Consider the following 72089-nt stretch of genomic DNA (forward strand, 5'->3'; position numbering starts at 1 on the left):
TATAGAGGATCACTTCCCATATATGTACTGTTTGAATATTTTATGAGTATGTGAGTGCTCCAAATTACCTTTTTGTTATTTATGATGTAATTTGTATGAAAACTATGAAGGTATTGCATTACACTTTTTATAACGCATTAGCTTTAGATAGCTATAGAAATTATACTTAAAATCGGTATTTTACTCTCTGAGTCCAATGCTCACTTCTGTTCACCTATTTTTTCAGGATATAGGAGGCCTTTTATTGAGTTTAATCTACTCTATTTTTCGTAGGTCTATTATCGGCATTTAATTGTATTTTGTCCTTTTATTCTATTCTAAAACTCCACATGTATTATTATTATTAGTAAAGTATTCATTTGGATCTGTTATGTATGAATTAACTGGAATTGTAAGCATGATATATGAGTATGCATGGATAATTATTGGGTTGAATGAGGGAGTTGAGCTCCCATTTGAAATAATATTGTTATGAGTATGTGAAAGGTGAGCTGAACTCTCAAAATTGTTATATATATTGTGCTTACAAGTTGGGTAAGTCAAAAACTCCCCGTTGGATGGTCTACTTTATGGTTGGATTCTGTCTAGTTGATTTCTTGAAATTGGGCTCAAAATGGGCCTTAGGATTGAGTTAATAAATAGTTAAGCTTACTACGGGTCTTAGAGGCTTTAGGCTGGCTTAGGTCCTAGTGTCGGTCCGGCCCATAAGTTGGGTCGTGACAATAAAATTGTAGATCTCACACTCTTAAATTTAGGGAATAACTGATTTTTTATGAGTAATTGATGCACTATTTTTTAGTACACTAGATACACTCTATAATTTGCCATGTATGAAATAATTCATCTCTTTTAATTTAAAAAAATTTATTTAAAAAAATAAATATCAAATATAATTATGTGAGTATTCAATTAAATTATTTTTTGGTGGGCCTATTTCTATAACTATAATGAAAATTACCACAGGTCTTTAAATAATATTTTAATTATTAGACTAAATTGTCCTTATATAATGCAATCCATATAATTTTTTTTCTATATAAAAATATAAGACATTTCGATATTTGCTATTTATTATTAACATTTAACTTCTCAATAAGATAAAAATTTTAATAAAGTAAAAAGTTAATATATTCTTTTTAAATATTTAAATAATATTAATAAATGAGGAGTTAAAAGTAACAAAAATAATATATAATTACCCCTTTTTTTTTTGTAATTACCCCTTATTAATCTTATACCAAATACCCCTTTAAAAGAAAGAATAAAATAAAAATAATAATTCCTCCATTATTTAAGTTTTTTAAAATTAATAATTTTTTTCTTTATGCAATTTCTCTCCTATTTTCTTAAATAAGTTTTTAAAAAATTTCTGCACTTTATAATCTTTCAAAAATAATTTTTTTAATTAATATGTATCATTTTATGTTCAAATTTTATAAAGCATATATATATCAACTTGTATTCATTTGAAAAATTAACATGAATATGCCAATTTCTTATATTGTAAATTTATTTAAATATTTAAAATTTTCATTAATCTAATGCTTTTTATGCTTTTTTTTAAAATATAATTACAAAAAATGATTGCCTATGATGTAACACCCCTAATTTTTTTAAATTTATTATTTTGTGAGTAAATATTTATATTTTATTTTATTTAAATTTTAGAAAATTATTTAAAATTTTTCGGATTTTATAAATTGGGTTTGATTTTTCTTAAATATAAGACTTTGATGATTTTTAAAAATTAATTTAAAGACCACGTGGCAAAACTAAAATTATATTTGGACTCTACGAATTTTTTTTAGTTTTCTAGAATTTTTTCGAAATTTTTGGGTCTTATTTTAGGTCCCAAGGCAGAGTAAAAATTTAAAATTTTGTATCTTAAAATTTAAAATTTTGTATCTTGAATCGGACCAGCCGAATTGAACTGGACCGGATTGAATCGGTCGAATCGGACCGCCTTTTTCTTTTTCTTTTTTCTCATCTCGGGTGCGCCCGACGTCTCTCCTCTCTCTCCCATTTTCTCTCTCCTCTCACCTCCCCTCGCCGAGCCGCCGCCACCCCAGCCCTCCCCACTCGCCGGCACGCCTCCCCAGTCCCTTCTCGCCGCCGACCGACACTCAAGGCGGCCAAAAAAGATGAGCAAAGTTCCCCCTGTGCGCGCGTGACGTTTCGGCTTCCCGGCCAAAATTCGAAAGATCCGGCCACAGTTTGGGCCGGGTCTTGTGTCGAAACTCATTTACACCTCGAGAGCTTTCCATTGACACCAAGAATACCAAAATCCATCAAGCGATTTGCCCAATTTTTATCCGAGAAGTTTTAGCTCATTTCGATTTTTGGGCTAGATTTCTCGTAAACCATAAACCCCACGAGAAAACCGAAAGTACCAGAGCACTCCACTTGTCGAGAGTTTCGCTGCAATATAAATTTCAAAATTTTCTGACACCGTTTTTTGGTGGGTCCCATGAAACTTTATAGTATTTTTCTGAGCACTAGATGAGCTTAGAAAATTCCGTAAAAATTATTTACTAACCCTCGTGTTGTGGGCTTCGTGTAGGTACCTTCAATTCGCGAAAATTCAACGATTGCCCAAGTCTATAAATTTCCGACCAAAAAGATAGGCTATCGAAAAAGTCTTGAAATTTGATCGAGATTTTGGCTACCCCACCGTTGTCAGACATCCCGAGCGCGTCCCCGGGGTTGGAATCGGAATAGGTAAACCCGAACCTTACTTTTTCTTAATTATTTAATGCTTGAATTGGATTAAAAATCTATAAAATATTCGTGGTAGCTTAGAAAATTATAATTCCTTTTGTATTAGTTTAGTAATACTGCTAAGGACCACGGGGCAAAGTTTTAGAATTTTTAGAGCTTATTTGGGTAGTTTTTGCAAAAGGGTCAACTATAAGGATTAAATTGTAATTTATTGTGATTGATTACTGTTTGGATGGACCCAGGAGGGGCTGTGTGATGTGATTGAGTTGTGGGTGTATGATTTGTGGATATAGAAGTGCGTTTTAATCCCTTTTGCAGGTTGGGTAGATCCTAGATATAGGGGAGACTCTGCCTGATTTTCGGCATGACTTAGGACATCTTTGGTCTTTTCTCAGTTGTATTAAGTAAAATGTATTAAATAATTATAATAAAATTGTCAGGTGAGCCGGGCCAGCATTCCTCCTCCACCTAGCCACCACGGTGACTACGGTTAAGTCTGTGAGTAGAATATTAATCTTAATTATAATTTCAATATTATTATATATTCATGTCACGACTTAACCTATGGGCCGGACCGGCACTAGGACCTGGGCCGGCATAAAGCCCCCGAGGCCCGTAGTAAGCCTTACTGTTCTCAAATCCATAACTAAGCCCACAATTTAGGCCCAATATGCGTATAAAATAATTTAAATCAAATTGTTATAATTTCATTTCGAGCCAACTTAATCCAGTAATTATCAGAAACTGAAATTAGGGGAGCCCAGCTCAACCCTGTTACATCATTTACAAACTATTTAAAATTTATGAAAATTTTTCATTTATTAATACAAAAACTTAAATTCACGCAGTCCCTGATAGAATTAATACTACTACTAATACATGCGGAGTCCTAAATTACAAATTCGGTGAATAATAATACAATTAAGTAATCTTTTCATAACTTGAGAGGAAAGGGACAGGTTATTCTGAAAAATGTCCCCTCCTGTAGCCTGGAAAAATATAGTGAACAGGAGTGAGCATTCGACTCAGAGAGTAAAATATCAATTTTAACCATAATCTCTATAACTATCTAAAGCTAATGTACCCTGTAGAGTGAAATGCAACATCAGCAATATTTTCACATCATAACAGCAAAAAGGTAATTTGGAGCACTCACGCACCCAGTAATATTAAATCATAAATATATGGGAGCTGATCCCCTATACAACTCTCTCAAATCCAAAGCGAAGAACTCAGCTCGGACTTCCACTTAATAACCAAATCGGGGTCCCAGCGAAGAACTCAAGCCGTATCTACCCCGAAAGACCGGGTCTTAGAGAAGATCTCAAGCTGTGTCTACCCGTCCTATCCATAGCCAAAACTACATCACACGCATGCCAACGCGCGCACACTGCTCCAAATTACCACAACAACATCCATGGCACTTTAACAGTTATGAATGCAACATAAATCGTGCATAGAGTTTAACTACATAGATATATGCATATAAGTGATGCGTGGGCATGCTTGAATATATAATAATATCGAAATTACAATTAAAATTAATATTTTACTCACAGTACACTGATGACTATTGTGGCTGCTAGATGCAGAAAAATAGCTGACATCGATCACCTAATAATTAAATTATAAATTTATTAGTACTAAGTTAAGATAAAACTCTAAAGAGGTAATAGACAGCCTAATTCATGCCGAAAATCCGACAGAGTTTCCCTTATACTTGGGACCTACCCAACCTGCAAAAAGGCTCAAATAACATTTCTAAATTCAACTCATATATCATTATCATTAAATGGCCCCTCCTGGGCCCTCTAAACCAAGCAATACTCAAAACCTTAAAAATTACATTTTAGTCCCTATAATTGACATTTTGTAAAAATCTACTCAAACAAGCTCTAAAAATTCTAAAATTTTTCCCCGCGGTCCTTAATAATATTATAAGGCTATTGCAAAATGAATTGTAATTTTCTAATCACACATGAATATTTTATTCAAGAATATTACTCAATTTCATAAGTTTCAAATAGCTAACACATTCTTAATTTAACCCCATTCAATATTCACATATTTAAACCTCCATCCTCAAGCTTCAACCAATCATATAAAATTTAAATATCTTAATTTCAAATAATCTTATATGCCCATATGCTAAAAATCTAACTAAAATCCATTTATATTTTTCAAAAATATTCTACAATCACTCAAAAATTCAACAAACACCATAGAATATCTCCAAATAATTTTACTTTCATCATATATTTTTCTTAGAATTTTTCTCCAATTTTTCCTGTTTAAGAAACATTGTATTTATGCTCCACAGACAGAGAAATAATGAAAATAGTCTTACCCGAAGTTTATCTGTGTCTCAAAAATTCCAAAAATTTATGAGGAAGCCTCTGGAAGTTGAATCATCTCCAAAGCCCACCGGAGCCACCGCCGGAACCACCGCGCACGGTGGCCGGCCACCGATCGCCGGCGACATTTGCCGGATCTTATCATACCTTCATGTTCCTCCCCTCTTCCTCAGTCCATATGTGGTCTCGGATCGTCGATCCAATGGTCGGATCGTCCTAGATCTGAAGAAAAAGCTTAAAAAACCAGAAAATTTTCTCCTCCATATCTCACTCATCCGACCTCCATTTGCTACAAAATTGGTATTAAAAGAAAGCTCTCGGAACAAGCTTTCCAACGACACCTGAATCACCTCGATCGGACGTCGGATGAAGCCAGAATTGCGCCGGAAAGTCGCTGCCCACTGTGTGCGCGTTTTCTCTCTCTTCTCCCTCTCTTGCCGCCGTTTCTGGTGGTTCTGGCCGTCGATGGAGGGTCGCCGGCCGGGTGGGGAGCCGCTTGGGAGGTCGCCGGCCGGTCATCGGAGAAGCAAAGAAGAAAAAGAGAGGGGAGGAGAGGAGAGAAGAGAAATTGGGGGGGGGGGGGGGTCCTCCTCCCGATTTTTAACCCCTTTTTTTTTTTTTTAAAAGCTGGTAGTGACAGTGGAAATCCACTGTCACACGCCAAAGTCCCATCTTTTTTTTTTTTTTTTGGTTGTTACATTCTTCCCCCCTTAAGAAAAATTCGTCCTCGAATTTTCGAATAAACAAAGAAATAAGGAAAAGAAGATTATTAGAACAAGTGCAATCATTACTCCTCCAGCTATGCAGAGATTGGTAAAACATTTATTCTTCAAACTCTTCGTATATTATATATTACATTCTACCACTCTCTGATTCTACTATAGTGTCCTATTTGTTATCATCTCTTTCTAGAGGGCTTTTATCTTGTAACTATTCATTGACAATTTTTCTGACATTTCAAGTATTCGCTATACCTTACTGTTCTTGACTTGATGTCTCATAACTTCAATCAACTTTGGTGCTTACCTCACTTTTATTACGCCCCAACATGTCTCTTGGTGACTTCAGTCCTCATTCCTTTGTTTCAATAATCTCTGTTTCCCCAATGACATAACTTATGTTCCTTATTCCATGGTATTCTATGAGTAGCTTTCCCGTAGCACCTAATCTAGGCATCTTGTTCGAGATCTTCACTCTTCTTATGACCTCAGTGGTCAATACCTATAAATCTTCTCACTCCCATGCTACTTCAAATTTTTAATCTCTTTTGTGTCATTACTAAGGTACTTAGACCAACCTCTATCCATCTTATGTAACTAGTCAGGTAGAGTCTCCTCCAAGGGCCTAGTGTATCATTTATTAACATTGAAAAGTAAACTGGGTCTCTCCTTCTAGGTAACAAAAGTGTTTATATTCCCTGACAACTCAATCCAATGCGACTTGATCAATTCTCACTCCTTCTCTAGAATCGAAATATCAAGACTTCTTCCTATAGCTTCTTAGTATGTGGCCTACTTCTGACACATTGGCACTCAGATCGAGGCTCTACTACTCCTTTAATCTATCATCTCATAATAACTTATTTTAAACATCTCTTAGTGTATTCCTAGCATACCTATTCCTCCTTATCCTCATCATTATAACTAGCTATACCGAGCTTTCTTCCTATCCTTTGGATCTTATCCACTTCCTTTCCCTATTTATGCTATTATCGATATCTTTTCAACCTGCTGCACTTATTCGTAAATCTTAATCCTATTTCACCCTCACACCTTTTCCTTCAAGAATGTCCATCCCATCATTAACTTTAACTTTCATTTTATTTCTTAGTCTTATCTTGATTACTAGTTCTATTACTTCAGGAATTCTAACCTTACGATTTTCTCTTACCAGCACATTCTTCACCTTTTGTAACACTTATAATTAACCATAGAAAATTCTTTTTGTATCCCCTTTCCCAACTTAACTATCGGAACATTATCATTCCCTACCAGCCTTAGTAGGAAATTGCTCATCCTGGATGTACAGGAGCCCCATAAACTATAAGTTTCATCTGAACTAACACGGCTGTGGGAAATATGTGTCATGCCTTAATTTCAAACAAGATACTTCACGTGTTCATTCTCCTTAATATAATCACATATACTGCCCATAGCTTTCTAAACTTCAACCTCAAATTACCCATCAGCAACAATTTCATCTATTAAAACTCATCCATAAATAGTACTTCATCTAGCTCATAGTTTAAAACAGTCGCAAGCCTTAGTAGCTAACTCAATTTAACTCCTGTCATTACTCTGATCTTCCTTTCATACTTAACACTAGGTATGCACTTACTATCATTCTCATATCAGGAAATTGTATATGAATTGGTGCCTATCCAAATCTCAAATAACTAGGTTTCCTTGCCTCAGTCTCTGTTCCTTATATAACGCTCTAGAATCAAAAACACGAGCTAAACTTGAAAAGAAAAAAAAAATTCTCTTATATTCAACTACGCTTGATTGTCCATATAATAATGTTTAACCTATGTTTCTTGGTTTTTCTCTCCAACTTTCATTATCTCCTAGCACAATTGTGCTCTACCTATAAGGTATCATCTACATGAACCCTTTACCATACCATTGTCCTTCCTGACATGATATTTTATAATTTATTAACTTTACTTATACTCGACCTATGATTCATATCTATCATCATTTATATTGTGCCCTTAACTTTTGTTAATTCCTGAAAGATTTCTCTCACTAATAAATTCTTCCAACACTAATTCCACCCTTATCTATGGTCATTAATTTGATCCTTGAACTTTCTAGTGATTTATAACCACCCAGACTTGTCACTTTTCGTTCTACCCCTACTATTGTCCTGTCGTTATTGCTTCACTATAAAGTGATTCTGTTGATTACAATTAAAATGTTTGCCTGACATTCATAACAAACCTCTAACTACCTTCTCACTATCTCAAAAGTCTAACCTAAAGCCTATGTGTTATTATCTATAATTCTTTCCACTCATCATACCTATTTGATCCCTTAGATTGACTTTTATTCAACTTATTGCAACTTACTGCTTACTAACTTCTCTTTCTCTACCTAATTAGGTAGTCCGCAATACCATCGCACACCTTCTAGCATTTACTCATTATTATTGTATTCCATACCTCCATCACTATTCTCACTAATGTGATCCCATTTTGGGTTTTCCATCCTTGTCATTCTCCTTGCCAAGAATAACACTTAGCCTACCCTATATCTTAACTTTGTTCCTTTTATTATGTGCTCTTCAGGTTGTCCTTCCGTTTATTTCCTTTGTCTTACCCCAAATAGAACTTGACTATTCTATCCCTGGTTCCATTATTCTTCCTAACATGACAGCTGTACCTGCTAACTATATCTTTCAGAGTCTCTACCACGTTATCACATATCTGTGCTATTCAGATTTGGTCCTTTGACCACTCTAGCTAGTACTTCTACTGGCATTTAGATTATATTGCATATGCAATCAATTGTCCAAACTTTTATTCTGTACTTTCTCTATCCATTAGCCTTCTCTGATTTATCTTCGCTAAATTATTACTCTTAATACTGTTATAATTAGATTATACTATTGTTTTGAACAATATGAAGTTGGAAAAGAACTCAGGAAATTACAGTCATACTTTTATTGTATGATCTCTATTCTTATCCTTTAGCTTACATAATATCCTTACTACCTCGAGAACTAATTCTGCAGCAATTTTATTTATTTGTTATTATTATTATTATTATTATTATTATTATTATTATTATTATTATTATTATTATTATTATTATTATTATTATTTTGTTTTTTTATTTTGTTTTTTTTTATGTTTACTCAATTCGCCAAAACTTAAGATTCCGGGCACCCAAACCTGTCATCCAATTCAAAGGATTTACATCCATTATGATCTTGATTATATATGATTCCTATAATGGAACTTGTATCCTCTCCAGGATACCCGAGCCAACTACTCTCTACCACACTCTATAGTCCCATCTGGGACACTATTCCATAAGTCATCATTATCAGTAATAACCTTCGATCCCTTTTGAAAAGATAGGACTATACCCTAACTTGCTGCAACAAAGGTACCACCTTGCCAAAACCATGTCAAGTTAATGACTCTTTTATCATATCATAGCTCTATAAATCATCAATTCATAGTTTTAACCTTCTCTAGGTAGTAGGATTATACTTTACACCCTACTGATACACACAAGGTATACTATTCTCACTAAACTCTAAGCAAAACGTCTGTCGTACTACAAAAACGATCCAAAATTCCATACTGAAGACTAGATGATCTCACTCTATAGGTGTCACCTTTACTTTACAACTAATCCGAAACCTCTGGTCTGATGGCAACTCTTGATGTAACTCTAGCTCATGCTAGGGTAACTAAGTCACTGACTCTAGTTATCACCCAACTGTGACCTTTCAATATTCTAACTCTAGACTCCTAACCAGGAGTTCCCAACTCCTCTGCAGATATAGAACTCTGTTCTGGCATAACTGTACCAAAACAGAAGCCATTCGCAAATACCCTCATTATGGAGCACCACGGGGATGCACGCAGCTCTACATAATAATCTCAGGTCGGTACTGTAATTTGCAGCTTACAGAGCAGACATCGAGAACATTGTATAGTTACTACGATACGTCCTGACAAATTAGGTCTCTTAATCTCTTATCTCTCTTGAATCTTCTATTATCATAAACTTATTCTGACTGAGTGATCCACTGATGACTGCCAGCAGTGGTATCCTCATCCTTATCTAGGGCAACTGTACTTTCAAGACTCACCTTTATGTACTCATGCATTGCACGAAATGGGCACACCATTTAAACCCATAATGACAAAAATATAGTATTTATTGGAGTACGTGTTTCCATGGTAGACCTCAATAAGTTTGTTAAATCTATTTTATGTTTCTATGTACTCCATGAAAATCAAGACAATAACTGAGGTACTCTTATATTTCCCGAGGTATAACACAGAATCTAGAAATAAAGAATTACAGAAAAAGACGAAACAGAATCATATACTTCGCATGTAACATCCTAACAAGACTCCTTTTACACTCCCAATTATATTATTTCCTATGAATCTAGAGCCTAAGCTCTGATACCAACTTTGTCACGACCCAACCTATGGGCCAGACTGGCACTAGGACCTGGGCCAGCATAAAGCCCTCGAGGCCCGTAGTAAGCCTTACTGTTCTCAAATCCATAACTAAGCCCACAATTTAGGCCCAATATGCGTATAAAATAATTTAAATCAAACTGTTATAATTTCATTTCGGGCCAACTTAATCCAGTAATTATCAGAAACTGAAATTAGGGGAGCCCAGCTCAACCCTGTTACATCATTTACAAACTATTTAAAATTCATAAAAATTTTTCATTTATTAATACAAAAACTTAAATTCACGCAGTCCCTGACAGGATTAATACTACTACTAGTACATGCGGAGTCCTAAATTACAAATTTGGTGAATAATAATACAATTAAGTAATCTTTTCATAACCTGAGAGGAAAGGGACAGGTTATTCTGAAAAATGTCTCCTCCTGTAGCCTGAAAAAATATAGTGAACAGGAGTGAGCGTTCGACTCAGAGAGTAAAATATCAATTTTAACCATAATCTCTATAACTATCTAAAGCTAATGCACCCTGTAGAGTGAAATGCAATATCAGCAATATTTTCACATCATAATAGCAAAAAGGTAATTTGGAGCACTCACGCACCCAGTAATGTCAAATCATAAATATATGGGAGCTGATCCCCTATACAGCTCTCTTAAATCCAACCTGTGCCAGCGAAGAACTCAACTCGGACTTCCACTTAATAACCAAATCGGGGTCCCAGTGAAGAACTCAAGCCGTGTCTACCCCAAAGGACCGGGTCCCAGCGAAGAACTCAAGCCGTGTCTACTCGTCCTATCCATAGCCAACACCACATCACACGCACGCACACTGCTCCAAATTACCACAACAACATCTATGGCACTTTAACAGTTATGAATGCAACATAAATCGTGCCTAGAGTTTAACTACATAGATATATGCATATAAGTGATGCATGGGCAAGTTTGAACATATAATAATATCAAAATTACAATTAAAATTAATATTTTACTCACAGTACACCGATGACTATTGTGGTTGCTGGATGCAGAAAAATAGCTGACCTCGATCACCTAATAATTAAATTATAAATTTATTAGTACTAAGTTAAGATAAAACTCTAAAGAGGCAATAGACAGCCTAATTCATGCCGAAAATCCGGCAGAATTTTCCCTATACCTGGGACCTACCCAACCTGCAAAAAGGCTCAAATAACATTTCTAAATTCAACTCATATCTCATTAGCATTATATGGCCCCTCCTGGGCCCTCCAAACCAAGCAATACTCAAAACCTTAAAAATTATATTTTATTCCCTATAATTGACATTTTGTAAAAATCTACCCAAACAAGCTCTAAAAATTCTAAAATTTTGCCCCGCGGTCCTTAATAATATTATAAGACTATTGCAAAATGAATTGTAATTTTCTAATCACCCATGAATATTTTATTCAAGAATATTACTCAATTTCATAAGTTTCCAATAGCTAACATATTCTTAATTCAACCCCATTCAATATTCACATATTTAAACCTCCATCCTCAAGCTTCAACCAATCATATAAAATTTAAATATCTTAATTTCAAATAATCTTATATGCCCATATGCTAAAAATCTAACTAAAATCCATCTATATTTTTCAAAAATATTCTACAATTACTTAAAAATTCTGCAAACACCATAGAATATCTCCAAATAATTTTACTTTCATCATATATTTTTCTTAGAATTTTTCTCCAATTTTTCCTGTTTAAGAAACACTGTATTTATGCTCCACAGACAGAGAAATAATGAAAATAGTCTTACCCGAAGTTTATCTGTGTCTCAAAAATTTCAAAAATTTATGAGGAAGCCTCTGGAAGTTGAATCATCTCCAAAGCCCACCGGAGCCACCGCCGGAACCATCGTGCACGGTGGCCGGCCGCCGGCCGCCGACGACATTTGTCAGATCTGATCATACCTTCATGTTCCTCCCCTCTTCCTCAATCCATATGTGGTCTCGGATCGTCGATCCAACGGTCGGATCGTCCTAGATCTAACGAAAAAGCTTAAAAAACCCGAAACTTCTCTCCTCCATATCTCACTCATCCGACCTCCATTTGCTATAAAAATTGGTATCAAAAGAAAGCTCTCGGAACAAGCTTTCCAATGCCACCTGAACCGCCTCGATCGGACGTCGGATGAAGCCGGAATTGTGCCGGAAAGCCGTTGCCCAATGTGCACACGTTTTCTCTCTCTTCTCCCTCTCTTGCCGCCGTTTCTAGTGGTTCTGGTCGTCGATGGAGGGTCGCCGGCCGAGTGGGGAGTCGCTTGGGAGGTCGCTGGCCGGTCACCGAAGAAGCAAAGAAGAAGAAGAGAGGGGAGGAGAGGAGAGAAAAGAAATTTTGTGGGGGGGGGGGTCCTCCTCCCGATTTTTGACCCCTTTTTTTTTTTTTTTTAAAGCTGATAGTGACAGTGGAAATCCACTGTCACACGCCAAAGTCCCATCTTTTTTTTTTTTTTTATTGTTACAATTCAGGTATGCTCATGCATCACATATATGTATATATCTATGTAGTTAAACACTAGGCTAGTTTTATATTGCATTCTAAATTGATGAATTGCCATGGGAGTTATTTGGGGTAATTTGAAGTAATGTGCGTGTGTTAGCGTGCGTGTGGTATGGTGTTGGATATGGACAGGACGGGTAGACACGGCTTGAGGGATACTCCATGGGACCCGATCCTTCGGGGTAGACACGGCTTGAGATCTTCGCTGGGACCCCGTATTTGGTTTATTAAGCGAAAGTCCGACTTGATATCTTCGCTGACAGAGGTTGGATTAAGAGGGCTGTATAGAAGATCGGCTCCTATATATGTATTGTTTGACATTATCGGGTGTGTGAGTACTCCAAATTGTCTTTTTGATGTGATTTGCATGAAATTTATGATGATATTGCATTTCACTCCACAGGGTGCATTAACTTTAGATAGCTATAGAGATTATGGTTAAAATTAATATTTTACTCTCTGAGTTGAACAATCACTCCTATTCATTTATTTTTCTAGGCTACAGGAGAATTATTATTGTGATTAACTTACTTTTCTTCTTCGTAGGTCATCTATTAATGTCTGTAATATTTGTATAATTCTATTAACTCCTAGAATTTCGTATGTGTTAGAAATATTTATTTGATTTGAGTCTGTAATATAATTGTCATGTTGGACCTGTAAACTTATTAAAGGCATGTATGTTGGGAGCAGAGCTCCCATTTATTTTTATGGCATCATGATTGTATGAAGGGTGAGCTGAGCTCCCAGATGATTATATATTGTGTTTACAGATCGGGTGAGTCAAAAACTTCCCGTTAAATGATTCATTTTATGGCCGGACTCTGTCCGATTGAATTCTTGAAATTGGACCCAAATGGGCCTCAGAGTTGGGTTGAGGAATAGTTAGGCTTATTACGAGCTTCGAGGGCTTTAGACTGATCTAGGTCCCAATGCTGGTCCGGTCCATAGGTTGGATCGTGACATATGAATTATTAAATCTTTATTAATATTAAGTTATTTAACAAATTTTGGTAATTTAAATAAAAACGTTTAATTTATTTTAAAATTATTAACTCATAAAGAACAAAAATGAAAATTCTTTTTTTTTATTCACTGCAAAGTTATTTTTTAAATAATTAATACTTAAAAGTACTTCAAAAGTCGAGTATATATATATATATATATTTTGGAGACAAAAGAGAAATATATATATATATATATATATATATATATTTATATATATATATATATATATATATATATATATATATATATATATATATATATATTTCTCTTTTCTATCTCCAAAAACCTTAATTAATTTAAAAATCAGAGTGCTCTCTTTCAAGTTCCACTCGAATTACATTACTGCATTTTTCTTTTTTTCTTTTTTTGGCAGGCCATGTGTAGAAGAAAATTTCAGTCTTCATCGTTGGTGTTCTAGATTTTTTAAGATTTTTGTGTTCCTAGTTTTCTGGTTTGTTGATTTTCTGGCTAGTGTCTTTTTTGTTGATTTTCTGTATTTTAGCGTCTGAATTTGTCAATTTCCTGGATTCTAAGTGTTCCTTCTTTTTTAAAAGAAAATTGAAATTAACAAAAATTTTGGTTATCTAAAAATACAGAAATTATTATTTTTTTTAAATTAAATTGAAGATAAAATATAAAAAAAAGCTTAATTGAGACAAGTCCACGGTCAATTTAAACCTTATGAGTGGCTTCAGGGAGTCACAAAAAAGGCATAGAATTTAAGCCCTCCCAACAGCACAGCTTAAAATGCTTGTTTGATGTTCCATTGACTGGTGAAGCAGAGCGGGTCAAGCAATGTAGCATCGGTATAATCACTACCACCAAGAAACAATCAAACCCTCCCAAATTTATATATATATATATATATATATGTACAATTAAACAAAACCAAGCAATTCATCTTGGATTCGCCATGGATGCCGCGAAGAGACTAATACAGAAGGCGGTGCACCACCACCACCACCATCAGGTATGCGTATAATCATCTATTTCATTTGATTTTGAATTGAATTAGGGTTTCATTTCTCCTAATTCAGGAAATTTGCACTATTACTCATCACTTGTTGGTAAAGTCCAAAGGAAAGATTTTTGTTTTGTTTTTAAATCCTGTACTTGCTTTGATTCAGCTCCATGTGCAACGTGGCAGCTCGAAATCGACGGACTTCGATTTGCAAATTGCTGTCCACTATGGTATCCCATCTACGGCGTCGCTTCTTGCTTTTGACCCCATTCAGCGTTTGTTGGCCATTGCCACACTGTGAGTTAAATTGTCGTCTCTTTCTTTACTGATCAAACTTTTAGAATACACTTGGGGTTCATGTAATTCTCATCCTTTTCCGCGTTTCTTTTTAGGGATGGCAGAATTAAAGTTATTGGCGGTGATGGAATCGAAGGCCTTCTCATTTCCCCAAAGCAATTGCCTTATAAGAGCCTAGAGGTTGTTTTTCTTCTTCTTATTTTGTCTCCTATTGGGAAAAATTTGTCGTTTTCTAGCTATAAATTTTTATATTCATGCTTATTATCTTTTTGCAGTTTCTAGAAAACCGGGGTTTTCTAATCGGCATTTCAAATGAGAATGATATTGAGGTATTTATGCTTTACAAGCTCTGCAGTTTCTGCGTCCTCTTAAACTGTTTTTTTTTTTTTAATTTTTTTTGGTACTGTTTATTTGACAAGAAAGTCTATTTCGCTTCTGCATTTTGTGTTCTTATTAGGTTCCTAATTAATCACCTACTCTATGCACTTACTAGTTGATTCTTACTTGAGGAATTAAGTTTTGTTCTTCATTTTTTTTTTTTCTGTTCATTGTTTATTGACGTCTTGATGTCAGGAAAATTGGGTGTTAAGTTGTAAAATAATTTGTGTCAAAGTTAATATGTATGGTTAACTCTAAATTCATTTTGGCAGGTTTGGAATCTGGAGAGCAGATGCCTAGCTTGCTGTTTGCAATGGGATTCCAATATAACTGCATTCTCTGTAATCAATGGCTCCTATCTCATGTATAGCATTGACTAAATATAAATTTTCACAAATGCTTTTAATTTGCTGCTAACTAGCTGGAAATGGAAATAATTACTTAAATGCTACCCTGCATTTTTTTTGCACACAGGTTTATTGGAGATGAATATGGTTTGATGTCTGTGGTGAAGTATGATGCTGAAGATACTAAACTTTTACGGTTGCCATATCACATATTTTCAGATCATTTAAATGGTAATTGACTGATTTCTTCTTTCTTTCAGTTGCTGATTTTCGCATTTCTCTTGATGTTCTTCTTCACTTTGTGCTATTAGGTTTACATATTTACCAAATCAATTATGGCTTTTCTCATATGATAATTAGAATATTAAATCAGACGAAGCCTCCATTAATTTATTGCAGGATATTAATGGATGCATAAATTATGTTATCATGTCTTTTCTTGCTGCCTTCCTTCCCTTCTTCTATTTTGCTGGTTGCATACTATAATAAATTTGATTCTTGTTATGGGTGCACTAATCAATCATTCAATCACAAGGCTTATTATTTCTATTTGGCATGAAACAAATATAACAAATGTCCAGTTGTCCACTATCTACATTTGTTTGGAAATTGTTATTATGTTGAAGAATGGCATCACTAGTCATTTTATAATTAAACCATATAAATTAGTCCAGCCTGTATTGCATCTACTGCATGTTAGAAGAGGTTATGTCTAGACAATTTGTACAATTTTCTTTATAGTCCATTTGGAGCCAATTTTAAACAAGTTCTTCCAAGAAATCTAGGTCTGGGAACTTCCATTTCTCACATTGTGATGAGATCAAACTACCTTGAATTTAGTTTTGAGTTTCATGGTGTCCGACTCTAATTTGCTACAACCTTGTACTTGATTGCCACTGTATTATCGCTATTTGGCAGAAGCAGTTGGTTTTCCATCACTTGATCACCAACAAATTGTTGGAGTTCTTCCTCAACCTTGCTCTTTTGGAAATAGGTAAGATACTATTTCTTATATAATCTCATTTTTCAGTTTTGCTTTTGGAAGTTGGATTACAATCATGACTTAATTATTGATTTCACTTTATTACTTTTTAGGATTTTTTTTTTGGGGTCTGTGGGTACATTACTTGTGAATGACCTTGTCATTAATAATAATGAAATTCATTTTGCGTGCTGCATACTGTGATTCTGTATTTGTTTGTTTTATCATTTCTTCATTATCCAAATATGCATGAAAAGTAAGAATGATGCCAAAAGTAATATATCCTCTTGTTCTCAACAAATTTCTCATTCCACAAGAGGAAACAGAAATGAAAACATTCTGGCAAAGTAATGACCAGTGAATACGACTGGGAATTTTGTTTTTCTGGAAAATTTATCTAATAGTATTGCAGCGCTTCAAATGAATTTATAATTATTTTACTCTTGCCCTCTTTTTTTATTTTGCCATCTCTCTGCTGTATTTATAGTAGCAGCTCTTGTGTTTCTTTCATGAAGAACTTTTAGTCTGAAGTCACATGAGTGCTAAGATTAAAATTCTGTTGTCGTGGACACCAAGTGACATTTCAACAATTTGATATCCTGTATCCCCATTAAAGGCCCTTTGGATCTTGCTGGCATTTCAAAGTAACAAAAATGATGTGGACATCATGAGGAATTAATCACCAGTAAGCAACAAAATTCATATGAATAGTACTAATTTCTTAGGTGCAATAGTACTGACCTGAACACTTCTTCAAAACAGTGGCAATGCCCTTATGCAAACAAATCACTAATATTCCTTGCACCTTGTTGCAACATAGATCTATCCTTTAATTTTGTTCAGCATGTTCTATTGCAATATTGTTGATTGCGTAATTACTAAACATTGAGATTATATCTTCATCAGATTATGTTGTCATGGTATAATCATTGGTATTCTGTTTTGCTTTCTACATGTAATTTGAAACTATAATCTTTTGCAGAGTGCTGATTGCATATGAGAATGGACTGATAATTCTGTGGGATTTTAATGAAGCTCGAATTCTTTTTGTTGGAGGCGGTAAGGATCTTCAATTGAAGGATGGAAGTGTTGATTCCCAAAGTGGAGAAGATACTAATCTTCAAGGCAATGCATCTTATAATCACTTGCAAGAGAAAGAGATAAGTGCCCTTTGCTGGGCATCTTCAAATGGGTCCATTCTTGCAGTTGGATATGTGGATGGAGATATATTGTTTTGGAAAACATCAACCGGTTCCTCTGTTAGAGGTCAACAAAATGAACCCTCAGGCAGCAATGTTGTTAAGCTGCAATTATCATCTGCTGAGAGGAGACTACCTATTATAGTCTTACACTGGTCTGCAAGCAATAGATCCAGTAATGATTGTGATGGTCAACTGTTTATCTATGGTGGTGATGAAATAGGATCTGAAGAAGTTCTAACTGTGAGTTATTATTTCACAGCTAGTGGGCATTTTTCATTATTTCTGTTGGCACATTACTATATGTTGGATCTCTCTCTCTCTCTCTCTCTCTCTCCTTCCCCTCTCCTTTTTCTTATATGAATAAGATTTTGATATTCTTAAAAGAGCAAGATGCATGACTTAGAAAAGAATTTACCAAAGATAATATGATTTTCAAGGATAGATCATTCCATAGATATTACATTCCAAAGGATTGTTTTTGAGGTTTGGTAGTTCAGAAGCATTTTTCCTACAGCCTCTGAACGCCTTATTTTATCACTTTTGCCTGCAACTTACTCCAAATCCACCTAGTGTCTCTGAATACTTAAGCTTTTAAAAATTTCAAGCATTAATCTACCTTCACTGATCATATAACAGCCGCAGTTTTTGAATTTAAAGGCTGTCCAACATTAACATAACTCATGAAGTAAATCGCATCAATATTAAGTCATAGCATTCTTGAAACTGTAATATCTGGTAACTAAGCCAATAACCCATAGAAGTTGGTCCATGGCTCCTCAAACTTGCCATAGCACTCCAGATAGTTAAGCCAATTGTTTTACTCTCCCCACAAGAAGCCAACAAAACCTTGGAGCTACCTTTCTGTTAGGGATTTATTGTGGTACCCACAGGATGTGTGTGTTTGGAGTTGGAAATCCTGTGAACCAGCAAAAAGAGAAGAACCTTGTTTGCAGAGAGGTAAAATACAAAGTTTTCGCAAATTATTTTGGTGCTATTTTCACAATAAGATTCATATAGAATTCCATGTCATTCCTAAAATTGGAGTTTTGATCATTGAATAGTTTATATAGTGAAAATAACACCTATTGTGATAGACAATACAAGAGCAAATGGCCAAACCCCAAATACTTGAATGAGTGAAAGATCACTTTTGCATGTGGCTGTAGAATTGGCTAGTCTCTAGCATGTGGAAAATGCGTGAAGTGCCATTCTTGCATGAGTTATAATGTGTTCGTAAAGTTGGTGTTATCTTCTAGCTAGTTGGGGTCATGGTGACATGTTGTGGACCAAGCCATGAATCTGGTTGTTGCCATTTGTTGTGTAATTTTTGTTGTTGTATTAGTGTTCTAATGGCAGTAGGTCATGTTATACTAGTAGTATTATCTGACTATTATTTTTACAAAGAATTTGTATAAATGATGAAACTTAGCATGAATCGAAACAACCTTGGAGTATATTCACCTCTGTGGTTTGTTCCAACCCTATAACTGGGACATCTTTTAATTTGAATTTGTTGTTGGCTCTATCACATTGTATTAAGAATGTCACAGCGATGTTTGCTTTGCTGTGGTAATTGCTATTCAATGGCTATAGGTAATTGGTGTTTATTTATTTATCTAGATTGTCATGTGGAAGTTGCTCTAATATGTGATCGCCACAGGTTCTGAATCTAGAATGGTCATCTGGGATGGAGACAGTAAGATGTAAAGGTCGTGCTGACCTCACACTTACTGGATCTTTTGCTGACATGATTTTGTTACCAAGTGCTTGGTCAAAAAAGAGTAATCACAAAGCTGATGTTTTTGTATTGACAAATCCCGGACAACTGCATCTTTATGATGATGCTAGCTTGTCTGCCTTGCTATCTCAGCAAGAGAAGGAAACATCTGTCTGTGCTTTGGAGTTTCCTGCAGTTGTACCTATGGTTGATCCACACATGACTATGGCAAAATTCGCTGCATTGCCTATGGGTGGAAACTCTTCAAAAGTTCTATCTGAGGTATATCTAACTCCCATATAATTTTCAGTCTTAATGTATGGATTTATATTGTTGAATTGTTTCATACGCAATTGCTCAGATGGCCTCAGTTAGAAAACAAGGCACCACACTTGCCCAGGCTGGTGGTACAAAGTGGCCCTTGACTGGGGGTGTACCTGTTCATCTGTCTTCAACAGAACAAAGAGTTGTTGAAAGAGTTTACATAGCAGGTTATCAAGATGGATCTGTTCGGATTTGGAATGCCTCTTATCCTTTCCTCTCAATTATTTGCGTTCTAGAAGGAAAGGTTAGACAGTTAAGAGTTCCTTCACAAAAGTCTAAAAAATATTACTATTTGTAATGTTTATTTTATGTGAGTTGTAACCTTGCATGATTGGCAGGTGAAAGGTCTACAAGTTACTGGCTTTAGTACTCCAGTATCAAATTTGGACTTCTGTTCCCTCACTTCAAATTTGGCAGTTGGCAATGAATATGGACTGGTCAGAAATGTTTATTTAGTGATTCTGTCTTTTTCTCTTTCTTCCCTTCCTTTTCTTTCCCATCCAACCTTGTGTTAAATTATCAACTAGGTAAAACTTTATAACTTCAATGGCAGCTCAGATGAGACAAGTTTTCACTTAGTGACAGAGACTAAGCATGAAGGTAAGTTGCAAGTGAGCCATCTCTACTTCTAGCCCAAAAAAAAAAAAAAAAAAAGTGAGCCATCTCTAAAGTCTATGAGCAGACCGTCTTGGTTTTCTTATTATTTATCATCATTTATATCATGTGGGAACGATATTGAGAGGTTTAAGTTCTGGTTTTAGTGTAAGTTATGTACTTTCTATTCTGGACTATTAAATAGGGTACCTTTTCATTTCAAGGGTAAATGGTAATTTTTTACACAGAAGATTGACTTTGGCTAGAATCTGGAACTTAAAAAGTTGCAAGTGTCCCATTATCAAAGTTGATGTGAAAATTTCAGAATTCAGTTAAAATAATATAGATTGCTAAGAATCTGAGAGGTTTGCTTTATTGCTTCCATTCTTTCAAAAATTTCATTTAAATCCTTTACTTTGTCTGCCTAACATATTTACTTGTCTCATAGTTTGCATTTTGCCTCAAGAGGAAGGACCTCATTGTAGGGCTGTTTTTTCTCTTCCTAATTCCCCAATTCGTGCGCTACAGTTTGCAAATTCTGGAGCCAAACTTGCTGTTGGTTTTGAATGTGGTAGGGTGAGTAATTGAGTATCATATGCCTTTTATTCATGCTTGCTTTCCAATTACCTTTTCTGCTAACTTGGGTTATTTTCATGTGATTTTAGCTTTCCTTGTTCTGATTGATTTTAAATTTGATGTTTCTATTTCAGGTGGCAGTACTTGACATGAGTTCATTATCAGTTCTCTTCTTCACAGACTTTGTATCGAGCTCCAGTTCTCCTGTTATTTCAGTGACCTGGACAAATTATGAAAATATTGGTAGCCTTGTAAAAAGTCCAAAGGAAACTAATATTGTAGCAAATCCTGCAGAGGAAGTCATGTTTTTCTTAACCAAGGATGCATTTCTTAAAATAATTGATAGTGGTGGTGGAATGATCAATTCTCATCCATGGCACCCAAAAAAGAAATCAATTGCAATTTCCATGTATGTTATAGGCAAGTATAGTCTTCAATTAGGAAGCAATAGGATCTTTTCCTTTCCTAAATTTTGGTTGCACTTGCAAATTAGGAAACTACGAAAATTTTATTTTACTTTTATCAGAGTACAATACTTCAGTCTCTACCTCAACCAATGGAAAGCATCTGGAGAAGGCTAACCAGGATGTGGCTATTAACAAGAATCAGCCTGTGGATGAAACTACTTTAACAGGGGCTAATTCGCATAGCAGTGAACATCATTCCTCTTCAGGTATTGCACTCACAGGGGAAAGATTAATGGATTCACTTATTCTGCTTTGTTTTGAGGATTCATTGCGCTTGTACTCTACAAAGAGTGTGATTCAGGTAGTTCTATTGCCCTTGTTTATACTTGCAACCGCTTCATACTCTGTTCACAAGTTAAATGATAGCTAAATTATTTTTAGGGAAACAATAAATCCATTTTTAAAGTGAAACATTCGAACCCTTGCTGTTGGACTTCAACTTTTAGGAAGGATGACAAAGTTTGTGGACTGATCTTGCTGTTTCAGACTGGAGCAATTGAAATCAGGTGAAATGCTTGCAATGCAAAGATAAGTAATATGAGAATCTTGACTATAGAGCATAACTTACCATCTTAACATTATGTCGTACCAATATTTTTGAAAGCCCTCCCAGCTAGCATACTAAGGTCAATTCATTGATATTGTTGATACTTGTATCTGGGCAGATCTTTTCCAGATTTGGAATTGGTGAAAGAAAGCTCCTTAATGTCAATTCTTAGGTGGAACTACAAAACAAACATGGAGAAGAATATGAGTTTTGATAATGGGCTGATTACATTGGTATCCTTTCTTTTGGATTTTTTGAATTTGTTACTTGTTTGGTACTCTTGATGATTAATTAAATGGTTTGTTTCTAATGTTGTCCTGTAGGCAAATGGGTGTGAGTTGGCCTTCGCCTCACTACTGTCTGGTGAAAATGGTTTCAGGTGCCTTAATCTATGTTTAGCCAATGATATGTTTAGACAAAATCACTAGCACAAGTTTGAAAGTTTAACAGAATAATTTTTTTCTAGGATTCCAGAGTCTCTTCCTTGTCTTCATGATAAGGTCCTTGCTGCTGCTGCAGATGCAGCCATCAGTTTCTCTTCCAATCAGAAGCAGAAGCAGGTCCAAATTAACCAAAAAACTTGTCCATATTTATATTTGGTATTATTCTTCTTTTTATAGCTTATTCATGTTGCTACAGGGTATTAAGCCTGGGATTCTAGCCGGTATTGTCAAAGGCTTTAAAGCTGCAAAATTAGCGCAGACCACGGATATTACTCCAACACCTCAATCCAATTTTAGTCACCTGGAGGACATTTTCTCGAAGCCACCATTCTCAGAATCATCTCCAGCTGTTACTGATATTCAGGAAGCTGTAGAGCTTAATATAGGTTTTGTCCACATCTATGTTCACTATTTTTCTCTTCCGTTGCTGCTGCTTTTACTGATTGCTTTTCTAAAGTGCAGATGATATTGAGATAGATGAATCACCTCTGCCCACGGTAACTACATCGCAGGAAGTGAAAAATATAAAGAGAGGTAAATTTGATTTCCCCATATTTAATGTGTTTTTTTGCTCATTAATTGTCTTTTAACAATATGATTATTGCACTGCAGAGAAGGATACAGAAAGGGAACAGTTATTAGGCAGGGCTGATGATATAAAACCCAGACTAAGGACACCTGAAGAAATTATAGCTCAATATAGAAAAGCTGGGGTAATATCATGGATTATGATTATTATTATTTTATTTTTGGTGGCTTCATTCTGCTTTGATTGGAACTCAAGATATCACAGTTCTAGTGACTACAATTATTTAGTAGTCAACTTCTTTTTTGCAAGGTGACATTTATTTCAATGGATTACTTATTTTGATGTGGTAATTGCTTCTAGGATGCCTCGTCAGTTGCTGCACACGCAAGAAACAAGCTTGTGGAAAGACAAGAAAAATTGGAGGTATGATGTTAAAGGATTACCATGGAGCTTATTTTAGTTTTTGAATAGGGCATATCACCCTTCGTTTGTAAACTAACCTAACCTAACCTAACCTATAATTATTTTGAGTGGCAATGATGAGAGGAAAGGTGATAATTGTAGTAGTGACATAAACATGATTTTTGCCTTGTATTTTATCATCTCTATCCCAAAAAATTAACCAAAACGGTTGGTATTGCAATTGTATTGCTTTTATCAGAGAATCAGCAGGCGCACTGCAGAGCTGCAAAATGGAGCTGAAGACTTCGCATCATTGGCAAATGAGCTTGTTAAGGCAATGGAGAATCGAAAATGGTGGCAAGTGTGAAAGGGGGAAAATCTGGTATGTATAGAACGTGTTTCTTTTGGTCACACACATTTTTACTAGATTTGTTCAGGGATGTGGGAGTTGATCCCCAGGCATTTAAAGCACAGGATATTATGGTCACCAGTTGACCTTTTACCTGATAATTCAGAGCTTGTACTTTTAGGAGTTAGTTTTCATCACCTATGATGTAAAGCAAATGATGGTGCTAGCAGGCTTTTTTTTTTTTTGGCTAAATACAGCTGCTTGCAGTAATTATTTTACATTCTTTGCACAGGAGAATTTTTTTTTTTTCCATTTTCATTTCCTTTTATGCAACAAAGGGAAAGGACGAATTTTCTTTGTGGAGTGCACCTCTTTGTGAATCTGATATGAAATGAGGATTTCAAATGTTGATGGCCTGATTTCAATGAAATTGGGTTCTCCAAAACTTTTGGAGTGTGGTTCTTTTGAGTTCATATCAATGGTATTAAAACTGTCTATTATGACTCGTAGTTGCAATTGTACGGTGTAGGTGGTGATGCTTGGCCAATGGCTTGGTGAAATGCTATGATTCCATTGTAAGTAAACTTGTATCTCGCACTAAAAATATGGGATAACTAACTTTTGGAGTGTGAATCTCCAAAGTTAGTATTAGAATCTGAATTCACTGTTTAAAATTTTTTTCATAAGGCTCTTTTTAAAAGAATATTTATTTTTTTACAAAGATACTGGCTCGTTTATATTAAAAAAAAAAAAAAAACTGATTTGAAAAATTAGTACATTCAAAAGATTAGTAATTTTGGAAAAATTTTAAGTTTTTTTAATTATTTGCTTTTTTTATAACAATATTAGCTTGTCTATTAACAAAATCAGATTTATTAATACATAAGTGATATATTATAATTTTTTTCACAAATAAAAACCACATAAAAATTTTATATAAAATTCATACCCTAAAAACTTTAATTTTAGGATTGGCATTTTTTTTAATTATTTATTTTTTATACAGGAATATCCAATTTAGGATATTAAGTAATAATAAAATTTATCAATTAATGAGTAATATATTAATTTTTTCTATATTTTTCAATGAGTGAAAAAAAAACCACATAAAAACTTTATATAGAAATTAGATTTTAAATTAAGGATTAGTGCTATCCGATGAGCAATGGTTTTTTTTTTCTTTTTAAAATTATTTTTTTAATTATATATATTTTTTCCATAACGCCTTAAAATCATATACACATTCATTATCTTTTATTACTTTTCTAAAATTGTTTTTCTTTTGTTTTAATTTTTTCCATGATAATATCAATCACTCAAGGGTAAATTGTGCCAATCCCGCCAATCATCTTTGAACTTATAGGTTACTTCAGTTCTGTCTTTTAACTTTTATTTATTATTATTATTATAATAACATTCAATTTTAATTTTATTTTAAAAAAATCTATCTAATCTGTAATAACAGATTTTTAAGTTGAAAAGAATACCATTATCCTTTTGTTCCTCTTTCAAAAAGAAAAAAAAAAAAAAGAGTATACTTTTAGTAATTAATTGTCCATAAATTAGTTTATTTTTGATAACTCTAATATTTACTAAATTTATTAATAAAATTATCTATTAGTTTATATTTATATTTTTTATTATTAATTTAAATTTTTGTTAAACTTTAATTAATTTTATCAATAAAAAATTCTATTACCCCTTTAATTTTGAAATACTATTTTCTAAATTTTATTTCAACTAAATAATTTAATTCAAGCATCAATTAATTTACTTGTCCTTTTTAATTTTAAAAAATAATTTTTAAAAATATAATTTTAATTAAACAATTAAATTGAAGTCTTAATTTATTAAGTTCATAAATAAATTAAACAATCAATATTAATTAAATAATTTTAGTGATCAAATAGTAATTTTGTGCCATTGAATATAATTTACCTACAACTTAATTATTGGACAATCCACATTTAGTCGGTTAATAGAATTACCAACTAAATTCTTCCTAAAATATCACGACTCAATTTCTGGGTCAGACTGGTACTAGGACCTGAATCGACATAAAGCCCTCAATGCCTGTAGTAAGCTTCACTGTTTTCAAACACATAACTAGAACCCAAAATCAAGGCCCAACATGTAAACAAAAATAAAATAAACACTATGAATTTACTTAAGCCAATTCAATCCGATTTTTATAAGAAATCCCCTATTAGAGGAGTTTAACTCAACCCTAATACATAGCATATACAAACCATCTCATATCATAAATTTTCATTAAATGATATAATATATATTCATAAACCAGTGTAACAGTGGAGTTTTAGTAATTAAACAAATAGTTAAATAAATAAATAGACGCAATAAAGCTATTAAACTATGAAGCACAACCTGTGAAGGAAAATGCAGGTTGGACTCGAAAAATAAACTTGCTCCTCTTGCAACTTGGAAAAAATATTTGAACAGAAATAAGCATTCGACTTAGAGAGTTTAGATATTAATTATAGATACAATTTCTATAACTATCTAAAACTAGTGTAATTCTACCATAAAATGCACATCAAACACATAAACAAATTGTTCACTTAGTATTTACACGAAAAGTTAATTTGGAGCTACTCACACACCTAGTGTATTACATTAATATATATATATATATGGAAGCTAATATCTTATATAACTCTCTTAATCTTATATATGGAAGCTGATATCTTATATAGCTCTCTTAATCCAATACCTGCCAGCGAAATCTACTCAAATTGGACTTTTACTTAATAATCCCAGTGCGGGGGCCAGCGATATCAACTCAAAGCTGTGCTCACCTCTCTTATCCATATATAAGGCTCAGGTCCCAGCAAGTCAAACTCTAGCCGCGACTACCCATCCTACCTACATCCACAACCACACTATACTCACGCTAACACAGACAAAGAATTCTAAATTATCCTTAGGGCGGCAATCACAAATAACTAATAATACTTAAATATGCAACAACTAAAATGCCATAATATATTAACTATTTATATGCAAAATTAATTCTTTATAGAATGCATGAGTATGCCAGATATATAATTAATATTGAAATTACAAAAATAATCGATATTCAACTCACAGACTGGTTGACCCGACTGGAGCTGTTCCAACTGGAAGGAAGAAGAATAGCCGACACTAATAACTTATATAGACACATTGACCTCTATCAAATTACTAATTAAAACAACTAATTTAAACCAAACAAGCAAGAATTAATCATAGGTTCTTATTGAAATTTTGACAGAGCCTCCCCTATAACTGAACCTAACATTTATGCAAGAAAAAAATTAAATAACAACAATACACAGGGTCTCACGCCTACAACAATAATTATAATGCTCATCCGGGGCGTACAAGAATCCTAATATAGGTTCAATCCTCTAAACTCCGGCTAGGGACCCTAACTTCTTTATAGTCCAAACAATTATTTTCATTACTTCAAAAATTATAAAAATATCTCTGGAAGTCCTCTATATCGTCATTTTATTGATTAAATTTATTTCACTTAATTTAACTAAGTCAAGAATATTTTACAAATCTATCAGCTAGTTTAGCCGAGATAAATACTATACAACTTGAGTTAGGGACTATCTTTATTGATTCTGCTGCCTGAAACACATCTGAAATGTCTGAAAAGGCTAACTGTAAACATGACCCATTTTTAGGATAGCCTGCCGGACATTCAGACCGGATCGAAGAGCTATCGCCGATTCGATTGTACCTAAACAAAGTTTCATAAATTATTAATAATTATCATATAATTATATTTAATTTACATACATAAAAAATGATCTAAAATCTCACCAAGTAATTTGGACTGTCCAATAATCACCATTTCCAAATGGTATCTAATTAGAGAATAGTTAGTCTTATTTCAAAAGGTTTTAATGTGATCGTCAATCAAATGGTCAGATCCTCAGACAAGTCGTCGAAAAGACACTGTCAAACTCATTTCTCACTCTTCTAGCTATCATCGGAAATCACATGGATTTCAGTGTTCTTGGTCAGAAATGAAAGATGGGTTTGCAAGGATTCCAACTCAGGTGATCCTGCGTGAAATGGTAGCCAGACGGTGACGATACAGCGCTGGAAAGTCGTTGCCTTCATCGTGTGCAATCTCTCTCTCCCCTCTTTTGTCGCCACTACCAGAGTTGCTAGCCGCCATTCATTGCTCCCTGACGGTCATCGATGCTTGTTGACATCATGGAGGAGGCTTGCCGGCATTGGGTGGCTTGTCGGAGAAAGAAAGAAAGAGAGAAGGAAAGTGAGAGATAAGAGAAAGAAAGGTGGGGGGAAGAAAGTCTTCCGATTTTTGTTTCTTTCAATTTTTTTATTTAAAAAAAAAAAAAGCTACCGTTGACGCTGATGGCATGCTGCAACTTTGTCATCTCACCTTCTATATATATATATATATATATATATATATATATATATTCTTTATAAAAATAATATTTTTAATATTTAAATACATAATATTTTATTAAAACATATTTATCAAATTTCTAATCAAATTAATATTAAAATATTATTAATATTTATAATAAACTCTTCCTCCATAAATTTATTCCATAAATTAATTAAACATAATATTAGTAATAATAATAAAAATAATTATATTAAATTTAAAAATATCAAAACATAAAATTATAATAAAAATTTAATATTTCTAAAGATTAAATCTAAAATTTTGAAATAATCTTATAAAATATATTAAAATGACTAAAAAATTTTAAAGCAATTAAGTACATAAATTATATATTCTTTAGCTCATAGTAAGACCAAGCACAACTTAATGAACTGTTTAAATTAATAAAATAGTATTAGAATAATATTAAAATATTTTTTACTAAAATAAAATTGAGTTATTACATAAAATACTCGATAATTTTAGTTACTAACTTTTTAATTTCTTATAATGGAAAATGCAAAAAAATAAAAATTTGAATTGTTACATAAAATAGTCAATAATTTTAGTTACTAACTTTTTAATTTCTTGTAGTGGAAAATGCAAAAAAATAAGAGGTGGATAAATCATTTACCGGAGTGGAAAAGGGTCTAGATTCTTCATCAATTTTTTCTTTTTTTATTCATTATTATAATAATATTTAAAATAATATTTTATTTAAATATCTCAGTTATCTATTGTCAAATAAAATAATCTAGATAAATGAAATAATCTATTAATAATTGTATTAATATATAAAATAAAATAATCTTATTAATAAACAATTATTAATTAGATTATAATGGAAGAGGAAGAGATAATGAAAAGAGGATAAAATGGTAATTTTATTTTTAAAAAAGTCAAAAATAATTTTATTCTTTTTTATAATTAAAATTTATTATTATAAGTTAGAGGAATGTTTTTTAAAATAAAATTAAAATTAAATAATTTTATTATAATAAATTATGGATGAAAATTAAATAACTCCTAAATTCAAGGGTAGTTGATACAATTTCCCCTTTCCACTCAATACTCCATATCCTCTTAACTCCACCACACACCTAAATAGTCTTCCCTTTAAGTGTATTTTTTATTTTTAAATTATTTTTAATTTCACTTTATTTTAAATTTTTCAATCATTTAAGTATAACTTACATAATTATTTTATTTTGTATATTTATTTAACATATTTAACTATTTTTAAAATAAATTTATTCAATTATTTAATTACTAAATTTATACTAATTATTATTTTTATCAAAATAATTATAAAACAATATATACACCAAAATTATATCTAAAATTATTCTAATTATTACTTAGATATTATTAAATTTTATGAATTATTTTATAAAAGTCACTCTATTTTATTTTAGTTTTTTCTTAAAACTCAATAATTTCAATTTGAGTAAAGTTACTATGGTTGGATATAGTAGATTTTCAATCTAATATGAGTTAATTTGCATTCACAGTCACTAAATTTTAAATTTTTTTTCAATATTACCATTCAATTTTAAATTTTTTTTTAAACTCAAAACTCACCCAACTTCAATTTAAATAAACCTAAAGTCCCAATTACCTATAAGAGGTTTACAGATTACCGTAAATAAAATAATTATTTTCTCTTTATATTTCTCCTAATTTCACATTTTTTAGTGAAAAGTTAATAAATTTCAAATATTTACAATTAACAACAATACACATGCACACACACTAACGACCTCATGTAATACCTTAGAAAATTATTATAATATTTTTAATATATTTTGAGATTTATTTTAAACTTTTAAATTTAAATTTTTATTATTAAATTTGAGTGTATTTAGTGTAATACTACTTATTTGTAATCGAAAGAATATAGAAATAAAATTATTTCAATTTATTTTTTTAAATTACAAATAAATAGTATTACACTAAATAAACTCAAATTTAAAAGTAAATTTTAAATTTAAAACTTTTAAAATAAATCTCAAAATGTATTAAAATATCAAAATAATTAAATTCATAATAAATTATATATTTTTTAAATTTTTGAGTATTATTAATGTGAAAACATTGTTAGTAGTGTAAATATTAGAAATTTATTAAATTTTCATTAGAAAATGTGAAATTAGAAAAGATGTTAAGAGAGAAAATGATTTCATATTTGGAGTAATTTGTACACCTTTAATTATAGGTAACAGATATTTTAAATTTAATTAAATTAAAATGAGAGAGTTTTGAATTTAAAAAAAAATTAAAATTGTGTGACATGAAAAAAACTAATATTAAGTGATTGTAAACGAAAATTAGTCAATATTAGTATGAAAATTTATAATATTCAAGTATAGTGATTTTAATGATATTAAATTGAATGGGTTTTAAAAAAAATTAAAATTAAGTGATTTTAATAAAATAAAATTCAGTGCTATTAAGTAATAATTATCCTTAAAATTATTATTGATAAAAAATAATAATTTTAAAAATAATTGTATTATTTTTTATTTCTCTTTATTTTTAGAATAATAGTTTTTTAATAAAATTCTTTGCTGCTTTTTTATTTTTTATTTTTTTTTTACGGAAACGCGCAGCCGCGTGTTCTCTCTCTCCACGATAAATCTTTCAAAACCCTAACTCAATTTTATTTGCCGCTCCGCCTTTTATCTAACAGAGCCGCCCAAAAACCTTTCTTTAAGCAAAGAAAGCTAAAATGACCACCCGATTCAAGAAGAACAGGAAGAAGCGCGGCCACGTGAGCGCTGGACATGGTCGTATTGGCAAGCACCGGAAGCATCCAGGAGGTCGTGGTAACGCTGGAGGCATGCACCACCACAGGATCCTTTTCGACAAGTACCATCCTGGGTATTTTGGAAAGGTCGGAATGCGATACTTCCACAAATTGCGGAACAAGTTCTACTGCCCCATCGTCAACATCGATAAGCTCTGGTCGTTGATCCCTCAAGAAGCGAAGGAGAAGGCTAGCAAGGACAATGTGCCAATGATCGATGTCACTCAGCATGGCTACTTCAAGGTATTGGGGAAGGGCGCTTTGCCGGAGAACAAGCCGATTGTTGTGAAAGCGAAGCTGGTGTCCAAGATTGCCGAGAAAAAGATAAAGGAGAATGGCGGAGCTGTTGTGCTTACGGCTTAAGCTGTTTTGTTCTGATCATTTTAGGGTTTTTTTTTATAATTTTTAATTGTTTAGAGCTTGATATTTATGGGTACTTTATTATAGTTGTTGTTGTTGCTACTTTTCGGTTTGAATGGATATGGGTTACTTTTCCAGTGCTTAGATCTTTCACTTGTATGCGGTTTAAGTTCTTATTGATGGAGTCTTCTGGTGATGCTTTTGATGCTTCTGCTTTTGAGGTATAAATAATGCCTCTGAAAATTAGGAATGTGATAATTTTCCATTGTTATATTTTTCTTCAAGCTTATGCTGAAGCCTGAAGTGTGGCTGTTCTACTTCTAGTATGAGGTTAATATTTGATCTTGTAGCAGATGATATGATTCTAACACCATCAAATATGGCCAAATTATAGTATCTACCGCCTAGATTTTGTTGTTATATAAATTCGTCTCTGTAATGATATGTTTTCATAATGTTGGTCTGTAGGGTTTTACTTCAATTGTCCTTTAGCAAAATGGATGCAGAAACTTACTTAGGGCTAGAGTGCTTTTAATTTTTTTAGGCTGGATAATATAATGTGTGGTATGTTGGTCTTGATGCATATAATTGGATGATGCTCAACTACTATTTAGGTTCATATTCATAGTTGGGACGCATGGTACTTTCTTTACTTGTTATGGTAGCAGGAATTGATAACAAAAGAAAATGCAATATTATGTGAGGAAGTTAATAGATGATGAAAATTGGCAGATTGGCCCAGTATAAGTCCATCTAATGAGCTTATTCCTGGTGAGAGGCGCAATGACAGAATAATGAAGGTTCAGTAAGTTGTTAATGACTTAAAGAAAAGCTCATTAGATGGTCAAAACATATTATTTGTGGATCACTTGCTAGTGTGCCATTTAAAATGAAAACAAAATATCCTTTATGCTGTATAGTAGGAAAATGGTCACAAGAGCTTAATCACTCTGTTTACTGTCCCCTTCTTCTGTCTTATTTAACTGGAGATGGAACTCGATTCAATGAAGTGGCATTGAATTTTTGTTGCAACTCCATTGTCATTAATAGGATTGGTAGGACTTTGGATTGTTCAAATTATATTATCCAGCTTGAAAAACTAAGACTGATTCCTAGTTATCATTTAATTTCTTATGGTATGCCTACATTTTTTTAGGAGTATTATGTTCAGCAAAAGCATCTCTTATACAGGGAAGTACTGCAAAACTGGTGGCTAAATACCTACCTGGCATGCCTATTTTATCTGTGTTTGTGCCTGAGATTAAGACTGATTCCTTTGATTGGTCCTGCAGTGATAGCTCCTGCAAGGCATAGCCTTATTTTGCAGCATGTTTGTACCTGTTTTATAATTATATGCAGGATCTGCTAGGGATTCTCATGCAGAGACAACAGAAGAACCTTTGAATTTTGCCATTTGACATGCCAAGATGAAAGGACTATGCAAGAATGGAGATTCTGTTGTGCCTTGCACCAAGTTGGAACTGCAGAGATAACTTTTGTTTCAGCTTCTTGCTTCTCCTTAATCAAAGATGTGAAAAGCGATTGGCCAATCCTTGGTGTGATGACATATGTAAGAGATTTTTTTTTTCCACATGGTTAGTTTTGCAAAACACTGCTGGATTTAGCCATATTGTGATTCAGGTAGTTATGTTGCCATTGTATATACTTCCAACTGCTTCACACTATGTTCGCAAGTTAAATGATAGCTAAATTATTTACAGGGGAACAATAAATCCATTTTTAAAGTGCAACATTCGAACCCTTGCTATTGGACTTCAACTTTTAGGAAGGATGACAATGTTTGTGGATTGATCTTGCTGTTTCAGACTGGACCAATTGAAATTAGGTGAAATGCTTGCAATGCTAAGATAATTAATATAAGAATCTTGACCATAGAGCATAACTTACCATCTTAACATGATGTCTTACCAATATTTTTGAAAGCCCTCCCAGCTAGCATACTAAGGTCAGTTCATTGATATTGTTGACACTTGTACCTGGGCAGATCTTTTCCAGATCTTGAATTGGTGAAAGAAAGCTTCCCATTGTCGATTCTTAGGTGGAACTACAAAACAAACATGGAAAAGAAGATTAGTTTTTACAATGGGCTGATTACTTTGGTATCCTTTTCTTTGGATTTTTTGAAATTGTTAATTGTTAGCTACTCTTTATGATTTGTTAAATGGTTTGTTTCTAATGTTGAGGATACTTTAGGCAAATGGGTGTGAGTTGGCCTTCGTCTCGCTACGGTCTGGTGAAAATGGTTTCAAGTACCTTAATCTATCTTTAGCCAATGTTATGACAAAAACACTAGCACAACTTCAAAAGTTTAACTGAAAGATGTTTTTTCTAGGATTCCAGTCTCTTCCTTATCTTCATGATAAGGTCCTTACTGCTGCTGATGCTTTCATCGGTTTCTCTTCCAATCAGAAGAAGCAGCAGGTCCAAATTAACAACAAAACTTGTCCATATTTATATTTGTTATTATTCTTCTTTTTATAGTATTTCTTGGTGCATGATGTTTGCGGATGATATTGTTCTGATAGATGAGACACGAGGAGTCAATAGAAAGCTAGAACTTTGGAGAAGAACTCTAGAGTCAAAGGGTTTCAAGTTAAGTAGAACGAAGACAGAATACATGCATTGCAAGTTCAGTGAATGCCAAACTGGCGATAGGGAAGGAGTTAGTTTGAATGGAGTGATACTGCCCCAAAGTAATCACTTTAAATATCTAGGCTCAGTCCTTCAAGTAGATGGGAGATGTGAGGAGGATGTTAGTCATAGGATTAAAGTCGGATGGTTGAAGTGGAGACGTGCCACGGGAGTTTTATGTGATCGTAAGATTCCTAATAAATTGAAAGGAAAATTTTACCGTACAGCCGTACGACCGGCTATGTTATATGATAGTGAGTGTTGGGCACTGAAAGAGCCGTATGCATCTAAGATAAGAGTTGTAGAGATGAGAATGTTAAGGTGGATGAGTGGCCATATTAGATTAGATAAAGTTCGTAACGAGAGTATTAGAGAAAAGGTAGGAGTGGTGCCAATTGAAGATAAGTTGAGAGAAGGGAGATTGAGGTGGTTTGGTCATGTGAAGCGTAGACATACGGAGGCTCCAGTTAGACAAGTAGAGCACATTAGGTTAGAGGATAGAAAGAAAAAAAGTGGTAGACCTAAATTGACTTGGAGGAGAGTAGTACAACATGACCTAGAAGCATTACACATTTCCGAGGATTTAACCCAAAATCGTTCAGAGTGGAGAAAGCGAATCCATATAGCCGACCCCAAATTTTTGGGATAAAAGGCTTAGTTAAGTTGAGTTGAGTTGAGTATTCTTCTTTTTTATAGCTTGTGTATGTGCTGCAGGGGATTAGGCCTGGGATTCTAGCTGGTATTGTCAATGGCTTTAAAGCAGGGAAAGAAGAGCAGACCACTGATACTACTCCAACACCTCAATCCAATTTTAGTCACCTAGAGGACATTTTCTCAAAGCCACGATACTCAGAATCATCTCCAGCTGTTACTGATATTCAGGAGGCTGTAGAGTATAGGTTTTGTCCACATCTATATTCACCTTATTCTTTTCTGTGGCTTATTCTTTTACTGATTGATTTTCTGAAGTGCAGATGATATTGAGATAGATGAATCAATTCTGCCCACGGTAACTACATTGCAGGAAGTGAAAAATATAAACAGAGGTAAATTTGAATTTTCCATATTTAATATGTTCTTTTACTCGTTAATTGTCTTTAACAATATTGTTATTGTACTGCATAGAAGATACAGAAAGGGAACAATTATTAGGCAAGGCTGGTGATATGAAACCCGGACTAAGGATACTTGAGGAAATTATAGCTCAATATAGAAAAGATGGGGTAATATCTTGATTTTTTTTTAAAAATTTTTTAATTCATTTGGCTCTGTTTGCAACTCGAGATCTTGCTGTCCTAGAGATGACATTTATTTAGTTCTCAACTTCTTTTCTTCAAGGTGACATTTATTTCAATGGGTTACTTATTTGCGGTAATTGTTTTTAGGATGCCTTGTCAGTTGCTGCACAAGCAAGAAACAAGGTTGTGGACAGACATGAAAAACTGGAGGTATGATGTTGAAGGATTAGCATGGAGCTTATTTTAGTTTTTAAATAGGGCATATCAACTTTTGTTTGGAAACTAACCTACCACATAATTATTTTGAGTGGCAATGGTGAGAGAAAAGGCGATAATTGTAGTCGTGGCATTAAACTTGATTTTGCTCTTGTATTTCATCATCTCTATCCAAAAAAAAAAAAACTTGTTAAGGCAATGGAGAATCGAAAATGGTGGCATGTATGAAAAGGGGAAAATCTGGTTTTGGTTAGCATGTGTTTCATTTGGCCACACCCTTTCTTACTAGATTTGTTCAGGGATGTGGGAGCTGATCCCAGGCATTTAAAGCACTGGATATCATGTTCTCAAGTCAGCTGTTGCTTGTAGCAGAAAATTAAGAGCTTTTAATTTAAGAGTGAGTTTTCATTGTCTATAATGTAAAGCAAATGATGGTGCGCTCAGTTTTTTTTTACGGCAAATACAGCTGCTTCCAGCATTTTTTTAAAAACATTCTTTGCACGGTAGATTTTTTTTTTTTTTTTATAAATTTCCTGCTATGGAACGAAAGGAAAGAGTAGTGAATATTCTTTGTGGAGTATTCCCCTTGTTAATCTGATGTGAAATGGAGGATTTCAAATGTTGATCAAATGATTAATGGTGGTAATCTCGCAGATCAATGTCCCAAAAGTAATGATAAAATTGGAAATTATTTCCATTTTCCTGAATGCTGGAAAGTTGTTACTAATACGGCCATGCTGTGTATTGTTAGCTATATATTATGCTTCTGCTGAAGAACATTTTAAGAGCAATGATAGAAACCCTAAAATCCAAAACATGAAATTAAGAGAAACAGTTTGTCGGTGGAACAGACTAGTCTTCTGTAGATCTGTAAGTCACCTGTCACAATTTAACGTCTGCCTTGAGAATGAATGGAAGCCGAACTGCAGAAGTTGGGAACAGAAGAAGTGGCATTATCTTCTCCGTCATTAAGTACCTGCTTATTGCATCACGCATAGTTTGGGATAAATGTTACCTTCACTCACTCAATTTCAATTTCGCTAACTGTTTCATTTTAGTCATTTCAGTTATTATATTTTAATGGATTTTAATAAAATTACTCATATTTTATTTTTTATTCATTAATACTCATTCAGACTATAATCAGATAGAATTTTCGATAAAAATCTTATGTAGAGTATCTTATGAGATTTTAAATTATATATATATATATATATTATTGGATATGATTGAAATTTGTTTTTTTCTTTCGGTGTTAGTGAATGTAATCAGCAATATGGATATAAAATTTGTTTGTAAAATATATTTGTATAAAATATATTTATTTTTTTTTGGTTTTATAATTCGATCTAGTAAAGAGATAAACTTTTATGATTTAAAATAAAGTAAAACGCGTGATTCAAAAATTTCATTAGAGATTTTATTTGATTATAAATTAAAATATAATGATTGAAATAAAATAATTACAAAATTGAGTGACTTTAAGAAAAATTTATTCAGATTTTTGCCAACAAGGTCCGTCGACTCAATCTCGCAAGGAACGTGTTTTTTGTTAGCTTGAAGAAAGCCTACAATGTCCAGAGAGAAACAATGATGAGAACATGCAAATATGGAACTTTATATGGCTTAATTTCACTTATTGAAGTTATTATTGAATTTCAATATGATCACTTCAATTTATATGAACTTTGTTTCAATAAATTTGCCACTTTAGAGGTTTAGTAAAATTTTGTGTTGCCAACAGCAAACGAGCTCAATAATCACAAGGGAAATTAAACCAACGCACACATAGGCATGCATCACTAAAAGTTGCCCAAACAAGCAAACACTTACCATGAAGAGTTTTTCCTCCAGGTCTAAAGTTGCAGTGTAAGGCCTATATCATTTTTCGATGTCAAAGATGGAATATTTTAACGATTTCGAAGATTTCATATGTAAGGGAATGGGAATGATAATAAAAATTATATATATATACATATATTTCAAATACTTTTTTGGATAAAAGAAATTTCAATAGCCAAATACTACGTAATTATTAGAATAAAATTCTTAACAACACCCACTTAATTTTATTAATCATTTTATTTCAATTATTATATTTTAATTTACTTTAATTAAATTATTTTTTTTTACTTTCAGTCATTTAAATTAAAATCCAATAGAATCTCTAATGAAACTCTTATATAATATATCTTGTGTAACTATAAATTATAAAAAATTAATGTTTTATTGGGTCAGATTAAAAAATAAAAAAAATAAATTTTATTTCTATACTATTTATTATATTTATTAATTTTATTTATAAACTAAAAAGATTTTAATCAGACTAAATCAAGATATATATATATATTTTTAAATTTAAAATCACATAAAACACGCTGCATAAAAATTTTATTAAATTTTAGGCTGTATTGAGTAATTAATCATAATAAAAAATAAAAATAAATATTTTAATTAAAACTAATTAAAATATAATGACTAAAAATGACTTCATCAACAAAATTAGTGATGACAGTTAAAATTAATTCCTGTGGCTTGAAAAGAACGGACGTGTCTAAAATGCTAACGCTTACGCTTCGAAACGGCGTCGTTTTATTTACATTGGACTTTGACACAATTGGGCAAAATGATACAACTACGTGAAGCCAATTCTCACCCTCTATAAATGTTCAAAACCCTACCTCTCCTGGTTCTTTTATCCGACACAGCCGCTTAGTAAAATGACCACCCGATTTAAGAAGAACCGGAAGAAGCGAGGCCACGTGAGCGCTGGACATGGGCGTATTGGCAAGCACAGGAAGCATCCAGGAGGTCGCGGTAATGCCGGAGGCATGCATCACCACAGGATCCTCTTCGACAAGTACCATCCTGGGTATTTTGGAAAGGTCGGTATGCGATACTTCCACAAGTTGCGGAACAAGTTCTACTGCCCCATCGTCAACATCGACAAGCTTTGGTCGTTGATCCCTCAGGAAGTGAAGGATAAGGCTAGCAAGGACAATGTGCCAATGATCGATGTCACTCAGTATGGCTACTTCAAGGTATTGGGGAAGGGTGCTCTGCCAGAGAACAAGCCGGTTGTGGTGAAAGCGAAGCTGGTGTCCAAGATTGCTGAGAAAAAGATAAAGGAGAATGGTGGAGCTGTTGTGCTTACGGCTTAAGCTGTTCTGTTCTTATCACTTTAGGGTTTTTTTTTTCTTTTTAAATTTTAAGTGTTTAGATGTTGATATTAATTGGTACTTTATTATCGTCGTTGTTATTGCTACTTTTTTGGTTTGAATGGATATGAGTTACTTTCCCGGTGCTTAGATCTTTCACTTGTATGCGGTTTTAGTTCTTATTGACGGAGTCTTCTGGTAATGCTTTTGATTTTTGTGCTTTTGAGGTATAAGTTATGCTTTTGAAAGTTAGGAATGTGCTAATTTTCCTTGTTACATATCTCTTCAAGCTTATGCTGAAGCATGGCTCTTCTATTAGATTATAGTATGAGGTTAATATTTGATCTTTGTAATGGTCTGTTTTCTTAATGTAGGTCTGTAGGGATTTACTTCAATTGTCCTTTAGCAAAATGGATGCAAAAACTTATTTAGGGCTAGAGTGCTATTAATTTTTTCAGGTTGGATAATATAATTTGTGGTATGTTGGTCTTGAAGCATATTATCGGTGATGCTCAGCTACTATTTAGGTTCATATTCATAGTTGGGTTGCATAGTACTTTCTTGACTTGTTATAGTGGGAGGAATTGATAACAAAGGGAAATGCAATTTTATATGAGGAAGTTAATAGATGATGACAATTGGCAAATTGGCCCTGAATAATCTAGGTTTCATCAGTAAGTTGTTCATGAAAAGCTCATTAGATGGTCACAGCATATTATTTGTGGATCACTTGCTAGGGTGCCATTTAAAGTGAAGATAACATATCCTTTATGCTGTATAATGGGAAAATGGCTGCAAAAGCATAATCATTCTGTTTACTGTCCCTTCTTCTGTCTTATTTAACTGGAGACAACCCAATTCCATTGAATTTTGTTGCAACTTCATGTCAAATAATAATAGGGTTGGTAGGACTTTGGCTTGCACAAATTATATTATCCATCTTGAAAAACTAAGACTGATTCCTAGTGATCATTAAATTTCTTATGATATGTCTACATGCTTTAAGGAGTATTATGTTCAGCAAAAGCATCTCTTATATAGGTCTTAACCTGGGAGGTACTGCAAAACTGGTGGCTAAATACCGACCTGGCATGCCTATTTTATCTGTAGTTCACCTGAGATTAAGACCGATTCCTTTGATTGGTCCTGTAGTGATGAAGCTCCTGCAAGGCATAGCCTTATTTTGCGGCGTGTTGGTACCTGTTTTATAATTATATGCAGGATCTGCTAGGGCTTCTCATGCAGAGACAACAGAAGAATCTTTGAATTTTGCCATTCAACATGCCAAGACGAAAGGACTATGCAAGAATGGAGATTCTGTTGTGGCCTTGCACCGAGTTGGAGCTGCAGAGATAACTTTTGTTTCAGCTTCCTCCTTAATCAAGGATGTGAAAAGCGATTGGGCAACCCTCGGTACGATGACATATGTAATAGTTTTTTTTTCCATGTGTATTAGGTTTGCAAAACACTGCTGGATTTAGCCATAGTGGATTTTTTTAGTATGATTTGTGATAATTGATACCACGCATGTAGTTATTGGAACATTGGAGACAGAACCCAAATCTAGGGTTGTCTTTCTTTGTCTGGGACTTCACCTTAACTTATATGGGCATAATCGCTTCTATGGGATTGATGGTTAAAATTAAGTATGACAAGGAAGAGAAACATATAATTAATTTGTTTTGAGGATCTGAGAGGCTTACTTTATTGCTTCGACTCTTTCAAAAATTTCTTCTAAATCCTTCACTATCTCAACGTAACATATTTATTTGTCTCATAGTTTGCAATTTGCCTCAAGAGGAAGGACCTCATTGTAGGGCTGTTTTTCCTTTTCTGAATTCCCCAATTCATGTGCTACAATTTGCGACTTCTGGTGCCAAACTTGCTGTAGGTTTTGAATGTGGTAGGGTGAGAATCATCCATCTTTTATTCATGCTTGTTTCCCAATTACTTTTCTGCTAAATTTTCAAGTGATTTTAGCTTTCCTTGTTCAGATGGATTTTAAATTTGATGTTTCTATTTCACATGGCAGTGCTTGACATGAATTCATTATCAGTTCTCTTCTTCACGGACTGTGTATCGAGTTCCTTTTCTCCTGTCATTTCAGTGAGCTAGACAATTTGTGAAAATATTGGTATTCTTGTAAAAAGTCAAAAGCAATTAACATTTTAGCGAACCCCTGTGGAGGAAGTCATGTTTTTCTTAACCAAGGATGCATTTCTTAAAATAATCGATAGTGGTAGTGGTGGCATGATCAATTCTCATCCATGGCACCCAAAAAAGAAATCAATTGCAATTTCCATGTATGTTATAGGCAAGTATTGTCTTCAATTAGGAAGCAATAAGATCTTTTCCTTTCCTAAACTTTGGTTGCACTTGCAAATTAGAAAACTTTATTTTACTTTTATCACAGAGGACAACACTTCTGTCTCTACTACAACCAATGGAAAGCATCTAGAGATGCGGCTATTAACAAGAATCAACCTCTGGATGAAATTACTTCAAAAGGGGCTAATTCACAATGCAGCGAACATCATTCCTCTGCAGGTATTGCACTCATCGGTGAAAGATTAATGGATTCACTTATTCTCTTTGTTGTGTGGATTCATTGTGCTTGTTCTTTAAACAGAGTGTGATTCATGTAGTTCTGTTGCCCTTGTGCATGCTTACTATTGCTTCATACTCTGTTCACAAGTTAAATGATAGCTAAATTATTTTTAGGGAAACAATAAATCCATTTTTAAAGTGAAACATTCGAACCCTTGCTGTTGGAAACTTTTAGGAAGGATGACAAAGTCTGTGGACTGATCTTGCTGTTTTGGACTGAATCAATTGAAATCAGGTGAAATGCTTTCAATGCTAAGATTATTAATATAAGAATGTTGACTGTAGAGTATAACTTATCTGTTATGATAATGAGAGGAATAGGAGCTGAGGGAATGTATAGGAGAGTGTATTGTATAAGTAGGATATGAGCTGTTATGGGCAGTTGTAAATGGAGGGAAATGACTGAAGGTTGTTAAGAAATCAAACTTAGTTGAGAGTCTATAAATAGAAATGTAATGGAAGAAAGGAAAGAGTTATGATCAGTAAAGAAAATAATATTCTTCCCTCATCTATTCTCTCTATCTATTTCTCATCCCTATTTTTTCTATTATCTCAATCTCCTTTCTTTTTCATTCTTGGAGCAGAAACCCTAACTCAAGGATTATGTGACAAATTGATATCAGAGCCCTGATCTGAGCTGGGTTTACTTCCAATATTATCTGTTGGAGTCACAACTCTAAGTAGATCCATGGGAGTCTTCCAAAATTTCAGAATTCCAGGTTTTTCTCTGCTCTCCTCTCTTTCTCTTCTTCCCTCTATTACTTCTTTTCTTCTTCCTTGAAATTTCTTCCCTTTCTTCCCTCTATTTCTTCTTCCTTCTCTCCTTGAAATTTCTTCCCTTTCTCACCTCTATTTCTTCGTCTTCTTCTTTCTTTCTTGAAATTCTTGAATCTTCTTTCTTCTTCTGTTACTTTCTTGTTCTTTCATCTATTCCCTTCTTTAATTTCTCATTTCCAGCATTTCAAGAAACAAGTTTCTTGAAATTCTTGAAATTTTTGTTCTTCCTCCACCTTTTCCTTATTTCCTCTTTCTTGAGAACTAAACTTTTCCCAAATTCCAGAACTATTTGAGATAAAAAAAAAGGGGTTTTTTTTCCCCCTCTCTTGCTGGCTACCTTATTCCTTTTCCTTCTATCAAATTCTTCTCAATCTCTCTATTTCCAATTTCTACCCTGTTAGGGTTTCTTTTCTTTATTCTTTCTTGAAATTCTTGAAATCCTTAATGCTGCCTCAACTTTTCTTCCCCTGTTCCTATAATTTTTTCTTATCTGAGAAACAAAATTTTCTGACATCCTACCCAACCTTCTACAAGATGATCATGGAAGGCCATCCTTGGGAACAGAAGTTACTTCATAGGATTATGAAAATTGTCAAAAGAGGATTAAAAAGGCAAGAAGAATTGTTGTTTCAAAAATTAGAGAAATATGAGAAGTCGTTTCAAGAGAAAAGAGACAAAGTGATGGAAGCAATTCAAGTGGTAAAGGAGAATGTTGCGGTCGAGGATCCACTTTTTGAAAATTCAAGTGAAGAACAAGATGCTTCCGACGAAACTTCCAATAAGAAAGACAAGTACACTGAGATGAAGCAAGAGCAGGATCTTATTTCTTATACGTCTAATACAAGAGAGGACTACGAGGAGGAGAAGCATGTGAATGGTGATGATATGATACTGGAGTTTGCAATGGGGAATGCAAAAGCTAAAAATGAAATTCTTGCTATAGAAATTCATGGGAATATTTTTGACAACAAGAAAGATGGAGTTACAAAAAGTGTGGGTACTGTAAGCAAGTGGCAGAATTCTACTAACCAAGATTGTGAGTGTAGCTGTTGTAATCCTGTAAGTCTCATAGAAGATGAATGGGAAATATCAAGAAGGGAAAGAAAGAAAGCTCAGCCATCAAAGTATTGTGATTTTGAAGGAACAAGCATGAGAAATTTGGATAAGAAAAAGGAAAAAAAAATTCATTTCCACATTTTGATTCTTTCTTCTAGGTTATTTTCTGCAACTAAAGTATACGTTCATTTTCTGGATATGGAGGCAATAGTTTTCCAATCAAAATAGCAAGGAAACTACTATACATGGGCATGCATTCATCTCCAAATTCAAGATTTTGGTTTTTCCTTTCAGTGTTACAGTTGTAGCTCTCATTATTCATTCTTGAGGACAAGAATGATCTCAAAAAGTGGGGAATGTTATGATAACGAGAGGAATAGGAGCTCAGGGAATGTATAGGAGAATATATTGTATAAGTAGGATATGAGCTGTTATGGGCAGTTGTAAATGGAGGGAAATAACTGAAGGTTGTTAAGAATTCAAACTTAGTTGAGAGGCTATCTATAAATAGAAATGTAATCGAAGAAGGGAAGGAGTCATGTTCAATAAAGAAAATGTTATTCTTGCCTCATTTATTCTCTCTCCCTCTTTCTCATACCTATTTCTTCTACTATCTCATCTCCTTTCTTTTTCATTCTTGGAGCAAAAACCCTAACTCAAGGATTATGTGACATTACCTTCTTAACATAATGTCTTACCAATGTTTTTGAAAGCCCTCCCGGCTAGCATAAGGTCAATTCATTGATATGTTGATACTTGTACCTGGGCTGATCTTTTCCATATTTTGAATTGGTGAAAGAAAGCTCCTTAATGTCAATTCTTAGGTGAACTACAAAACAAACATGGAGAAGAAGATGAGTTTTGACAATGGGCAGATTACATTGGTATCCTTTCTTTTGGATTTTTGATATTGTTACTTGTTAGGTACTCTTGATGATTCATTAAATGGTTTGTTTCTAATGTTGAGGATTCAGTAGGGAAATGGGTGTGAGTTGGCCTTCGTCTTACTACTGTCTGGTGAAAATGGTTTCAGGTACCTTAATCTATCTTTATCCAATGATATGACGAAATCACTAGCCCAAGTTCAAAAGTTTAACAGAACAATATTTTTTTCTAGGATTCCAGAGTCTCTTCCTTGTCTTCATGATAAGGTCCTTGCTGCTGCTGCAGATGAACCCATCAGTTTTCTCTTCCAATCAGAAGAAGAATTGGAGCTAGTGGTCACCCTTTGTTTGAAAACTAAACTACTGTGTATTTTATCGTGTCTATCCAAAAAAAACTAACCAAAAGTATTGGTATTGCAATTATATTTGCTTTTATCAGAGAATCAGCAGGCGTACTGCAGAGCTGCAAAATGGAGCTGAAGACTTCGCATCATTGGCAAATGAATTTTTTAAGGTAACGGAGAATCTAAAACTGTGCAAGTACGAAAAGGGGAAAATCTGGTTTGGTTAGCAATTTAGCATGTGCTTCATGTGGTCGCACCCTTTATTATTTAGGAGTGAATTTTCAATTTTCGTCATCTATGATGTGAAGCAAATGTTGTCACCATTTTTTTTATTATTTTTTTATTTTTAAAGTACAGCTGCTTTCAGCATTTTTTTTTTCATTTACTGTTATGGAACAAAAGGAAAGAGTAGTAAATTTTCTTTGTGGAGTACTTCCCTTTGTTAAATATGATACGAAATGGAGGATTTCAAATTTGATCGATTAATGGTGTTAATCCAGCCTATATATAACAAATCAATATCCCAAAAGTAGTGATAAAATTGAAAATTATTTCCATTTTCCTGAATGCTGTAAAGTTGTTACTAACAATGCTGTGTATTTTTAGCCATATATTATGCTTCTGCTGAATAACATTTTAAGAGCAATGATAGAAGACAGTGTTAAATGCAAAACATGAAATAGAGAGAAACAGTGACAACTAGTCTTCAGAAGACCTGTAAGTCAGCTATCACAATTTAATGCCTGCCTTGAGAAAGAATGGATGTAGAACTGCAGAAGTTAGGAACAGGTGAAGAGGCAATATCTTCTCCATCATTAAAATAGCTGCTTAGTGCATCACGCATCTAGAAGTGTAAATCACATCGACTTCTCAGAGGCTAGGCACTTTCTTCGCCATGAATAATTCTTGTCCCTCAACTCAATTTCACCAGGGAGCCTGTTTTCTGTCGGCTTGGAGAAAACCTACAATGTTCAGGGAGAAACAATAATGAGGATATGCAATTATGGAACTTTATATGGTTTAATTTCACTATTGTTATTGAAATTATTATTGAATTTCAGGATGATCACTGAATTTCAATTTATATCAACTTTGTTTCAATTAAGTTGCCATAACTAAAACTAAAATTCAATTATCATATTGAAATCCAACAAACGAGTTCAATAAGCATAGGGGAAATTAAACCAGCACACATATATAAACATGCATCACTACAAGTTATCCAAACAAGCAAACACCATCAGTCTTTCTTCCCAAGGTCTAAAGTTGCAGTTCCGTCTCTGAAGGGCAAAGGACTTTGCTCTCAAGTGAAAGGCAACATGAGGCATAACAAAAACAGAGAATCTTACAAATTCACCATTGCAATATACTTCAAAAGCAGCAGAACTCTGGAAGAAAGGTTGATGAAGTTTCCAAAAACCAAGTGCTGGCAATACTTTCAAATCTATTTACGCGTAAAAATTAGTACCAAGATCGTGCTACTGCAAATCCTAACCTTGAGAAAATCTGTTCACCAGCCATTATTACTCCAATGATTGCAAATTGAAAAACTGGAACAACTTTGCTTAGTAGGTGCTTACTTTGCCCAAAAATACATTAATCCCAGGAAATATTAGCTTTGCCAAATGAGTTATATTCCTTTAGAATCAAGTCAGGCTATGCAATAATTTGCCCGTTAGGAATTTGAAATTTTATATTTTTTAAAAAATATTATCTATTATTATTGATTAAACATTGCTCTTTTACTTCAATTTTTAAAAAGTAACAGCTAGCACAATTATGAAAAAAGGGGTAATGATGCTAATGGTGCAAAAAACTTTTCAAAATTATCTAAATTAAGCTTTAATTTTGTTTATTAAGTAAGATTTTCAGATATTTTACAATCAAGTACATTTGTTGAATTTGAAGACCTGATCAAGATCGATTAAAAATTAATATTATGTGCCATATTGTTGTCAACTTGGCCATCCCAATCAGCATATTGTGAAGTTATTACTGATATGTTATCAACCTACTTCTTTTTCTTTTTTTGATAAATATGTTACCAACCTACTTAGGAAGAAGCAATGAAATTATTTTATCCTTAAAATTCTGTCTTGTTACGGTACATTGGATTGGAAGCTAGCCTTTGATAACTATGCTTTATATGTAATTTTAGAAAAAAAAATATTAATTAATTAATAACTTTTAAAATTAATAGAAAATCTTCATCAAAATATAAATATAATAATACAACAAAATTAAAAAAAAAATAAAAGCCTAAATTTGTTATGTCAAATTAAACAAAGTTCAATGTTTATTAATAAAAGACATGAAATGTAAAGTAATTATTACAATCTCATTTTGTTAATATATATATATATATATATAGATAAAATGTAATTAAATTAATAATATAATTTTAATATATAACATTATTTTATCATCACCACCTCTACAATTAGATGGTGGTATAGTAGTAGCTGAGTGGCAGTAATAATAATGATGGAGATGGTTAAAGTGGTGATGATTATTGTGACGATGATGGTCAAGTTGTGGTAGTGGTTATGATGACAACGGCAATGGAAATAACATGTGACAGTGACGGCAGCAATCTAGTGGTGATAGTGATGATGGTAGTGATAAGATGGTCGTGAGCGAGCAGAGGTAGAGTGATGGTGATGGTGATAGTGATAGTGATAACAATAGTAATAGCAGTTAAGTGGTAGTTGTTAAGTGATTGCGGTGTCTAAGTGAGAGCAATCACTTGATAGGTATGGTAGTAACGGTAGTGGTGATGATAGCAGTAATTATTAGATGGTGGTAGTATTGACATGTATTAAAAAGATGTATTAAAAAGATGTATTAAATGTAATAAATTTTATTTAACCTTGGTCAAGTTGTGGTAGTGGTTACGACGACAACGGCAATGGAAATAACATGTGACAGTGACGGCAGCAATCTAGTGGTGATAGTGATGATGGTAGTGATAAGATGGTCGTGAGCGAGCAGAGGTAGAGTGATGGTGATAGTGATAGTGATAGCAATAGTAATATCAGTTAAGTGGTAGTTGTTAAGTGATTGCGGTGTCTAAGTGAGAGCAATCACTTGATAGGTAAGATAGTAACGGTAGTGGTGATGATAGCAGTAATTATTAGATGGTGGTAGTATTGACATGTATTAAAAAGATGTATTAAATGTAATAAATTTTATTTAACCTTTTTTTATATATCCTCTCTTCATGTTACTAAACTATTTTTTGACTAATAATTTCTAAAAAAAAAATTATTGTTTTTTTACCTTTTCAATGATTTTTTTTATCGAAACCTTTTCAATATATATTAATTAGAGATATATTAGAAAATTAAAAAATAAATTACTATTTTAAATAAGAAAGTATAAACTATAATCCATTATATAAAAAAATATCTAATAAACGTAATATTCACATAGGCTTAATCGGGAAACAGTTGTCTTTGTACTATTTTAATTTTAGTTTAAAAACGTGTTAAATTATAATTAAAATATCTTTAAGACCTTTAAATTAAAGAGTATAAATTTTAAAATTGTATTGATATTATGATATACTAATTAGAATTTAAAATATATTTTAATTTAATTTTATAAAAATTGGGTTATGATAATAATTTTAAAAATTCAAAACACCACAATTTTTTTAATGAAACTCAAGGTTAAATTTATGTAATCAGCCCATTATTTTCCAATTTAAGCAGAAGTTAGGATAAGCATTCCATATTGGCTTGTGCACGTGGCACCTAAAAAAATCCTTCGCTGGCCCAATTCGAGGAAAAATTATACGAAACAAAATCACGTGTGATACACATGACTGTTACTGTTATCATCCGCATCCACGCGGTACATCCATTGACCAAAAGATAAACATGCATTGACACGCTCTCATCTGTTACCTACTGTCGCATTTTCTTTTCGTCCTTGATACATATTGGTTCTCGAGCTTGAGAGTGACGCAGTCGCGGAGAGAGGTGCTCTGCTCCATCTCTGTGTTCAATGGCGACCTGGGTCTTATCAGAATGTGGCTTAAAGCCTCTCCCTCGTTTATTTCCTAGACCCAGAACTGAAGCCGTTTCTCGCACCAACTCGTTAAAGCTCAGATTGTTGCACGCTGGCAAGATTTCTTCTTCTGCAGATCTGAGATTCCCCTACGTCAATTTTTCTAATGGGTGTTTTAGAGAGAGGAGTTGGGGGTTTAAAGTCAGTGCTCCATATGGAGTTGATTCGATAGAAGGAGAAGAAGAGAGAACAAATGGCGTTACTGGGATTGAACATGAAGAAGAAGCCGAATTTGATCCTGGAGCGCCGCCACCGTTCAAATTGGCTGATATCAGAGCGGCCATACCAAAGCATTGTTGGGTTAAGGATCCGTGGAAATCAATGAGCTATGTGGTGAGGGATGTTGCTCTGGTATTCGGTTTGGCTGCAGCTGCAGCTTATCTTAACAATTGGATTGTTTGGCCTTTATACTGGGCTGCTCAAGGAACCATGTTTTGGGCTTTGTTTGTTCTTGGCCATGATTGGTAATCACTCTTCTCTTACAGATTTGTCTATCTGTTTTGGCTACTTCTTTCTATTACTTTTCTTGAATAATAAGTTATTTTTCTTTGGTGGTTATTATGCAGTGGGCATGGGAGCTTTTCAAACAATCCCAAGCTAAACAGTGTGGTTGGGCATCTTCTTCATTCTTCAATTCTTGTACCTTATCATGGATGGTAAAATATGTTACATTTTTGTTTCAATATATTTTCTGTTATAATCATATTCTCTAAGTTTTAATTCATATGGTTATTGTTTTACAGGAGAATTAGCCATAGGACTCATCATCAAAACCACGGGCATGTTGAAAATGATGAATCATGGCATCCGGTTAGTGGTTTATATTTAATCCATTTACGGATTCTCTGTTCTTTTCTGTTGGGCATTGATTGTTTTTGGAGGTCCACAATCTTAGCAGTTCCATTTTGTCTTACAGCTTTCTGAGAAAATATATAGGAGCTTGGATAGCATTACAAGAACACTGCGTTTCACTGTACCTTTCCCAATGCTTGCATACCCTGTCTATCTTGTAAGCGTGTGATATCTGGTTAAGCAATTTTATTTAGAGCTGAAAGAACTTCAAGTTAATAAATTCTTCAATTCTCAGTGGACTAGAAGCCCTGGAAAAACTGGTTCTCACTTTCATCCAGACAGCGACTTGTTTGTGCCAAATGAGAGAAAGGATGTGATCACTTCCACTGTATGTTGGTCGGCCATGGCTGCTTTGCTAGTAGGTTTATCTTTTGTAATGGGTCCCATTCAACTGCTTAAGCTCTACGGTATCCCATACTGGGTAAATTCCTTTTTTCACTTTGAAATTATATTTCTACATCATGGAAATTGAATTTGTATTGTGTTTGTCTAATCAAAGAAAGTTTTTTACTTGATCTTGCTTTTATATCAGATATTCGTTATGTGGCTGGATTTTGTAACTTACTTGCATCACCATGGTCACGAAGAGAAACTTCCTTGGTATCGAGGAAAGGTAAACATATCTTAATTGTTAGTGCTGCTTTTTCTTTTTACACATCCTAATGCTTCAATTCAAAGATTTGAAAAAAAGGTTAACATTATTAACGACGTGCAGTCAACTTTTGAAAGTTGGTATTCAATGTTGAATAGTTTGTAAAGAAGAAATACATATTTCACCATAAAGATACTCTGCTTGTGACCTGAACGTCACGGGTTTAAGCCACAAAAACAACCTCTGTGCAAAGCAGGGGTAAAGTTGCATGCATCAAACTTACCCACATCCAAAAAATATGGGATGCTTCATGCGCTAGTTTACCCTTATAATACATATTTCACTACAAAGAAAAAAGTTTGTCAATGGAGCCATTGTCTTGTTTTCCTTGAAGTTTGTGAATTTCCCTCAAATTGGACAGGAATGGAGTTATATGAGAGGAGGGCTTACGACACTTGACCGCGACTATGGATGGATTAATAACATCCATCATGATATTGGAACTCATGTCATTCACCACCTCTTTCCTCAAATCCCTCATTATCACTTAATTGAAGCAGTGAGTATCATTCTTTATTTCTGCTAAACAAACTTCTAAAGAGAGCTTCTGTTTTTTCCTATTCGTTGTTTTTCATTCCTAATTACATTGTCTTTAACCTTGAATCTAGACTGAGGCAGCTAAACCTGTGCTTGGGAAATATTACCGGGAGCTAGAGAAGTCAGGGCCTTTACCGTTTCACCTAATTGGAAATTTGATAAGAAGCTTGAAGAAAGATCACTACGTTAGTGACACTGGAGATGTTGTGTACTATCAGAGTGATCCTCAACTCAGTGGCTCATCATCAGAGTAAATTCTGAATGTCCTCCTGGGCTGAGTTCTCACTTGATTTTCAAGCTCTCCCTAGTAGATTTCTTGGCTTAGCTAAGGAAAATTATTTGAGCTGTATTAAGGAAAATTATTTTCCCCCAGAGTTGCTGATGCCTAGTAAAGATCATCATCATGGTGAGTGTGATCAGCGATGCTTGCAGAAGATGATAGCAGCCTCTATTTTTAGTCTAAGGCTAGGGATATATGCAGGGTATTTTCACATATGGACTGTAATTCTGAGGTAAAGAGTGTAGCATTTGTTGTTCTTGAAGAGGAAATCATCTCTTCAACAAATTACATCATGTACTGGTCAATTGATTCATAACAGAAGGAAATTGGCGCAAAGTAATCTAAAAAAAAAAATGATGATTATTTCTTCCTCTTCCAATTTAGAATTATGTCACTAATGAAAATATTTATGAACTCAACAGAAATTGGAGTCTTTATGATTTTTGTTTCTTTTCTCCACGCTTTGATAAAGGATTTAGTTTGGGAAGCAGTAGGCCTTTTTCATTTGAATGGCTTTCTCCTTCTTTTTTTTTTTTTTTTTCCTTCCATGTAATTAATGATTAATCAGCACTACGAACTAGGTTATGTGGTTTCAATTTAGTTTGGATTTGTTTAGAAATCGAAACTAGACTGAAATTTTGATACAATTCTTATTTGAATCTTCATTATTTCGGTTTTAATGGTTATTGATTCTTCTATTTTGATTTAATTCAGTATGATTTTAATTTAATTTTTGATTTTTAAAATAATTTTATATAATTATTTTTTTAAAAAAATTATATTTAAATTAATATTTAAATTTTTAATTAAATTATTAATACATAATATATTATATATCTTTTAATTATTTTTAAATCATATATATATATATTTTAATTATTTATTAATTATAAAATATTTAATTATAATTTTTAATATAATTATAAATTAATATATATATAATTACATTAAAAATATATAATACATTTAAAAAAATAAAAAAAATACATATATAAATTTAATTTAATATAATATAATATAATTTCAATTTAATTTTTAATAAAAAATTAAAATTAAATTAAAATAATTTCAATGCCATATAAATTTTTATTAAAATTTGAAACTACAAAAACCGTCGGCCGCCTACCTCAACCATCAAAATTCAAAATTATATTTTCCTGAACTGAAAATGAAATTCCCTCAAATCATTGCAGGCTGTCTTTCATATTTTGGTGCGTAGCTATTTGGGTCCACATGATATAGACGTGTCTTTAAAATGAAAGTCAATTTAAATTAAAATATTATAAACAATTAATACATTGTTAAATTTTAAATTTTTATCTATGCAAATGGATTATCTATTTATAATTTTTTTTAATATTGCCACATAACATATTATAAAAAGAAATTCATCTATTAAAATAATAAAATTTTAATTATAATTTAAATTAATAGGAAAATTATATTTATTATCTTTTATACAACAGTTAATGAAAAAATCTCCACTCACATTCATAATAAATTATTCAAATAGTTTTAATTGATTTCCTTTTTTAAATTAATACATTAATTTTCGCTCTCTTTAATAGGAAATTTCTCAAATAATTCTTAGATTTTTTTTCCCTTTCCATTAATAACTTAATTTTCACTTTTTTTAATAGGAAATTTCTCAATCAATCTTTAGCTCTTTTTCTTTCCTTTCTATTAATAAATTAATTTTCATTCATTTTAATAGGAAATTTCTCAATTATTGTTAATTAATTTATTTTTTTTCTTTCATTAATAAGTTAATTTTCACCCGTGTAGAAAATATTTTCTTTAATTATTTTTATACATAGATATGATTACATAAAAATATATCTTATTTATTTTTTTAATTATTTCTTTTACCTGTGTTAATAAAAAAATTTTATTTCTATATGCATAATGATTATTATATATTATATAAATCAGAAATTAATTTAAAATTTAACCATTCATTTTCAAAAGAAAATTAAAAGAAAATTATTATTTTATTAAGTCAAAAAAATAAGATATGGAGTAATTAATTAAAAAAAATTATTTGAAATATGTTAATATATTCAAATAATAGAATAATTAAAATTAAATATATAAAATAAACTATTAATTATTATACAAAGCGTAAAAATAAAATTAATAAAAAAAATAAATACAATTTGAGAAAATAAAGTTCAGAAATATTATCTTAACACAAAAACTTAAAATTTATTCTTTCAAATTTTTTAGGTAAGAAATTTAATTGATATGCACAAATTAACTTTAAAATATATATAAAAATGAATACTAAAAATATATAAAATATAATTAAAAAAATAAACAAATATAAGCACGTACAAAGCCGGAAAATGTGGGGTTTTGGTGTTTGAAAATAAGTGGATGAACCCAACATCAATTGTCGCACTAAAACATTGACAAGACACGATGGAAATGGAGTCAAAGCTAACATCCGCCCTTGCGTGTGGTGGCGGCAAATATTTTTCTTACCCAATCACTTCATTGAGATCATGCGATAAAATAATATCTTTTTATTAATTTTATTATATTAAGTTTAATTAAAATTTATTAATAAAAAAGTAGATAAATTAAATAATAATTAATAAATTATATAATTAGAGATAATCATATTTTTTTTAATAATTCAGTATAAATATGATAATTTTGTTATTAATAATAAATTAAAAATATCTTCCTTTCTTATATCTTTTAAATAATTTTTTATGTCATAAAAAAGATTTAATATATATATAGTAACAACTTGATTTTTTTATTTAATTATTATTCAATTTTTATTTTTACATTATTATTATTATTATGAAAATGATATTTAATATATATATTATTAATTAATTGCATATTTATTTTGTATTTTGGACCTCTTTGCAAGAGCCTAAAAGATTGAGGATTTATTAGAAATTAAAAGTTCAAAAAAAAAAAATCTAGACAGTTCCTACATCCAGGTGTTAGTAGTATGCCCTAGAGCATATCATTTGGTATGTATCTTATACATGTTTTATTAATAAAAGACATTTTTACTTTTCCGTTTACATAATATATTTATGTGTAATAGAAAAGGTCTGTTGATATTTTATTAGAAATTCTATTCTTAAGTTGTTAAGAATATGAATGACAGTATTTCTAGCACAAAGTATCATAAATTGGTTCACAATCGAAGATACTTCACAATAAGGACATGACTTATCCAGAAAGATTGTAATCATATTTGTTCCCAAGTTATTTATATGAGATGTAAATAAGATGGAATGGTGAGTCTCATGCCATATAACAAACATGATAGACACTTATGCATGATAAGTAAGCCGAACCAATGACACTTATGACAAGCACGTGGAGTTTACTCTTGTCAATGCATTGTCATAAATCATATCAGTGCATATAATCTTTAGACCTGAGATAACACAGTTATCTTGTATATAGGTGGTTTGAGTTTGATATTACTTTCATACTTGTACTGTGTATGGGTATATGGGCATGTGCTGGCTCCTACTAGTTATATATGGAGGTAGGTATTGATCAAAATGAAATCTGTTACCCTAAGTAAATAGGGATAAAATCCTATGTTCATTTAATTATTCTTGATATTTCAAGTTCCTGGCCAGGACAGATAGATTTAATCAGAAGAGAGTTTCTGATGAGAAAATCTTTTTAATCAATAATTAGAATTAAAAGAGAACATAATATTCATAGCAAATGGAGTTTAACATAAACCATGACTCCAGCTCGAATTGAGATTTTGTAACAGAGAGATTCTAGTGTATGGTAACATATGATTAAAGGTTCATTTAAGGTATTCCTTATTACTGATTAGGTGGCCATGGCATGCTATGCTAGGTGTTAACCATGGTCTATGAGATGCCTAAAATGACTTAGAGAAATCATTTATGGTAAGAAAGAGCTCTGATGATATTAAGAGTTAATATCATATCTCATTGCCAATTAGTGATGAGCCTAGTGAGTCACACACATGCACAAGTAATCACCAAGTTAAATGTGATTTAATTAATTAGTTAAAGAGTTTAATTGATTAATTAAATAGGTTTGGTTTGTAATTAGATTGCAAAGTCCCTAGCATGGATTGAAACCAAATCTAGGTTATTGGATGTATAGTATAAGTTAAATTTATATTTAAAGTGTTTAAATATGAATTTAATTATGAGAAATTAATTAATAAAGATTAATTAATTAATTTATATTTGATATAAATTGATTAGAAGAGGAGAAATAATTATTTTGAGTTGAGAACTCAAAATTACAACACAAGGATAATTTAGTCATTTCACATGGTGACATGTGGCACTATGAGATGATGACACATGGCACCATATAAGCTTGCCATTTGTCTTCCAATCATGTAAGATGATCAAATTCAAGATTAAACCTAGTATTGACACTTGGATTAATGTGATTGGGTCAATTAAAATTAAGGTGCAATCAGAAGATGACATGTGGCAAGGGTTTTAAGTGATGACCTAATTATATAATGTGATATTGTGAAAGAATAACATAACATTATGATTTTATCAAAAGTATGCTGCCACCCTTTGAGCCTCTCTTCCTCTCTTCTTCTTCATCTCTCATCAATTCAAAGAGAATTACCCATATTCTCTTGAATTAAAATTGCTAGAAATTGTTTCCAGTATCCTGCATACATCTATAACCTCTCTAAAGGCAAATCCCTATTTTCTAATTGGTTGACAAGGCTTTAAAAGCTATTCAAGGGGCTGCCATTGGTGATCTTAGTATGGACAAGCTAGAGGGACAACATTTGGGGTCCTAGGTGCCTCACAAAGGTACCAAATACATCTACAGTGCATCAAAAGGTTAGTGCACATGTTCTTGAATTAATCTAGAGTTCTAATGAATTAATTTATTAATTCTAAAATATTAAATGGCAAATGTAGATCCTAATACATATTAAAAGTGTTTTAATATGCAATTGAACATTGAAATCAATAGGTAAATAATGAATCTTGCATGATGCATGAGACCCTAGAAGAAAATTTTTGAATTCAATGTTCTAATCTAATAATTTTTATGCTTTCGCTCCTTCACCAGGTTCATTGACTAATTCTCTCACACGCACTAAAACAACTCTTCTCTCTCTCTCTCTCTCTCTCTCTCTCTCTCTCTCTCTCTCTTACCTACCTCTCTCCTTTCGCTAGCACCCAACTTCCCTTCCCCCTCTCTTTGTTTTCGCTAGCCAAGTGACCACCCATCACCGTTTAGCACCACTGACCACCCTCCCTACCTCCGATGAACCTTACCCAGCCGCTAGCCACCTTGTAGCTATTGGGAACGGCTAGTTTTTCCCCCTAAATAGCGCGGGGCCATGAGGAAGAAAGCTATCATTTTGGCCATTTCGGCAAGTGTTCAGCCACCCTACCTACCTAAATCAACCCACCCTCACCCTAGGAACTTTTCTCCAGTCAACCTCATCTCTAACAGCCACTGAAATTACGTGAATCGAGGTAGGAAGGAAATGGGTATCAAGCAGCTTTCCAGCGAGATTCTAGCAAATCTAACCATCGGATCGGTGATCCGAGGGCACCATTGAATTCAACGCAGTGAAACCTTCAAGATGGAACCAATCCCGCTCCATTCTGATATCGTTTAAAAAAAGCGATCATCGGACAGTTTAGATCGCTTAGTAAGATTTCATACTTTTTCGATGGCCATAAATTAAATATAATTATATGAAAATTATTAACAATATATGGGCTTCTTTTAGGTGCGATCAGATAAGTACTGGTTCACCAGACTCAGGATCGAGTTTTTGGCCTGGCCTGGGTGTCCGGGGGGCTATCTCGGAAAAGGGTCGTGCTTACAGTCAATCTTAAGGTTTTCAAATATTCTGGACACATTTCAGGTAGCAGAATTTACAAAGGTAGTTCCCAACTCAAGTTGTATAGTTTTCACCTTATTCTGAGCTAGTTTTTTAGTCTGTAAAATATTCTTGGCTTAGAAAATTAAGTAAGATAAATTTAATTAATACAAAGACGATGTAAAGGACCTCCAAGAATATTTTTAAAATTTTTAAAGTATTGAAAATAATTATTTTAGACTATAGAGGAGTTAAGAACCTAATCTGAAGTTTGAATAATTGGACTTAGATTTTTTGTAGGCACCAGATGGGCACTATCATTGTTGTTGTGGGCCTAAAGCCCTGTGTATTACTGTTGTTGTGTTTTCTTACAAGAGGGTTAGGTCCAGTCATAAGGGAAACTTTATCGAAATTTCGGCAAGACCTTAGAAATTATTCTTGCTTCTTTAATTAAATTAATTGGTTAATTTTATCAGTAAATTTGATATATGTTAGTATGTCTGCATAGGTGATTGGTGCTGACTAGCCTTTCTTCTCTCCGGTCGGACCGCCTATAATCGGGTCAACCAATCTGTGAGCTAGATATTGATTATTTTTGTAATTTTAATATTAATTATATATAGTTGGCACACTCATTTATTTTTTAAATATTTAATTATGCACATAAATAGTTAATATATTAGGGATATTTTGATTGCTGCATATTTAATTGTTATTATTTATTTGTGATTGTCGTCCTAAGGATAATTTGGACGTAGGTGTGTTATTTATATGTGGTATATATAGATATAGATTAGATGGGTAGTCATTGCTTGAGCTAGTCTCATTGGAACCTAGTCCTTATGGATATGGAAAGTTGGGGTAAGGCACGACTTTGAGTTGATCTCATTGGCCCTCGCACTTGAATTTAAGCAAAAGTTCAGCTTGAGTTAAGCTCGTTGACGGAATTTGGATTGAGAGAGCTGTATAGGGGATTAGCTCCCATAATTATGCATTATTGTGATACAGTAGGTGTGTGAGTAACTCCAAATTATCTTTTCATGTAAAAATTGGGTAAATTATTTGTTATATATGTTGGATGTGCATTTCATAGTAGGTTTGTATTAGTTTTAGATAGTTATAGAAATTATATCAATAATCAATATTTAAACTCTCTGAGTCAAATGCTCATTCCTATTCAAATATTTTTTTCTAAGTTGCAGGAGGAGCAAGTTTATTTTTTAGTCTGACTTGTATTTTTCTTCGCAAGTTGTGGTAATGTTAGTAGTTCTATTATATTTAATCATTTATTTAATTAGATATTTATTTTATTTTATTTTTAGAACTCTGTTGTGGCACTAATAAATAACATATTATTTGTATATGATAAATGGTATTTAATGAACTAAATGGGTTAGATTTTAGCATTGAGCTAGACTCCTCATATTGTTGTATTATGTTCGGGCTGAGTTAGACTCTCTAAATTTGGGATATAATATTTTATATTATTTTATTTTTGTGTGTGTTGGGCCTTGACTTTAAGTCTGGTTATGGGTTAATGAACAGTAATGCTTACTATAGTCTTTATGAGCTTTAAACTAACCCAAGACTTAGTGCCGATTCAGCCCATTGAATCAGGTCATGACAATTATAGTATCAGAGCATAGACTCTAAATTCATGGGAAAGTGTGTACCTAAAGTTGTCACATGAGGAGTATAAGATCATTTTTCTTCTTCTTCTTCTTCTTCTTCTTCTTCTTCTTCTTCTTCTTCTTCTTCTTCTTCTGTAATTCTTTGTTTCTAGATTCTTAGTTATTTCTTGGGTAGTGTAAGAGTGTTTCAATTTAGTATATTGGTTTTCGTGGAGTATATAGTGATGTGAAATTGAGGTAGAAAACGTATTGAGGTCTGCTATAAGAATATGTACTCCGAGAGATGTTGTGTTTCTGTCAGAATGGGGCTAAGTGGCATGCCTATCTAGTGTAAAGCATAAGTACTTAAGGGTGAGTTATGGCAGTATAGCTACCTTAGATGGTAAGGTTACCAATATTGATAGTTATCAGTGGACAGCTCAATCAGGGCAAGTTTATGGTATTAATGAGTTAAAGAGAGATAAAAGATTAGGAAACATGGTTTGTTAAAACATACCATAGTAACCTAAGCAATGCTCTCATTGTTTGTATTGTAAGTTATAGATTATAGTACCGATATTAAGAATGTTGTGCGAAACCACGTGCATCCTTTGTAACACCCTTATACTAAATAGTTTGTATATTCTACTGTTCCGGTAACTAATATCTGTCCGGACAACTAGAATGTCTAGAACTATACCTAAATCATATAGAGAAACCATAAATAAAATTGATAAAGATTAATAGAAGTTGGATTAAAATAGGAGTAATGAAGTACAATTAGGTTAAATGAGCCGAAGGTCCTAGCAATGGGTGACTGACCTGGAAAGCGACTGCGAGCTCAATTGCGACCCTAAATTTGTGTGGGACCCTATGACATCCTTAGTTAAGGGATAGTTGTGAAACTATTGGGAATGTGAAAACCATAGAAAAGAAAAGGGAACAATCACAAATAAGTAAATCAAAACTTAAAGACTCATTGTGCATTATTAAAAGATGGACTATAACTCGATGAGGGGCATTTTAGTCAATTCACTCCTAGAGGTAACTTTTGACCTAAATATCTATTAAATTGTATGAGATTCAAATATTGAAAAAGAATAAAAAATATAAGAATGATGTATGGAAAAAGAAAGAAAAGAAATGAAATTCAAATTTTAAATATCATTATGACATAGACATGACATCATAATGACACAATTAATAATTTATAATTCTAATTATTTATTTTGTGTAGATAATTATCAACATAAGAGACAAAATTTTCATTAAACAAAAATAAAAACTCTTTCTTTTTCCTTCTCGATTGGCGGCTCACCTCTCTCTCCCTCTTCTCTCATTTTCCTCCATTGATGAACACACTAAAGCTTGAGTTCTTGAGTTTCTTCCATAAATTACCTAGCCACCAAAACAAAGTTTTGTTATTTCACCTCGGTAGAAAGATTAGGAGCAGGAAAAATAAAAAAGAAGTGAAGATTTGAGGATACAAAATCTGCTCAATTAAGGTAAGTGTAAGTTAACCTTATATTAGTTCTTTAACTCTTGAAATTAAGTTGAATTGAGTGGAAATTGCACGAGAAAACTTGAAAAACATGCATGAATTCTCAACCTGGATTTCGGCCAGCTTGTTAGGGTTAGTGATTTGATGAGTTTGATCTAAATTAAACATGTATTGTGATGTTTATGATGTGGTATACATGATTGGTGAAGTGTAATTGCATGGGATTGCATGAATTGTGAAGTTGGGGAAAATTAGGGCTTTGATATATGAAGTGCAACTAATGTGTTTAATGTTGAATTAAGGTCAATTAATGTGTGTATTAATGAGAAGTGAAGTTGATTGGTGAAGAAATCAATGGAGTACTAATGGGGTCCATATGCTGGAATTCTGGACAGCTTGAGTCCAGTCCACTTAGATGCTTATAAGTTGAGCTATATAGCTCCAATTGGTGTTAGGCTAATTAGAGATGAAACTTAAGATATGGGGCTAGAATATTCATGAAGAGAGACCTTGTCCAAAAATTGACAATAAGTTGCCCTAAATTTGGCTTGAATCTGGATTTCAATTCTGGACCTAACAAAAAATGACCAAATAAATAGTATTTAGTAAATTAGGCATAACTCACACTAGAAAACTCTATATTAGGTGATTCTTGAACCAAAGGAAACATGAAACATAGTAGGACACTTCTTATGGAGATCATGAACCCAAATAATGACCCTAAGTTGATCAAATTGCTAGGCTAAGTTAGTCCAGTAAATATGCCTTAGTGCCAACTGAACTTGGAAAATGTGAAGAGTTAGGCATCTGACTAGTTTCGGTACAATTGCCATAACTTGGGCTACAAGATTGTAAATGCAGTTATTTAAAAATCAAAATCTTCATAAGACTTAAAACTACAATTTTGATGCTTTGGCCAGAACCCAGATCCTAAAGTAACTTAGGGAAATTATTAGGAGAATTCAGAACTTCCTAATATGGAATTTCTTCACTGGAATCATTTTAGCCACTTGACCTCAAGATAGTACTTAGACAATAACTTTCACTAGAAAATTCCAAATAGAATGAGTCAAAATGATATGAAAACCTAAGAATGAGGGCTACAACTTTTGTTTAGGAACCTTACTCAAATTCTGAGTGTAAGGACCTCGAATGTGAATTGCAAAGACTGACCTGAACTTGAAATCCTGAATGTACAAGGTTTATGAGTCCAGGTTGGTTAAATTGCCATAACTTACCCTACACAACTTCAAATTTAGTGATTTTTGAACCTATGTAACCAAGAGACACAAGAGAACAACTCATATGAAGAATATGAAGCCAAATTATGACTAAAACTTGTCCAATGACAAAGTTGAGTTTCAGAATCTGCCCTGTTCTAGAACAATATTGGTCATTGGACCAATACTTGGTTAATTGATCATAACTAAAGATACAAAACTTCAAATTGAGTGATTTAAAAAGAAAAATAAAACTAAGACATAGAGGAACAAGTTTCATGGGGAACACTTCAACAAATTATGATTAGAACTAGGTTGAAATTGGGTTCAAATGTGAGGGCATAAAATTGTCTAGAACTCAAACTCCTTGAATTTGCATAAGTAACTTAGGCATTTATTAGGCATTCATTTGGATAGTTATTGGAAATAATTAGGATAATTATTGAGACATTTCCATTGTATATTTTCAGTGGAAAAGGAGCCTCCTAAAGAGGGGAAGAATTGAACTAAGTAAGAGGAGTATAAAGAGGTTTGTACATAACTAAACCCTCCTCCTTTGTTTTAAATTAAAAATGGTTTGAATGAGTACTTTAATTTTGTAAAATGAGTTTATGATTTTAGAAAGGCGGATGTTGGTCATTTTGTTCCATTGTAGCAGAGGGTGGGCCGGTTTTGAATGAAATTTGAAGTGTTTGAGAAATTATGTGTTGCCAACCCCTTTTGGGTAATTGTTTTGAATGAAATGTGATTGTGAATTGGTAAATATATTTTGATGAATGAAATTGTTTGAAATTGTTTTAAAACCACAGTTAGCATGACACTCCCATTCAGAATTTCCCAGTAGTAACGGCTATTTGGGGTCTGATAATTGATTAAGATTATGTACCCCATTAATAACGGTTAGTGGGTGAGACTATATGAGTACTCATTAGCTAGTTAGCCTTCCCTCATTAATAACGGTTAGTGAAGTTGATTTTCTTTGTTGTGGTGTACAACACGGCATTGATCGTGAAATTTTGTGTCATGGTCTAAACTGTATGTTTTTGGCAATACCTATGCTTTATGAATTATGAATTGAAAATTTTTAAATGAAATTTGACTTTAAATAAATGATTATTATTGAACTGGAATTATGGAATGTTTTCTTAGTTATGGAAATCATGATTCGTTATATTTTGATACTTTATGCTTTATATTAAATTTTAAATTTTTAGTTATGTACCGCTGAGTAAGTTACTCAGTGATAGCTTCTTTATGTTGTCGCAGATAAGGAGAAAGGCAAAGCAGCAAAGTGAGCTGCTTGTAGCTGTGGTGGAAGATATATTTTGGATCATTTTTGGGTATATTATTTATACCCTTGTAATGTCACACCTTATCCCTCTGTAAGGCACAACATGATCCCGTAGAATACCTAATGAATTACCGAACTTCACCTACCGATAACTCATTAAGTACCCTACAAAGGATTTTAAATCAATTTTCTTACTTTTGTTAAGTGGTGAGCATTGTCTAATAGCATTTAAAACATTTAGTTAAAATTAAAACTAGTTAATATTTTTGGTCCATTTTAGTTTTCCGCAAATTCTATAAAAATTTTGACAGAGTTTCCTCTGTATTTTGAGAAAATCGTTCTTCAAATACCTGTAAAAAGCACTTCTAAAAGTTTTTCTCAACCACTACTTCGGTTTCACAATCAAACTCAATCAATTTCATAATCATTTCAATAAATTTCTCAAGTCAAAATTCAATAGTCCTCACTGTATAGTCAATCAATTTCATACATTCATATATATATATATATATATATATATATATATATATTTTTTTAAGATAAACAATTTATGTATTCATCATACAAAAATTTACATTAAGAAAATCCAAACTAAAATTTATTACAAATTTTATACAGATTTTGTACAAGCTGCTCAAAACCCATCTTCCCATGTCCATACATTTCTGTGCATTACATACATCAAAATAATATTTACGATCAGGGTATAAACTATACCCGATAGCTTCAAAGTAGAACGATCCTCAATCCTCAAGACTCGATCACTGCTCCTCTAGTCTCAGATTCATGACAGTAATAGAAGCTATCGCTGAGTACTAGGACTCAGTGGTACACAACATACTAAAATAATCTTTATGCAAAACTTAAATCATATTTATTCAAAAATTTGACTAAACATGAGCATTAAACACAAAACATAAATTATGAGATTTTAATGCAAACCAGGTTCATTTCAAAGTATCAAAACACATTTCATAAAACCCACAGTTAGATCATGCCATTCGAAACAAATAGAATCTCAATAGCCAGAGGCTAAAGAGAAATCACATGAATCTCAATAGCCAGAGGCTAAAGAGAAATCACATCACAAGGCTAGCTAGCTCAAATATATGGATATCCATTCACATCCTCTTCTACTGGCACACCTCAACACTTCTCCAGAGAAGGAATCAAAATTCGAAACTGATTACCCCCACTAGTCATGCTAGTGAGGCGTTCAAATATATGGTCATGACACTGTGGTTTCAAAACTTATCTTAACAATTTGCTAAACATTGCTATTTCAAATATACACAATAACTTTCACAGTTTAAATCAAAACATCATAAATAATGTCACAAATAAACTTTCAACAATTCAAAGCAAAAGTAAAATACATATTTCATTCACTTTATCAATAAATTTTAAAGCATAGTGATGTTGTGCACAAACCTCAAACGAGTCGTCCCTTAGCCTCGACTCGGTTTCTCGGGTTCCTTCCCGATATTTTTTTCAACTGAAACACACAATTTTACAATGTTTCAGTACTAGAACTTAACACAGATCCAAAATAAATTTAGCTTCACAATTACCTAGCTCTAACGTGCTAAATTCGACGTTCTTTAAATTTTGTGTTTCGGGTTACTATTCACTGCACTATTCAAGTCAAATAGTTGACTTTCTAAGACTTAATAGGTATGGGAACTCCAACTTCACCCACATACCACATTTTGGTCACTAAATTTGTTGGTTTTAGTTGTTTACTCAAATTCTAAGTCTTTTTAGGCAAATTTGAAAATTTTCAGTTTTGGAGTCTAAGGTTGCACTGTTCCATTGGTCACTTTTCTGTTAGAATTTGGAAAAACTTCCTTAATAGAAATTGTTCCCTATTGTCTTAAGTTTATTCTCCTTTTTGAATCACTCCAATTGGAGTTTTGTAGCTCAAGTTATAGCCATTTGAACCATGGCTGTCGGATTGGACATAACCCAAAATTCTGGGCAATTTTCTGTGCTGGCAGGTTTAGGTCACTAACTTGGGGTGGCCAAATGACTTGATTAATGGCATAATTTGGGTTTGTGTTCTTCATGAAAGTTTTAGGTCTATATCTCATCTAACCACTGGTAAAATTTCAGGTCAATTTGACCTGTCTATCTCGAATTATGACTAAATGAACAGTTACTGTTCATTTGGTCAGTTTTGGTGCAGGGCAGCCTGCTCTCATTTCACTTTGGTCAATTGTTTCACCAAGTTTTGGTCAGTTTTTGGCCATGGTTCCTTAATGAAAATTGTGCTCTTTTATGTCTATTTTCATCTCCAATTGGTGGCATATCAATTGGACTTATAAAATTTGAGTTTTGGTCCTTCAAAGTGGGTTTGGTCATGCTGCCAGCAGCATGACCATTGACCTACGAATTTGGTTTAATTTCCTACCATTCCCACACAATCCATTTGGTCATAATTGACCATTATTTCACTGCACAATAGACCAAAGTCATCATTTAAGCATTTCTCCAAAATTTGGTTCACAAACCCTAACCACACTAAATTGTTTCATTTAATCACATTTAAGCATACCAACATCACATCTACCTTCATATAAGCTTGCCTACACTTATAATCTAATCAAATTCATGCACTACCATATCAAACCCTAGCTGATCAAAATCCAGGTTTAGTCCTCCTACAATTAATTTCATTTCATTTTAAGTTAAGATCTAAGTTACATACAACAAGAACACAAATATTAAACATAATTTTCAATTTTAAATTCACTAACCTTAAACTTTGAATTTCAATCTTCAATCCCACTCCTCTTTCTTTCTTTCTTTCTTGCTCAATCCTCTTCTCAAGTGAGGTTATCAAGTTTTTATGGAATAATTATGGAAGAAATTGGGGTTTAGTAGGGATTTAAAAGCTTGAACTCAAGCTTTAATGGGGTTTAGAAATGGAGAGGGAGAGTGAGAGTGGTGGACGTCCACTTAGGGAAGAAGGACTTTGTTTCTTTTTTTTTTTTTTTTTTTTCCTTTTCCTTTATCTAATTTAATTTATGGAAGACCACAAAAAAAAATCCCAATTAAATAATTCAATTTATTTAATTTAGTTATGTCATCATCCATGATGTCATAACTTTTGACTTTTTCATTTTCATCTCTTTTTCTTTTTTTTAGTTCTTTAATTTAATTCTCGATTCTGAAATTTTCTTTTCTCCGATTTTATTTGACAGTTAGGTCAGAAGTCATCTCTCGGGGTCAATTGACCAAATTGCCCCTCGCCGGTTCATCCCGGTTTGCAAATAATTCCATATTTCTTCCGGCTCCCTGACCTAATTATTTGACTGGCTTAACAGTTCTTTTTCGTGATTTTCTTTTTTCCACTGTGTTCATAAGGGTCCTAAGGACCGCAGCGTCACTTTTTACGATTCGAAATTTGAGTTTAAAACGACTTCGCAGTCGTTCCCGAGGAGGTCACTCATCGCTGTGACTCTCGGCTCGTTTAACTTCTTATGTTCTGTTTTTCTTATTTATAGTCAACTAATTAAACATTACTAATTATTTGTGTTTATGGCTTCTTAAGTTGTCTTAAGTGTGGTCCTAATCCCCTTAATTGTCCGGACCGACACCGATCACCGGAACAGTGAAATCTACCAGGCTATGCAACCGGGGGTGTTACATGTAAATTCAATTTTGGATGTAATTTAGTCCATATGTATCTAATAGACTAATGATCAGTTGTACAAATGAAGTTGTAACAGTATTTTGTTATCTTTTGAGTTGTAAATTTGTAAATAAATATTCATTCTGATTTGTATATGAGATAATCGCAATTTCTTGGTATTGGTTGAATGAAATGAACCAAATGGTTTGATTGAGTTTAAATTGAGTATGATATATTTCTATAAATTATTTTTCTGCAGGTCTAGAAGAACTGTTTTATTGTATTTTTAGTCGGCACCATGCAGGAATTTTACAAAATTTTAAAAATGCTAAATTATTTCTAAATAATCTATGTAGCTTTTATTGAAATTAGAAACACTTAATAACTATTTAAGCACCATGCTGCATTTAAAAAAATAAAATGGAATTGTTTTAAATCCCTTGTAGTATATTTAATAGGTTATCGGAAGGCAAAGTTTAGTAATTCATTAGGTATACTGTGAGATCATGTTATGCCTTACAGAGGGGTAAGGTGTGACATCCTTAATGTGTCCCTAATAGCTCAGATAGTTGTAAGCTGCAACTAGCTTTTATTTTGGTATACTTATACCAAAACAGAGTTTTGTTTCTAAACAGGAGTTTGGAACTCCTAGTTAGAGGTTTAAACCCTTGAGCTATGAATAACATTCGATCACAGTTAGGTGTAACTAAAGTCAGTGACTTGGTTACCCTAACATGAGCTAGAGTTATATTATGAGTTTTCATAGGATCATACCTGCTAAGTGTGATCATTTGGTCTTTTGGTATGGATCTTGGACAGTTGTAGCATTACGATGGATGTTTTACCTAAAAGTTTATTAAGAATAGTATCTTTGTTATATGGCAGCAAGATGTAGAGTATGACTTTGCTCCCTAAAAGAGACTAGGGGCTATGAATAACATTCATGGCCTGTGAAATGATGTTTTCAAAAAGTTGCAATATAATAAAAGGACAAATAGCCTTACATAGTTATGGCAATGTAACAAATGCAATACCTCTCTTATAGTAAATTGTGTTTTAAAGCATGGTCTTATCCTTTTAGGTGAGACAAAAAGTTACTACTATTGATGATAACCTATAGAATAACATCCCAAATGGGACTATAGTATGTGATGGAGAGTTATTAGCTTAGATATCCTAGAAAGGGGTACAAGTTTCACTGTAGGAATCGTAAGTGATCTAATCATGATGGGTGTAAAGCCTTTGAGTTTAATGACGGGTTTGGGTACCAGTATCTTAAATTTTGGCTATTTTAGTAGGAATGGGAAAATAGAATCCCTGTAGATCTCCTACTTGAGGTAGTAGAGGGTCGTATGTAGTCTAAAAAAAAATAGGAATAGGGATCTCACAGTGAATGCATTGGCTGCTATTTCCCTAAGTTTCTTCCCAACTTCCTATTGCTCAAGACAAAATTATACATTAAACAGAATAGTGTTAAGGGTAGTAAGTCAGCAGAGACAAATCATAGAATACCAATAGATAGAGTAAGAGCAGAAATGAGAATTAAGACAGTTTGTTACAGATTCAGCATAACTCAAATGCCAGTGGAAGTGCTAGCCAGAATGTTTAGAAGATAAAGTTCAAGTAGCACAGAGGTGTGATGACATAACAAAGACACTGAAAGGTATAGTTATCCAGTATAGCTATCAGATCAGGAGGAAGAATGGAGCTAGGAATATAGTAGTCAGAGTTTTGTTCTAGGTAAGACAAGGACCCAGAATAGGAAGAACAAAGTTAAGATATAGAGTAGGTTAGGTGTTATTCTAGGCAAAGTAAACGATAAGGATTTACAACCAGAATGGAACCACTTTAGTTAGAATGTTTATCAAGTGTAGAACCCAGAAATGCATAACTCATAGTAGATCATAGTTGGTGCAATGTTAGAAGCTAGAACATGAGGCTCAAAGTTGTAATATCTGGATTAAACTTTGTCTATTTTCTATTCCCAAGGTGGAATAAGGGGCAATGGACAAGATTGCTTTAGCCTGTTGATAGTATGAGGAAAGTCAGGTGAGACATGTAACCAAAGCAAGTAGCAGTTATAGGGTATACAAGATGTCCTAAACTATTCTATCAGGTAGAGAAGCGAAGTCAGTAAGTAGTGAGTTAAATAAAAGTTAACCTAGTGGATCAAGTGTGCATGATAAGAGAAAAGAATGATGGATAATAGTACGAAGGCTTTAAATTAGAATATAGAGATGTTGAAATGGTAGTTGGGGTGTATTATAAGAAATCAGGCAGATGCCCTTAGTGTGACCAACAAAATCACTTGTGTGGAAGCATCAATGACAAAATAATAGTAGGGGATAGAATAATAAGAGACAAGTATAGATAGTACTCAGAAGTCATTGGGAAGTATAAGGATTAAAGTAATGACAGTAGGTATGATGAAAGTTGGTTCTTGAAGTGTTGGTCAGTAAGAATTATCTTCCATCATACAGCAGAGTGTATGGACTCAGACAAATAATGACAAACATGGAGAACAAATGGAGTAAAAGAAAAGATTGTAAATTATAAGATGATGGGTTTGGTGGAATATTAGTATAACAGAGGGTCAGTGTAGCTGATATCTTATAGATGGAACACAATAATTGTAAAAAATATGATGAAATTTAAAGAGGAAGACTAAGAGATTTGAGCTAAATATTGTTCATAAAACAATGGTATACTGTTGACTATCGGAGATGATTTCTCCTCCTTTCCAAGTTAGCTCATGCTTACGATTCCATAAGATTGTGTTAGGAAGGGAGATTATGTCTAGGTGACCCATTTATTTGAGAATTTGGCAGGCACCAATTCATACACAATCTCTTAAGGCGGAAATGATGGTAAGTGAATACTTAATGTCAAGAATGAAGGAATGATTCAGCTGATTACATGAGTTAGAACTAGTTCACAGTTGTAAGCTTTAGGTGAGATTGAATTCATAAAGGCATTTCTTACTTTGAGTTATTTGGGTAGCTATAAACTGAAGGGAGTGCTATCTGCAGATAGGATTCAAAGAATGAAATATTTGCTAATGGCTAGATTTGAGGTTGAAGTTTGGAAAGATGTGAGCAGTAGATGTGGCTATATCAAGGAAAATGAACACGTGAAGTATCTTGTTTGGGATTGTGGTGCAACACACATTTTTCACTGCCCTATTAGTTTGGGTGGAACTTATGAATTCAATGGCACCTATCTGATGATGATGAGCAATTCCCTACAAAGGATATAAGGGGATAATAGTGTTTTTATGGGTAAGGTGAGGAAGGAGGTACAAGAAGGACCTTCCATGGTGAATAGCAAGTGTTGTTATGTTATATGACATGAAGGATGCATTGGTAGGAGCCAATTGCAGAGTTAGAATTCCAAAAGTAATGGAGCTAGCAATCAAGTTAGGACTAAAAAATTAAAAAAAGGTTAAAGCTAATCCTGATGGGATAGATATCTCCGAAGGAAGAGGCTTAAGGGTGAGAAAGGATAAGGTTGAGGACAGATGAAATGGACAGAAGCATTACTGGTACTATAAGCTCAAGACTCGAGATAAAGGTTAAAGAGGAAGTACAGTAAGTGGGGAAGATATCAACGGTAGTGGAAACAAGAAAAAGAGAGCAAATAAGACTTTTAAGGACAAGAGAAAGACTTGAAAGAGTTAGTTATAAGGATGAGAACAAGCAGGAATGAGCATGTGAGAGACATACTAAGGGATGTTTAGAACAAGTTATGGTGATATGGCAAGGAAAAGAAGTCACATCGGTAGGCAATAAAGATTGAAGAGACAGAGATATGAGGAATGGAGTTACTAGAACATACATCAGCACACAGCGAAATCAAAAGAAAAGTAGGCACCAAAGTTGATTAGAGTTACAAGATATCATGTCAGCAAGTAGTGGAAGCATACAAGGTGTCAAAGAATACAAGGAAAAGTCTATGAGTGATCAGAGATAAGGAGTTTTGCTATGTAGGGATACTGACAACTATAATGCTACAAGCAAAGTTAGATAGAAGCAGAACACTTTCAGTAACCTGTGTAGAGTTCAAGGAACAAGTACTCATGCTTATTCCAATCACCTTCTTTTTCTTATCTCTTTTTTGCTTAAAAATTTGGGATGAATTTTTCTTAACAAAGAAAGAATGTAACAACCTGATTTTATATATATATATATATATTATTTAAGTATTATTAAATTTTTATTTTTACATTATTATTATTATGAAAATATTATTTAATATATGCATTATTAATTAATTAATTGAATATTTATTTTGTATTTTAAACCTCTTTGCAAGAGCCTGAAAGTTTAAGGATTTATTAGAAATTAAAAGTTAAAAAAAAAAAGAACCTAGAAAGTCCATACGTCCAAGTTCATGGACTAATTTCTCACCCCCCCCCCCCCAAAAAAAAAAAAAAAAAACAACTCTTTTCTCTCTCTCATACCTTCCTCTCTCTTTTCCTCGATCCCCAACTTCCCCTCCCCCTCTTTCTTTTTTTTTCGCAGGCCAAGAGGCTACCACCACCATTTAGCACCATAGACCACCCTTCATACCTTCGGTGAACCTTACCCAACCGCTAGCCGCCTTGTAGCTGTTAGGAATGGCTAGTTTTTCCCCCTAGATCGCGCATAGCTATGAGGAAGAAAGTGATCATTTTGGTCGATCCAGGAAGTGACCGGCCACCCTACCTACCCAAATCGACCCACCCTCACCGTAGGAACTTTTCTCCAGTTAACCTCACTTCCAACAGCTACCGAAATCATGCAAATTGAGGTAGGAAGGAAATAGGTATCAAGTTGCTTTTTGAAAAAATTTTAGCAAATCTAATCATTGAATTGGTGATCCAAGGGCATCATTGAACTCAATGCGATGAAACCTTCGAAATGGAACTAACCTCGCTTCGATGAAAAAAGTGATCATCGGATAGTCCAAATCGCGTGGTGAGATTTTTGACATTTTTTGATGTCCGTATATTAAATATAAGTATGTGAAAATTTTTAACAATTTATGGGCTTCTTTTTGGTGCGATCGAATCAGTAATGACTTACCAGACTCAAGAACAAGTTTTCGGCTTGAGCCAAGTGCAACGTGAGCTATCCCGGAAAAGGGTCATGCTTATAGCCAATCTTAAGTTTTTAGACGTTCTGGATACATTCCAAGTAGCAGAATTTGTAAAGGTAGTTCCTACCTCAAGTTGTGTAGTTTTCGCCTTGTTCTGAGCTAGCAATTTAGTCTGTAAAACATTCCTGACTAAGAAAAATTAAGTAAAATGAATTAATTAATACAAGGACGATGTAAAGAACCTCCAGGAATATTTTTAAAATTTTTGAAGTGTTGAAAATAATTATTTTGAACTGTGAAGGAGTTAGGGATCTGAGCTGGAGTTTGGATTATTGGACTTATATTAGGTTTCTTATAGTTCCCAAATGGGCATTACAATAGTTATTATGGGCCTAAGACCCAATGTGTTGCTGTTGTTGTATTTTCTTACAAGGGGGTTAGGTCAAGTTATAAGAGAGACTCCGTCAAAATTTAAGCAAGATCTTAGAAATTATTCTTGCTTCTTTAATTAAATTAATTACTTAATTTTGTCAGTAAATTTGATAGATGTCCATTTGTCTATATAAGTAATCGGTGTCAGCTAGTCGTTCTTCTCTGCAGCCAGAACGACTGCAATTGGTTTGACCAATCTGTGAGTTAAATATCAATTATTTTTGTAATTTCAATATTAATTATATATATTTGGCATGCTCATACATTTTATAAATATTTAATTATGCACACCAATAATTAATATATTAAGGGTATTTTTGTTGTTGCATATTTAATTATTGCTATTTGTCTGTGATTACAATCCTAAGAATAATTTGGAGCTGGGTGTGTTATTTATATATGGTATATATGGATATGGATTTGACGGGTAGTCGCGGCTTGAGCTAATCTCGCTGGAACCCAATTCTTTTGGATATGAAAAGTCGAGATGAGGCAAGATTTTGAGTTAATCTCATTGGCCCCTGAACTTGAATTTAAGCGAAAATTTGGCTTGAGTTAAATTTGTTGGCGGAATTTGGATTGATAGAGCTATATAGGAGATCAGCTCCCATAATTATGCATTGTTGTGATACATTGGGTGCATGAATAGCTCCAAATTATCTTCTCGTGC

General features: G+C 33.1%; 6 protein-coding genes across 22 annotated transcripts; all 6 read left to right on the forward strand.

Annotated features, from left to right (window-relative positions):
- The first annotated feature begins 14608 nt into the window (after positions 1-14608).
- LOC110665372 (uncharacterized) lies at positions 14609-24183 on the forward strand. Of its 5 annotated transcripts, none has more exons than XM_058147013.1 (24): positions 14611-14749; positions 14907-15037; positions 15133-15217; positions 15313-15366; positions 15688-15779; positions 15890-15993; positions 16681-16756; positions 17727-18186; positions 19607-19945; positions 20025-20231; positions 20326-20424; positions 20515-20587; positions 21030-21157; positions 21292-21577; positions 21684-21925; positions 22006-22130; positions 22290-22404; positions 22495-22550; positions 22638-22731; positions 22811-23000; positions 23077-23148; positions 23227-23327; positions 23504-23566; positions 23805-24183. In XM_058147013.1, the coding sequence occupies exons 1-24, from the start codon at positions 14693-14695 to the stop codon at positions 23910-23912; spliced, it is 3357 nt and encodes a 1118-aa protein (XP_058002996.1). In that variant the 5' UTR covers positions 14611-14692; the 3' UTR covers positions 23913-24183. The 5 variants fall into 5 exon arrangements, 4 of the variants coding, with proteins under 4 accessions (XP_058002996.1, XP_058002999.1, XP_058002998.1 ...); XM_058147016.1 differs by having other exon boundaries at positions 21699-21925; XM_058147015.1 differs by having other exon boundaries at positions 16687-16756.
- Positions 24184-30915: 6732 nt separating this feature from the next.
- Positions 30916-31636, forward strand: LOC110665365 (60S ribosomal protein L27a-3). Its single transcript, XM_021825429.2, has one exon. It carries the CDS (start codon positions 31055-31057, stop codon positions 31493-31495), a length of 441 nt encoding a protein of 146 aa, XP_021681121.1. The 5' UTR covers positions 30916-31054; the 3' UTR covers positions 31496-31636.
- A 151-nt stretch (positions 31637-31787) lies between these two features.
- LOC110665352 (uncharacterized) lies at positions 31788-36099 on the forward strand. 10 transcript variants are annotated; one of them, XR_002496856.2, is made up of 3 exons: positions 31788-35190; positions 35270-35367; positions 35530-36099. XR_002496856.2 is itself a non-coding variant. In XM_058147018.1 (3 exons), the coding sequence occupies exons 1-3, from the start codon at positions 33833-33835 to the stop codon at positions 35120-35122; spliced, it is 291 nt and encodes a 96-aa protein (XP_058003001.1). In that variant the 5' UTR covers positions 31788-33832; the 3' UTR covers positions 35123-36099. The 10 variants fall into 10 exon arrangements, 1 of the variants encoding a protein (XP_058003001.1); XR_002496864.2 differs by having other exon boundaries at positions 35273-35367; XR_009148846.1 differs by having other exon boundaries at positions 31788-35043; positions 35119-35190; positions 35270-36099.
- A 2156-nt stretch (positions 36100-38255) lies between these two features.
- LOC110665344 (60S ribosomal protein L27a-3-like) lies at positions 38256-38906 on the forward strand. Its single transcript, XM_021825408.2, has one exon. The coding sequence runs from the start codon at positions 38319-38321 to the stop codon at positions 38757-38759; it is 441 nt and encodes a 146-aa protein (XP_021681100.1). The 5' UTR covers positions 38256-38318; the 3' UTR covers positions 38760-38906.
- A 147-nt stretch (positions 38907-39053) lies between these two features.
- On the forward strand, positions 39054-44066 carry LOC131179907 (uncharacterized). Of its 4 annotated transcripts, none has more exons than XM_058147022.1 (3): positions 39054-40169; positions 40537-42082; positions 42675-44066. In XM_058147022.1, the coding sequence occupies exon 3, from the start codon at positions 42675-42677 to the stop codon at positions 43422-43424; it is 750 nt and encodes a 249-aa protein (XP_058003005.1). In that variant the 5' UTR covers positions 39054-40169; positions 40537-42082; the 3' UTR covers positions 43425-44066. The 4 variants fall into 4 exon arrangements, with proteins under 4 accessions (XP_058003005.1, XP_058003003.1, XP_058003002.1 ...); XM_058147020.1 differs by having other exon boundaries at positions 40537-41303; positions 41948-44066; XM_058147019.1 differs by having other exon boundaries at positions 40537-40664; positions 41170-44066.
- Positions 44067-48303: 4237 nt separating this feature from the next.
- LOC110665331 (omega-3 fatty acid desaturase, chloroplastic) lies at positions 48304-51195 on the forward strand. Its single transcript, XM_058147023.1, has 8 exons — positions 48304-48959; positions 49062-49151; positions 49239-49305; positions 49412-49504; positions 49583-49768; positions 49880-49960; positions 50361-50498; positions 50608-51195. The coding sequence occupies exons 1-8, from the start codon at positions 48433-48435 to the stop codon at positions 50788-50790; spliced, it is 1365 nt and encodes a 454-aa protein (XP_058003006.1). The 5' UTR covers positions 48304-48432; the 3' UTR covers positions 50791-51195.
- Positions 51196-72089: the final 20894 nt, after the last annotated feature.

Source organism: Hevea brasiliensis, chromosome 5, assembly GCF_030052815.1.
Source record: "Hevea brasiliensis isolate MT/VB/25A 57/8 chromosome 5, ASM3005281v1, whole genome shotgun sequence".
Taxonomy (NCBI): domain Eukaryota; kingdom Viridiplantae; phylum Streptophyta; class Magnoliopsida; order Malpighiales; family Euphorbiaceae; genus Hevea; species Hevea brasiliensis.

What these genes read in the sequence shown, in the direction of transcription:
- LOC110665372 (XM_058147013.1), top strand. Translation starts at nt 14,693, where the DNA reads ATGGATGCCGCGAAGAGACTAATACAGAAGGCGGTGCACCACCACCAC. An exon ending in TCTGGTGAAAATGGTTTCAG is followed by an intron (nt 22,551 to 22,637) that starts GTGCCTTAATCT and finishes ATTTTTTTCTAG; the next exon opens with GATTCCAGAGTCTCTTCCTT. An exon ending in AGCTGTAGAGCTTAATATAG is followed by an intron (nt 23,001 to 23,076) that starts GTTTTGTCCACA and finishes TCTAAAGTGCAG; the next exon opens with ATGATATTGAGATAGATGAA.
- LOC110665365 (XM_021825429.2), top strand. Translation starts at nt 31,055, where the DNA reads ATGACCACCCGATTCAAGAAGAACAGGAAGAAGCGCGGCCACGTGAGC.
- LOC110665352 (XM_058147018.1), top strand. Translation starts at nt 33,833, where the DNA reads ATGTTTTTTCTAGGATTCCAGTCTCTTCCTTATCTTCATGATAAGGTC. An exon ending in CCAATCAGAAGAAGCAGCAG is followed by an intron (nt 33,935 to 34,858) that starts GTCCAAATTAAC and finishes TATGTGCTGCAG; the next exon opens with GGGATTAGGCCTGGGATTCT.
- LOC110665344 (XM_021825408.2), top strand. Translation starts at nt 38,319, where the DNA reads ATGACCACCCGATTTAAGAAGAACCGGAAGAAGCGAGGCCACGTGAGC.
- LOC131179907 (XM_058147020.1), top strand. Translation starts at nt 42,585, where the DNA reads ATGCTGCCTCAACTTTTCTTCCCCTGTTCCTATAATTTTTTCTTATCT.
- LOC110665331 (XM_058147023.1), top strand. Translation starts at nt 48,433, where the DNA reads ATGGCGACCTGGGTCTTATCAGAATGTGGCTTAAAGCCTCTCCCTCGT. An exon ending in TTTGTTCTTGGCCATGATTG is followed by an intron (nt 48,960 to 49,061) that starts GTAATCACTCTT and finishes GTTATTATGCAG; the next exon opens with TGGGCATGGGAGCTTTTCAA. An exon ending in TCTACGGTATCCCATACTGG is followed by an intron (nt 49,769 to 49,879) that starts GTAAATTCCTTT and finishes CTTTTATATCAG; the next exon opens with ATATTCGTTATGTGGCTGGA.